This window comes from Lampris incognitus, chromosome 4 (genome assembly GCF_029633865.1).
Source record: "Lampris incognitus isolate fLamInc1 chromosome 4, fLamInc1.hap2, whole genome shotgun sequence".
Taxonomy (NCBI): domain Eukaryota; kingdom Metazoa; phylum Chordata; class Actinopteri; order Lampriformes; family Lampridae; genus Lampris; species Lampris incognitus.
The window spans coordinates 28,928,887-28,988,308 of record NC_079214.1 but is presented as its reverse complement, the minus strand read 5'-3'; the positions used below and the strand labels follow the sequence as shown (position 1 = coordinate 28,988,308).

General features: G+C 43.6%; 1 protein-coding gene across 1 annotated transcript; it reads left to right on the top strand.

Annotated features, from left to right (window-relative positions):
- The first annotated feature begins 21,203 nt into the window (after positions 1 to 21,203).
- On the top strand, positions 21,204 to 54,106 carry kcnk2a (potassium channel, subfamily K, member 2a). The gene is made up of 8 exons (XM_056278891.1): positions 21,204 to 21,314; positions 21,562 to 21,674; positions 22,047 to 22,137; positions 28,660 to 28,777; positions 40,961 to 41,121; positions 43,339 to 43,525; positions 50,817 to 50,956; positions 53,762 to 54,106. The coding sequence occupies exons 2-8, from the start codon at positions 21,577 to 21,579 to the stop codon at positions 54,104 to 54,106; spliced, it is 1,140 nt and encodes a 379-aa protein (XP_056134866.1). The 5' UTR covers positions 21,204 to 21,314; positions 21,562 to 21,576.
- Positions 54,107 to 59,422: the final 5,316 nt, after the last annotated feature.

Sequence of the window (59,422 nt, the reverse complement as noted above, 5' to 3'; positions counted from 1 at the left end):
TTTATGTTGTGTGTTTCCAGAGCTCTGGGACACTTTACTGAGTAAAAGAAAAGAACAGTTGAACAAAATTAGTTTTTTTTTCAGATTTGTTTTTTAAATCTCTTTTGCTATCTTTCCCCTCACCAGCCCCCCCCTTTACCATGCTATTCTCATTATTGCTTTCCTTCTCTCATTCCCCTCTCATTCAAGCCAAGTTATCTTACAAACACTCTCTCGCTCCGTTCGCGCTCTCTCCCTCTTGTATTTCTTCATCTACATCTTTTTTGTTTATCCATGTGTCAAGCTTTATGTCTGCTCCTGCCTCTTTTTTGGGGGGGGGTCCCCCTTTTTCTCCCAAGTTGGACCCAGCCAAACCCCACTCTTCGGAACCATCGCGGTTGTTGCCTCACCCCCTCTGCCGATCCAGGGAGGGCTGCAGATTACCACATGCTTTTTCCGATACATGTGGAGTCACCAGCTGCTTCTTTTCACCTGACAGTGAAGCGTTTTGCCAGTGGGACATAGCGCGAGGGAGGATCATGGTATTCCCCCCAGTTCCCCCTCCCCCCAAACAGGTGCTCCGACTGACCAGAGGAGGCGCTAGTGCAGCGACCAGGATGCATAGCCACAGCTGGCTTCCCATCCGCAGACACAGCCAATTGTGTCTGTAGGGACGCCCGACCAAGCCCAAGGTAACATGGGGATTCAAACTGGCGATCCCCGTGTTGGTAGGCAATGGAATAGACCGCTACACTACCTGGACGTTCCTCTCATTCCTCTTTTTGATTCAATCTATCATTTTTTTCCTCCCTTCCTTCAACCCCCCCCCTTGTCTTTCAAAAATTGTTTGTTTGTTTGTTTGTTTTTTAACTCTGTTATATTTTTGCCCATACCAGATAAATTAATCGTGCAAGGCTATTTCATCCATGCTGCTCTGTTTTTAAACTCATTTTTTTCCTCTGATGGGATCCATTTTGATCATTGTTTTGGTTTTCTCTGCCATCACCAAACTCTTCTCTTCTCTTGTCTTCTTCTCTTTTCTTCTCTTGTCTTCTCTCTTCTATTGTCTTCTCTTCTGCCTTCACATTTACTTTCCTCTCTTCTCCCTACTTCCCCCTCCTTTCTCTTCAACTTCTCCTGGCCTTCCTCATTTATTTTCCCTCTACTCTTCAGCTCCCTGTGGGACATGTGAAACAAAGAGAGAGAGAGAGAGAGAGAGAGAGAGAGAGAGAGAGAGAGAGAGAGAGAGAGAGAGAGAGAGAGAGAGAGAGAGAGAGAGAGAGAGAGAGAGAGAGAGAGAGAGAGAGAGAGAGAGAGAGAGAGAGAGAGAGAGAGAGAGAGAGAGAGAGAGAGAGAGAGAGAGAGAGGAGAGAGAGAGAGAGAGAGAGAGAGAGAGAGAGAGAGAGAGAGAGGAGAGAGAGAGAGAGAGAGAGAGAGAGAGAGAGAGAGAGAGAGGAAGAGTTTGTAGGCTTTTCCTTCAGGTATGAAACTCTTCAGAGGGAGCAAGGCATGTGTCAATGGTTCGCATCAAAAGGAACTAGAAATGCCATAATTTGTTTGGGTTCATCTGATGAGGCAAGAGAGAGGAGAAGAAAAAGGGGATAATGCCAGAGAGGAGGGCGATATGTGTAGAGGAAGGAGAGATGAAGAGAAAGAAATGTGGGAAGATGTGGGTCCCATTTCTGTAATAAACAAAGCTGCCAGAGTACAGAACAATAACACATAAGCGTGTGTGTGTGTGAAAAACCTGCTTTGGATGTCTCAATATTACAATCTATTCAGTGCTGCAAGACATAATTTAAATTTTTTATTAAGGCACTTTGTAAACAAATTGTGGGAGCCACAGAGTTCTCTCTCTCACTTTCTTTTTCGCCATGGATTTAATGTAACAAAAGCAATGTGTACATTGTGTTTTACGGTGGATTTTCTTGTGTAGAATTTGACAAAATCATCTACGGCTTACAGCTCATGTTATGTTTCATTGGTTCTTCCCATTCCCCATCATTCAGCAAGTCACGCAACCGCATGGCACTGTTTGTCTTCGGCATACCCAAGTGCATTCAGGTGCACACTCACGTATACTCATACACGTTCTCTCGCTCACTCATACCCATATTACGTGCACACACACACATTGACCAACTTGGCCAGGCATTGTCCCACTCTAGATCTCCAGATCTCATCTAGTCGCTTGTTCCTTTGCTGAATTATATAACAAGGATTATGTCCCAGTGTCCTGTGGCCCTAACAGTCAAAACTTGGGTCTATTTTTAACCTGAACCCTCAATACATCAGCTATAGACCCCTTCCACAATAACATTAGCTATTGTTTTTAATGCTACCCTATTCTCCCAACAGTGATATCCACTGCTTGGGCCCCACATGACAATGCCAACAGCCAATGTTGTTTTATGAAAGCATTAGGGGACCGTTAACCAAAGCCTGGTGAATATAAAATTTGTTTCACAGGGGTCTGGAACTATTTTAAGCTTCCCCAGTGATTGTTTTTACTTCCTGGAACTACATTTTATTGATAAGCCATGTAGACCTAGTAATATTAACCTGGTGAATGCCTTGCAGAACTTTTGTTGCCTTTCTGGTTTCAAAAGAAGTTTTTCTAAGAATGTGATTCTGCAACAAGCTCATGAGTGAAAAGGGCACTCTGTTAGGATCTCGGTTTGGGGTTGGACCTAAGTGCAGAAAACAGCAGATGAAAACCAGGCTTTAAAAATAATTCAGTCTTTACTCAATATGAGAAACAAAATCAGGAACAAACAAAAGATAATTTACAAAACAACTAAGAATATCTAAAGTTTTAAAAAGGTATAGACAAAGGGGGAGAAAGTCTTAACTACAAAAGGAAAAATACTTGCAAGACAAAAAAACCATGAACCTCGAAGGCTGGAGTAAGCGTAGGCAAAAGCAAAAGAGCTGCGAAAACTAAAGGGAGTGACTTAACTGAGGGATTTCAATAACGGAAAACAGGTGTACCAAATTAACTAATGATTGAAGGTATACCACGTGACAATAATACATAGCAGTTCGTGACTGGGTGTGAAGAATAGGTGATATCTAGCGGTATCCTTAGGTAGTGGATCCCACAGTCTTGACAGAGCCCCTCTGTGCACCACTTTCCAGGTGCGCTGACAGTGCTTGACATGAGACTGTGTGGAGGGCACCTTTGCCTCACCCTCCTGCTTAAGAAATAGGGGTGGTTGGTACCCATACTGGCACTGGAATGGGGACAGTTTGGTGGAGTAGAGAAGGATGTTATTGGGGTATTCGGCCCACTCCATGACATAGGATTGGGAGAGGCATAGCACCTCAGTATCCCCTCCAGATCCTGGTTGATGCGCTCTGTCTGCCCGTTGGACTGGGGATGGAAAACAGGGCAGACTGATGGAGGCGAAAGCCCTCCAGAACTGAGTCAAACTGAGGACCTTGGTCTGACATGATGTCCTGGGGCAGACCGCGGAGACGGAAGATGGAAGATGTGTTGGGCACTAATTTGGCCATCTCAGCCGAGATAAGTTTGGAAAGAGGAATGAAATGGGCAGCTTTGGAAAAGCGTTCCACAACCATCAGAATAGTGGTGAAACCATTTGATGGCAGGAGGCATGACACGCAGTCCATGGTGATGTGGGACCAGGAACATTTGGGAATGGGCAGAGGGTGAAGTAGTCCAGCCGATGATTGATGGGGTTTTGCTCCAGGTGCTGTCTCTGGAAGCAGCGACGAAGGACCGTGGGCCACCAGAATCTCCTCGTCAGAAAGTCCAGAGCTCTGGTGGCCTTGGGTGATTTGTGAGGTTTGAGGAATGGGCCCACTGGAGAAACTGCAGGCACAGGGTCTTTAGCACATAGATGCAATGGGGGGCGGGGGGTTCACCTCCGGGATTGGGCTCACAACGTAGAGCCGCTCTTACCGTCTCCTCAATGCGCAACGTCACTGAAGCCGCGATGAGAGAACTAGGAATGATGGGCTTGGGTGCTCGTTCCACATCGGTGGGGTCAAATTGCCAGGAGAGTGTGTCTGGCTTAAGATTCTTGGCTCCAGGACGGTAGGATATGGCGAAATCAAACCAGATGATGAAGAATGTCCATCTGGTCTGGCGGGAGTTGAGGTGCTTGGCTGTCCTGATGTAGGCCAGATTTTTGTGATCAGCTCCCTCCAGCCAGTGCCTCCACTCAAAGACCAACTTTACGGCCAGCAGTTCCCTTTCCCCCCACATCGCAATTCTGTTTGGCTGGGGATATGTGTTGGGAAAAGAATGCACATGAGTGTGACTTTTGGTCAGAGGAAGTGTGTTGGGACAGCACCACACTGATGGCACGGTCAGTCATCAAGGGTAGAGAGGGATCAGGACGAGTCAGGACCAGTGTGGAGGTGAAGAGGTGTTTTAATTTGTTGAAGATGTTCTCCACCTCGGTGGCCAGGAGGATGGAGTTGCCCCCTTTCAGGTGAGAGTGGTCAGGGGAGCAGCTCAAGCACTAAAGTTCCTAATAAAGCGCCTATAGGAATTGGCGAACCATAAAACTGTTCCACCTTTTTAGCCAAAGTGGGTCGAGGCCAGATCCGCATTGCCTGCACTTCTGCTGGATCCATCCTCAAATACCCCTTGGACACAGTAAACCCCAGGAAGGAGATGGTGTCCACATGGAATTGGCATTTTTTTTGCCTTCACAAATAAACAGTATTCAGGTGGACATTGGAGAACCTGGCAGATATGTTTGTGCTCGGGGAGAGTCTTGGAGAAAATTAATGTCATCCAGGTAAACAAAAACAAAATGTTCCAACATGACTCTCAGGATGTCGTTAAAGAAGGCCTGGAAAACAGCAGGCGTGTTAGTGAGCCTGAAGGGCATGACAAGAAACTAGTAGTTCCCAGGCATTTTTCCATTCGTCACACTGCCGGATACGAATGAGGTGATAAGCATTGCACACGTCCAATTTAGAAAGCACAGTGGCTCATTGTAGCGACTTGAAGGGTGTGTTAATAAGAGTTAGGGGGTAGTTATTATTCATCGTGATTTGATTCAACCCCCTATAGTCGATTCAGGATGTTGCTCTCCCATCCTTTTGCTAAAAAAAAAAAAAAAAACAACCTGGCTCCAGGGGGTGAAGTAGAGTGATGTGGCCAGCAACGAGGGCTTCCTCAATATAGGCGGTCATGGCGAGGGTTTCAGGCTGCAAGAGGGAAAAGAGTCTTCCTTACGGAGGGGTGGTCCCCGGGAGGAAGTCGACGTCACAATCATAGGGTCTGTGAGGTGGCAGTTTGCTGGTCTGCTGGTAAAAAAAAAAATCCTCCCCTCTATCCCAGTAAACTGGAGGAACCAGGTGGAAGTCAAGTTTGGCCTCTGTAGGGGCATTCTGGGACTGAGGGCTGGATGCTGTGATAAAGGACTGGACAGGTAGTGATAGAGTGAGTTCAGTGTGACCATCGCACATAGCGTCCCAGATAAGTATTTTGCCAGATGGCCAATTAATTAGGGGGTTATGGGTAACTAGCCAAGGATGACCGAGAACAAGGGAGGAGTTGGGGATTTAACCAAGTACAGTTGTATGATTCCTGTGTGATTCTGTCCTACCTGGAGCTGAATGAAGATTATGCACTGTGTAATATGGCCCGGCCCAAGAGGTCTACCATCCAAGGCAGTGACGGAGATAGGGGACTGTAACGTCAAAAGGGGAACCCCCCACTGAGGGGCCAGATTGACATGTACAAGATTGTTTGCTGCTCCGGAATCATTGAGGGTTGATACGTGGCGGAGGTGGTGTGACCACCGCATGGCTGTGAGGATGAATGTCCTGTGTCCCGCCAGGTAGGGAGGTACACCTTGGCTTGCTAGAGTCCTCCAGATCACCAGCGAGGCCGTGCATTTCCTCACACCTTCGGACAGACAAGAGATGATGACCAGGTTTCCCCACAGTAGAGGCAGTGTCCCTCACACTCCTTGCTCACCCTCTGCTTGAGCGGGATCTTCCCAGTTACACTGGCTCCTCCCTCAGGGGGGATAGCCTTTGGGCTCTACAGCCATCTTCAGGGCTACTTTGATGACACGAATGTCTGGATGGACTGGGCGGTGGCTCAAACCGTCTCCACTCCCGCACTCATTCCCGGATGTGGTTGCCCATGCTTATGGGCATGTCAATGAGGGCATCCACGTTGTCTGGCAGGTCTCTGGTGGCAATTTCATCCTTCATGGACTCTGACAGGCCCTGGCTGAAATGGATGCGCAGAGGAGTCTCCTCCCATCTGGTTGCACTCACCAGAATATGTAATCAGATGGCGTATTCTGCCACTGTGCAGTGACCCTGCCGGTGGGAAGATAGGTGCGCCCCTGCTTCATAGTCTGATCTGGTCCTCGGCGTGTCGAACACCTTGCAGAGCTCCCACACAAATGTTTCTGCGCTGTCACAGGCCGGCATCTGTCGGTTCCATTCCGAGGTGCCCCATGAGAGCGCCTGGCCTGTTAGGTGCGTGATTGAGGTGGGTGACTCTGGCCTCATCTGAGGGGAGAGAGAGGGGTTGGAGCCTGAAGATGAGGGAGGACTAGGATAGGAATTCTCCACACCCCTCAGGCCGACCATTGTAGCGCTCCAGAAGAAAGATGCGGAGCTCGTGCTGGGGTGGAGGACCAGGATCGGTCTCCATCGGAGTGTGGGTCCTTGGGCTGTCTGTTGTCAAGATAGCCAGCTGCTGGGAAGTGATTAACATCTCCCGCAGTGAATCCCTGATGGCCCGCAGGTCCTGGTCATGACTGGAGAGGGTTGACGGGATTTGCTTTCTTTTCGCCGATTCCATTATTGGCTCAGTTTTCTGTTAGGATCTCGATTTGGAGTTGGACCCAAGTGCAGAAAACAGCAGATGGAAAACAGGCTTTAAAACAATAATTCAGTCTTTACTTGACTTGAGAAACCATCAGGAACAAACAAAAGGCAGTATACAAAATAAGATTATCTAAACTTTGAAAAATGGATAAATAAAGCGGGAGAAGAACTTATAGACACTTCTCAAACTACAAAGGAAAAATACTTGCAAGGCAAGAAAACCATGAATGTCAAAGGGTGGTGTAAATGTAGTCATAAATGGCATCGTAATTGTGGTAAAAGCGTTGCAAAATCTGAACAAGGGAGTGACTTAACTGAGGGGTTTAAATAACAGGGAAAATAGGTGTGTCTAATTAACTCTAATGAATGAAGGTGTACCAGGTGTAGGAAAGCCCTTGTTAAGAAGAGGAGTTTAGTTTGGTAATTGTCTCTGCCCTTTAGATTTATTATTATTTATTATTCATTGGCAAGATATAATTATTGATGTTACAGCAATATGATTGTTTGTTACTATCACAGGCTCCAGCTAGTATTACTAATATTGTGCACTCACTTGAGTTTGCTGGTAAGGTTACTGGGCCTTTAAGAGATGCAGAGACTTTCCGATTCTGACCAGGGGATTTCCAACTGGTTCTAACCAGCCTGTCTCAGTCCATCTGTCTGCTAGTGAGCTACAGTTTGCCTCTTCCATTTCGAGGAAATTGCGTGTTAATGACAGATACAACCACACATTCTTCTTCGAATAGTGTCCTCAAACTGAAGCTCCGCCTCCATGAATCGGAGTCACACTGCCATAGTGTTCACCAGCTCTATTCAGTGCATCTGTAGAGGCCCTAGACCTCTGTTATACCAGGTGACAATAATACAAAGTGATTCGTGACTGGGCATGAAGAATGGGTGAAGGGTGACATCTAGTAGTATCCCCAGGTAGTGGATCCCACAGTCGTGACACCCTGCTGTCTAAGAGAATTATATAAACAGACGATCAAGGTACAAAGAGACATGACTACCCAAATCGTAAACAAATGAGAATATAGATGTTTAGAAGGTGAGATCTCCAAGCCAGAATTTTTGCAAGACATCTCCGGTACACACACATAAACACTCTAACACATCCACCCACACAAACATAAAAACAAATGCATTAGATGAGCAAGAGAGATTACTTTTCCTTATTTGTGTGAAATGGTTTTTGTCACTTTCCACAACCTTATTGCTTAGTGTTTCAGGTCATCAGAGTCATGGAGCTGGAGGAAGGGGTTGTTCTTATATAATGGCTCAGGACACATACACACACACACACGCACGGACGCACGCACACACATGCACAGTTTTAATACGTAATAAAAACATACATGTACATACACACAGAGGAACCAAGGTCATATATACCCATATACACATGCTTTCTACAGGCGCACAGTAAGTCATGCAAACGGAACAATTCTCACATCCTCACAGGCAAAGGTGCTCAAACACATAAATCCTCATTTATTCACTCAGACACACAACCACAGACACAGAGGGTAGTTCCGTTACATGGGTGACTAATTACATGCCTGTGTCTACCTTGATCTGTAGGGCCTCAGGACCCTGGGGTCACAGCATCTGAGGGGGCACCACTTTGTCAGTACCAATCAATCCATCAGATCAGCTATGTCTCACTTACTCACTCACTCACTCACCCACCTACATACACCTGTATACACACATCCATACGTGTGGACACATATGTGCACAAATGCACTATAACACTAGCCTGCAAAAATGTACACACACACACACACACCTACACATATATGGAATGATTGAGTAATAATAGTATACACAACAGTTGCAGGATTGGCGGAAAAGCCTCCTCAGAACCTATTAATCAAACCTGTCAGGTAGTAATGTCAGAAAAGGTCAGAAGGGTTTACGGTTGTTTTCCAGCTGAGATAGAAGTTAAACTTTCACCCTGTTCCTGTCACAAATTCTTCATCTTTATATCCCCCTCTTTTTTGTAGTTTCCCCTTCCTTTAACCTTTTTCTACTCCTTCCTTCCCCCTTGTTTTTATTTTTTCTCTCCTTTTTCTACATTTTTCAGCTACCTCATCAATTTTTCTCTTCCCCCCCATCTCTCCGTCTGTCTCTCTGTCTCTCTCTCTGTTTTTCTTTCTTTTCCGTCTCTATTTTGGGCATTGTGAGGCAAATATAAAAGTCTCCCAGCGTACGTGCACCACATGAATATTATTGTTCTAGTTTTCACTCCATTATTGACTTTTTAGTAATATTTTCATTTCAATTATTCGATGGTGAGTTCAATTAACTTTTAAAATTGACCATATGTGGTCTTTTAGACTGGCAACACACACACACACACACACACACACACACACATATGCAAACACACACACATACACGCACGCAAACACGCACACACACACATGCAAACACACACCATCATCATCGGCGGTCACTCAGGGTCGAATATGACTGTTCTTGTTCAAGGTCCTTGTGGGTCTTCGGGTGGGCATAGAGGCCGATCCTGGAGCCGCATATTTTGGGTCAATGTGGGCAAGGGTTGGAAGAAGTGGTTGAGGATGTGGTTTTGGCCTTTCTGGTAACTTGCTCATTTCTGAGTCTGCGCTTGATTTCAACAGCACAGTGGAGATTATGGTTGTAGCACCAAGCACCTCCACTGACAGCCAGTCTCCAGGCCTCCTTGTTTTTTGCTGCTTGTTCCCAGGTGTTAAGGTCGATGCCAAACCTTTTGATGTGGGCCTTGATGTTATCTTTATATTGCTTCTGTTGTCCTCCTGGGGCATGGCGTCCTGTCATGAGCTGAGAGTAAAAGACTAGTTTCGGGAGGTGAGAGTCAGACGTGGAGAACATGGCCAGTCCATCTCAGCTGATGTTGTGCGATGGTGGCAGTGATAGTAGGCATGTTGGCCTCCTCGAGGATGCTGAAGTTGGTGCGCTTATCCTCCTAGCTGATCTTAAGGATCTTCCTGTGGCATCGCTGTTGGTATGCCTCGAGTGCCTTCAGGTGCTTGCTATATCTAGTCCAGATTTCTGACCCATACAGTAGGGTAGGCAGCACTACCGCTTTTTACACCAGAATTTTTGTTCTGGCCTGAAGACTGCGGTTTTCAAAAAACCCTTTTTACTCAATCTTGAGAAGGCCCGGTTGGCACAAGAGATCATGGTGTATTTCAATGTCAATGTTTGCTTTGAAGGAGAGAAGGCTGCCAAGATATGGGAACTGTTCAACGTTTTCGAATCTGGTGTTGTCTACAGAGATGGATGGGGGCAGAACAGGTATATTTCTGTTTGGTGGGGGTTGGTAGAGGATATGGGTCTTTTTTATGTTAATAGCCAGGCCCAAGCTGCTTGTATGCCTTTGCAAAGGCGTCCAGTATGTTCTGTAGTTCGTCTTCCATGAGGGACACTAAGGGGGCATCATCAGCGTACTGCAGCTCTATGATGGATGTGGTGGTGGTTTTACCTTTAGCCTGAATCTGTTAATATTCAAAAGATTCCCATCAGTCCTGTACATGATTTTGACTCCCTGAGGCAGATTGGGACCTGTGAGGTGGAGGATGGTGGCAATGAAGACAGAGAACAGGGTTGGGTAATGACACAGCCTTGTTTAACTCCTGTGTGGACCTTGAAGGACTGTCTCGTCTCCATGTTTCGTCTCCATAACTGCTGAGTACTCTAGCTGACATATTGTCATGCAGTAGTCATGGTACTCTGATATATTTGTCAGGGCAGCCTATTTTTGACAGAACTAGCCAGAGGGCCTAGCGGTTAACATAATTAAAAGCTTTCATTAAGTCTATGAAGACCATGTACAAGGGTTGATTCTGTACCTGGGCTTTTTCTTGGGAGTTGGCAAGCAGTAAAAATAATGTCCATGGGGCCTCTGTTAGGACAAAATCTGCTCTGGGATTCTGGCAGAACTTCCTCTGATATTGGGAGGAGTCTGTTGGCCAAGACCCTAGCCGGGGCTTTCCCTGTGGTGGAAAGCAAGGAAATGCCATGGTAGTTTCCTTACTCAGCTATTACCCCTTTCTTAAAGATAGAGACAATGGGTGCATCCCTAAGTTGCACAGGGATTTCCTCTTTTTTTCCCATATTTTAAGTAGCAGGGCATGGATATTTCTGAGGAGTCCACCTGCCCTCAGTACTTCTGCCAGGATTCCATCAGAACCAGCAGCCATGTTGATTTTCATCTTCCTGATGGTATCCTGGACTTCTCTTAGGCTAGGTGGTCCAGCCATGTCCTCCTCTTTGGGTTGTTGAGGGAGTTGTTGGAGGGCATCTATCATCTCAGGGCTAGAGTCTTGGTTTTAAAGGTCCTGGTAGCGCTCTTTCGACCTTTCTTTGACTGACTCATTGTCTGTTAGCAGTGTGTGCCCATCTTTGGAGCAAAATGGGGTTAGACGGTGGTGGCTGGGACCGTATATTGCTCTAGTAGCATCGAAGGAGCCTCTGGTATCCCCAGCATCTGCAGGGTGCTGGATCTCAAGGGCCTTCTGAGTCCACCACTGGTTCTTCAATTCCTTGACCCCACTTTGGACGACTGACTTTGCTCTTGCATGGGCAGCTTTTTTATTTTGGCAGTTGATGTCATTCTACCAGATGGCAAAGGCTTGCTTCTTGATATTGATTAACTGTTGGATTTCCAGATCATTCTCATCAAACCAGTCTTGGTGGTTCTTCATCTTATGTCCAAGAGTGGTTTTACAGATGCCAGTGATTGCAGTCCTGAGCCATACCCCAGTGGCTTTCAGTATCATCTGGATACTGCTTGGGCATTGATGTACTAAGCATGACCTGGAACCGTTGATGAGAAGAAGTATTAGTAAGTCCTTTGAGGTTAAGCTTTGGGCGGCTCTGCTTTTTCTGTACCCTCCTTTTCTGGTGAAGTTGGATGGACAGAGTGGAGCAGATAAGGCAGTGGTCAGTCCAGCAGTCATCTACACTGATCATCACTCTGGTGTTTAGTACCTTGCATTGGTCTCTTTGACGGATGATAATGTAGTCAGTGAGGTGTCAAATATTAGAACGAGGTTGCCTCCAGGTTGTTTTAAATTTGTTCTTCTGGCAGAAGAGTGTGTTGGTGATGATTAGGCTGTGTTCTGAGCATTTTTTTTAACAGCAGGATGCCATTAGAGTTTGTGTTTCCAACTCCTTGCTTGCCAATTATGCCTCTCCACAAGATGCAATTTCGTCCCACCTACTCTGCTGTTGAAGTCTCCAGGCAGGATTAGTTTATCATCCTTGGGGATTTTGGTTAGGACATTGTCCAGGTTGGCATAAAAGGTCTCCTTTGCGTCATCTTGTGAGTCAAGTGTTGGAGCGTGTGCACTGATGACAGCGATGCTTTGGTTATTTACAAGCGCCAGTTGTATTGTCATCAGAAGTTCATTGATGCCCAGAGGAAGCTCAGCAAGGTGGCAAATGCAGCAGGTTTTGGTGGCAAAGCCCACACTGTGGATCTTTGGCTCATCAGTTGCTTTTTCTTTCCAGAAAAAAAGTGTAACCACCCTTCTCCTCTTTTAGCTGCCCTTGGTCGGCCAATCGGGTTTCAGAGAGTGTGGCAATATCAATCTGGAATCTTCTCAGCTCTCAGGTGATGATAGCAGTACACCATTCAGGTCAATTGCTGAATTGATTGTCCATGAGGGTTCGCATGTTCCAGGCTCCAAAATTTACTAGTTTCTGTTTCTGACCGCTTGGTGGGGATCCCTCCGGGTGCGGTGGTCCAGACAGGAGGTATAAGGGACACTATGTTTAGGGCACCTTTTCTAGCCCCTTCCCCACCTGGGGTAAGCAGAGTGGATCCTAAATAGGGCTGCTCAGTTGTGGGTGAAGCAGCTAAGGAGCCCCTCCGCCTCAGTCTCAGGGCTTAGCGACTGATCATACACTCAACGCCTCTGTGCCAGGTTATGGCTAGGGGCTGCCAGACTTCAATATCCTTCCCCCATCACCTCTTCCTGATTGCCACAGGTCCTTGACCCTAGCTGTTTATGGGTTAATCCTTGCAGGAAGACACCTACATGTGACAGCTTTTCACATGGATAGGCTGATGCACCTGCAGCCACCACATGGTCCTTGGCAGGGGGTGGCCAGAGTCCAATAGCATGGAGAACCAAGACGATTGGGGACCACCCGCTGTTGCAGCCTTCATCTGCTTTAACCAGCATTGTCACCTGAAGACATCTTCTGCCAGGTCCGCCGCTAAGGTCTTCGTTGGATCGTACTTCCTCTGGAACCTCACCCTTGACCCATCCGCCTTGGGTCACCCTACCAGGAGCCAAGCTCCGGACGCCATAGCTCTTGGGATCATTAGTACACGCAAGCTTCTCCACCACGACAAGGTGGTGATCCAGGAGAGGGCAAAAAAAAACAAACATACACACACACACACCAGTAACATGCAGTGAGGTCCATGGCTGGGTAGGCTGTAAGTACTTACCCACACGCCAGAGAGAGGCACAAGCAGACTCTGCCTCAGCAGCCTGCATTCACAAATGCTAGCTTTGGGAGCAAGCCATCCTGAATAGGGCATGCCTTTTATTGATAAAACAACAAGTTTTACATGATCTTGTTTTACATGATATTTTTGTAACTATCATGATATTTCATTTTGTTCTTATTTTTCTTATTAGCCTGGGTGAGGCACTGCCTACCCTGCCTCCTCTAACTGCACATCACTGACACACACACACACACACACACACACACACACACACACACACACACACACACACACACACACACACACACAAGCTTACAACTTTTCACACAACAACATTCAAACACACAGATATGTAGACAATTGGAAAGACTCACAGATTAACATATATCAGCATGAACAAATTCACACACATGCATGCACATTTATGTAAGCATACACATATGCACATGTTTAAGCGAAGACACAGCCACTCACCCATCCCCCCCACACACACACACACACTTGAATACACAGGCTCACACGAACTGATTTAGGCAGACCTGCTTGCAAAAACACATATGGATTGATCTGTGTGGAAACACACACTCACAAACAAACACCTCTGCAATCATACATAGCATGACTGGTAGTCCTAACAATAACACTGTCATTAGTAAGTCATTAGATAATTGGCTTTTCTCCTCAGCAGGCCACCCTGAATTGAGCAGACCCACAATAAATCAACCGACATATTCATTTGGTTTGGCAAGGTCAGGCTACCTTGAAGTACGAAAGGCTGCATGTATTTTCCATTTTGATACTGAGGTGGTGAGGTTCTATTTATGTAAAGTGGGAGTATATTCTCTGCCAGCATCATTGCATTTGGGTAAGTGCCAGCATCACTGTGTACCAAAATACACCAAACTGAAATGTGCACAAGACATAAAGGGGAAAAGTGGGCAAAAATATATCAAGTCATACAACTGGAACCACCATAAGGAAAATTGCGCATCTAGTACGTCAAGGTCAGTACTCTCCTCTGCGTATATGCTGAATGAGTTAAGAAGTTTTTCATCTTTGTTCTGGGTTGCAAAAGTTGTTTATTTTTTCCCCAAAGGCCATTATGTGATTTAAAGACCCTGTCCAACGGCCGATTTCCCTTTGTTTCACCTCCTTTCTTTTGCCAAAAACTTTTTTAAATTTTTTGGTCCATCGTTGGTGGCTCAGAAACAATGCGACTGGTGAGGACCGCCGGTTCACATTCTCAGCAAACTGCATACAAATAACACACAGGTAGGTTTTTGTGCAGTGGCTAAGCTTAGGGTAAAGATTAGGTGTTGGGGGGTTGTCATATAACAATTCATATATCTTGGTCTCATCACGTAGTTTCCAAGAGAATGTCTATGGAGACTCACCCCTTAGCCTCGGAGTCGAGACGAGCAAAAACATTCATGTCTGAAGTGCCTGGTGACGACACAGTTATGTCACGTACTGTTTGACTCAGAAACAGGAAAATTAGTATTTTCTATCAAAATAACCCATTTTGTACAAATTGTGAATTCTTAGTGCATGTATATTTGTGTTTTATCATGCTGTAAGTAGCTGTATTGTCGTGCAATGTTTATTACTAGGCTTTTGATTGTCAGGTCTTTAAGAGGACCTCTACATGACGTAGTTCATTCTTTACCATAATGAAACGGCCTGTTGTTGCAAGATCACACATTATAGTTGGAAGTCTACCAGGCAATTTTTAAACTTTAATTATATCATCAATCAGTATAGTGTACTATATCCTACATAAGAATGCAATGCGCTTTACATGGGAGCAAGCAAAAAGGGAGGAAAACAAACATTAATGATACCTGCTCACAGGATGAAAATGTGCTGGTGTGTGTGGCAGATGGACGCAAACTGTGATAAGGGGAAGTTTCAAGTGCATAGTTGAGTGCTAACGTGCTTATGGATAGTGTCGGGGTTAGATAAAGACCCAGGCTAGGATAAGGGAAGGGAATTAGGGCTGTGTTTGTGTTTGAACAGGAATATTCCAACAGCACAGTGACCAACAGGTGCATTACAGACAGATCTCATACAGTATGCTGTCACACATCTCACGCATGCAAACTTCAGTGGCCATAATTACAAACAGGTGAGTGTTCTCACACGCATCCAGGTATGCACAAACCCACAGAGAGAAGCACTCACAGACATTTGCACGCACACACCCTAACACAGGCACAAACCTATAAATACACATACAATAACACACTTACACACGGGTTTGCATGCACCGTCAAAACACTCTGGCATACTCGCTCTCTCACTCATACACGCATGCACACACGCGCGCACACAAACACACACACACACACACACAGATTGAGAATTTATGTTTAGGCCATCTAAATAGGCGTGTAATTAATGTTTAGACATCTGAGTCATGAGATGGAAATATTCATTGAAACTGTTATTAAATTCTCATCAGTGCTGGAGAGAGCAGAATGGGGGAAACAAACAGAAAGCAATTGGAAAAAGAGTGAGTGACAGAGAAGGTGAAAGTAAGTTAATAACATGGATGTGAAAAATTTGATTCTCTGAGACATGATAGATAGATAGATAGATAGATAGATAGATAGATAGATAGATAGATAGATAGATAGATAGATAGATAGATAGATAGATAGATAGATAGATAGATAGATCGATTATGGCTAATTAAAAGTAGCTGCTACATTCTGGACCATTGCTAATGATTATAAGTCAAAATAAATCATACTATTTGTAGATCAAGATGTTTGAGGTTAGTAGAATTTTATTGGCCCATTGAGATGTGACATGATTTATTGTCTTTCTGGTGAGTGTGTGTCATGAGTGTTTGCGTTTGTATTGTTTGTTATTGTGTATGTATCGAAGTGTGTGTGAGGTGTAAATGTGTGTTTGATTTGTGTGTGCATGTAGATGTGTTTAGATCTGCGTGTGCATGTGTCTGCCTGCATGTGTGCACAATTACATGTGTAGCGGCGGGTGTGTGTGTGTGTGTGTGTGTGTGTGTGTGTGTGTGTGTGTGTGTGTGTGTGTGTGTGTGTGTGTGTGTGTGTGTGTGTGTCCATTAGCTTGTGCACCCCTTCAAACAAAAGAGGAAGTCTGGTGACTGAAATGATGAAGATGTGTAAATTCAGGTCAATATCCCCAAGCAAATTGGATGTGATTGATTACCTGTGAATAGACCCTTTAATAAACCTGCCCTCTAATAAATGTTGTGTTCTGAGTAAAAGGACAGGTTTGTCTGGGTTTGCTTTCCAATGAAATGCTTAAATTTTCCATTGCTCAAGACCATGCTAAAATATATACACACACTGGGCCAAGTTTTGTTTGGTTCTCAATTTAGGTACTACAAAAGCAAAACAAAATAATTAAGTAAGTTCTGTGCTGGTTCCACTGAGAGATATAGATCAAATCAACCCATCCAAAAGACAAAAAAAAAAGAAGAAAAAGTTTCTTTGACTTTGCAAATGCCAAATGCAGGATAACCTTCAAGCTAAAGGTAGTTGTGTTTTGAGAAGGTCTTCCATTTCTTCTTCCCTATGCTTCTCTCTTGCTTTCTCTCCCCCCTCCACCATCCCCCCTCTTTACCCTCCCTACAACTCATTCTCTCCCTCTCCTCTTTCTTTCTCTGTCAGATGGTCTAGCTCCCCTAATGCACCCCTCCCCATTTCAGCCCTATTAGCTTCTTTCTCCTCCCTCCTTCTCCCATGCTGTCCCCGTGCCCCGCTACCCGCCGCCGTGAGCTCAAAAGCAAGCCTGTCAGCGCACGGAGGACTCACACGTACAGAGAGAGACACACACACGCACACACACAGACAGGGAGAGGGAGAGAAACACAGACAGAGAGAGGGAGACGCACACAGACAGACATAGAGTGACAGAGAGAGGGAGCCTGCAGCTCTCCGCAGCCCAGAGCGGGTCCCCCAAGAGGAGGAAAGATTCCCTTAAGCGCAGAAAGAGCGTCGGATGAGGAGAGGAGGAGAGCGGAGGGCATCGGCTAGACAAGAAGTAAGTAAGGCTGAATGAAGTTCACTTTGGAAAAATGGAAGGATGAACTGTCGAGGAACGAGGCAAGCGGAGGGGAGAGGACCATGAAGAAAATAGCGTGTTGTTAAGTTGTTGCATTTTTGTTTTTCCAAAGAGAAGATAGATAGATAGATAGATAGATAGATAGATAGATAGATAGATAGATAGAGTCCGTGCACTTCTCTCGTGTCTTCTTTATCCCTATTAGCCTAAGTTTGTATGGTCTTAAGTGCCCACTGCACACTTGCCAAACGTACTGATTTCTTTGCCAGATAGAACATTTTTCTTAGCTGTTTTTTCTGTTTTGGAGCAGGCTTTGTCGGAGATATTTCCCCAAGAAAACAAAAGCATCGTGATTTAACTACCTGACATACGGATGTGGTTGGGATGTAGACATTCAAGTTCTCCGTGCCGTGCAGCTGCTAGTCTTTTAAAAAAGATAGTCATATGAAATAAATCTTAGATATGTGACATTGTGTAGATTCTAGGACAAGATGGGTAGGTGGGGTGGGAGACAGTGATTGAGAGAGAGAGAGAGCGAGAGAGAGAGAGTTTCCTTTATCAGTGGGATTGGCATTATAGGTGTCCTGTAACTGTCAACCTACTGAATCAATCAATGTCAGTTTGCCATTTAAAGTCCAAACTCATACTAAGATTTTGGTCTAAAAAAACCCTATGTAAACTGTAGATCTACTATGAGCGTCGTATTCCAATGATTCTGGTGGTGGCCTCTCAGATAATCGGACCTCCTGATTGATTAAGATGAGTTTGTTGGTGTTACCAGACTTTCCATTGTGTGTGATGGTGCACAAAGACATACACGGGGGTGCAGAACAGATTCCCGTCGAGCAGCAGGCACCCAGACAGAGGATCCAGCTGAGATCTAGCTGAGAGAGAAGAGATCAGTAGAGGGTAGTAGACGAGAGGAGACATTGACTTTTGTGGTCTTCCTTGTTTTAACATCTAAAGTTTAAAAAAAAACAGGAGAAGATAACTAGGGATGAGTTGAAGGGAAGAGAAGAGCTGATAAAGTAGAGAGAAAGGCTTAACATGAATGCTTGATGTAAAGAGTATGAATACTTCAGTCCCTCGTCGATGAATCCGAACCTCCCATGACCCCACCTTATCCTCCCTTAACTCCTTCATCCATCCCACTTTCCAGTCATCTCACTCGAGCAGTTCTAAACTAAGGAAAAAAATACCAAGGCACTTTCTACCAAGTGAGCCAAAGATAAAATGGTAATTAGAGTGATTGGTAGTTCACAGCATACAAGGATATAAACTCTTCGAAGGTCTGTGTCACTTTATGATGAAGGCCTGATTTTGGCCGAAAAGCATCAGAAGTTTTAAAAGTTGTGCGTGAACATGTATAAAGGCATTTTATCCTTATTTGGTAGAGTGCCTTGGTCATTTTCCTCAGTTTAGAGTCATATTTATATTCCCTACCAAAGGGAACCTTCCAATCTCTCTCTCTCTCTCTCTCTCTCTCTCTCTCTCTCTCTCTCTCTCTCTCTCTCTCTCTCTCTCTCTCTCTCTCTCTCTCTCTCTCTCTCTCTCTCTCTTTCACACACACAAACTTTCTCTCGCTCTAGTCCTTAATTGACTTTCTTTTGATGCCCTTTTCTTTTGCCCCCATGAATGTTATTCAGTTCAAAATGCTTTAGTTGCTTTAGAGCTCGAGAACAATTTCTCTGTATCTCTGTACACGTCTCTCTGTTTGTTTCCTTCTCAACTCTTTTTATCTCTCTGTCCCCTTATCCCAATCTGGTTTTCTTTCATACACTGTCTTATGCTAATATATGCACTACCTTTCCATCAGTTTCTCATTTCTCTATCCCCCTGTCTCTCTCTTACGTCACTGATGAGCCAAAACATTATGACCACCTGCCTAATATGCCGTTGGTCCGGCGTGCACCACCAATACAGTGCCAACCTGCCAAGACATGGACTCTACAAGACCCCTGAAGGAGTCCTGTGGTATCTGGCACAAAAACATTAGCAGCAGATCCTTCAAGTCCTGTAAGTTGCAAGGTGGCACCATCATGGATCGGACTTTTTTGGTCCAGCACATCCCAAAGATGCTCAATCAAATTGAGATTTGGAGAATTTGGAGGCCAGGGCAACACCTTGAACACTTCATCATGTTCCTCAAACCATTTCCCAACAATGTGTGCAGTGTGGCAGGGTGCATTATGCTGCTGAAAGACACCACTGCCATCAGGGAATACTATTGCCATGAATGGGTGTCTGGTGTGCAACAATGTTTAAGGTAGGTGGCATGAGTCAAATTGATGTCCACATGCTTGGCGGACCAGGGTTTCCCAGCAGAAGATTGCCCAGAGCATCACACTCCCTCCACCACCAGCTTGTTGTCTCCCCACAGTGCATCCTGGTGCCATCACTTCTCCAGGTAAATGGCGCACATATACACGGCCATCCACATGATCTAAAAGAAAACGGGACTCATCAAACCAGGCCACCTTCTTCCATTGTTCCCAGGTCCAGTTCCGACATTCACGTGTCCATTGTAGGGGCTTTTGGCGATGAACAGGGGTCATCATGGGCACTCTGACCGGTCTGTAGCTACGCAGCCCCATATGCAGCAAGGTGCAATGTGTTGCGACACATTCCTCCGATATCCATCATTAAAATATTCTGTGACTTGTGCCACAGTAGGCCTTCTATCAGTTCGGACCAGACGGGATAGCCTTTGTTGCCCTTGCACATCGATGAGCCTTGGGCGCCCAACACCCTGTCGCCAGTTTGTGGTTTGTCCTTCCTTGGACCACTGTCGGTAGGTACTTATTACTGCTGACCATGACAACCCCACAAGCCTTGTCATTTCAGAGACGCTGTGAGCCAGTCGTCTGGCCATAACAACGTGGCCCTTATCAAAGTAATTCAGGTCTTTACTCCTGCCCATTTCTCCTGCATCCAACACGTTGACTACGAGAACTGATTGTTTGCTTACCATCTAATCTACCCAGACCTTGACATGTGCTCTTGTTTGGAGATGACCAACATTATTCGGTTCAGCTGTGAGGGGTCATAATGATTTGACTCATCAGTGTAAGTTCCCTTTCTCTCATATGCACAAATGCACACATTTTCTTCTTATTTTCATTTCCTCTCACCCTGTCCTTGACCAGCACTTAGACACACATCCTTACTTAGTTTCCCTCATTAGCACTCACCCTCTCTGAGGCATAAAAACATTCACTCTCCTCTCTTTCATTTTCTGTTTTCCTCCATTTCTTTCTCTCTTTTGTGAGTCTATTGCTTTTTATTTCTCGTTATCTGTTAGAGAAGCATGCATACTTGCTCACACCGGACGCGGTACAGAAACTGGGTGAAAGAGGTGGGGGGCTAAACACTAGTTTGTGATTCATGCTTTTCCCAGAGTTGGGCTTAAAAGGCCACGTGCAGGTTGATGATTTATTGATAAGCACTTCTAAAATTAACAGCTAAATGTGTTTGGCTTCCACAAACAGGGTGAACACACAAAGTGTTTCATCAGGCAGTGAAATACAGTTCACTTTCACACAGAAATACACACTTATTGGCGACCCACTGTCATACAGGATAATCAGAATATTCTGCGATGTTGGAATTGATTTTTAAGCATTACCGGTCAATTTATTGGATAGTATATCCCAGCAAGAAAGAATGGAGATAGAGAAATGGGACACAAAATAAAGCTTATGAGGAGGATCCAAACCCTCAGTTTCATGAGTACATGGTACGCGCCTTGGCTCAAGGCATCAAAATGCCCACATATGTTCCATGTCTAAATACCTTATCCAATTTCCATTTTCAGCTCTTTTTATTTCAGTAGTTAACTAAAGCTGCCAGTCATTTTCTTTCATTATCTCTCTTGACAGTGGCAGCTCCAGACTTATTGGACCCCAAATCCGCCACTCACAACACCAAGCCCCGCCTCTCCTTCTCCACAAAGCCAATAACACTGAGTGCACGGGAGGAGAACGAGGTGAGACAAGGAAAAAGAAGCCTAGAAATTTAATTCATCTAATGATGTTTTAAGGAAATGCTTTTGTTGTTCTGAATCTCTGTCCATTTTTCCTCAATCTTGCTCTTGTCCTATTGTGGAAAAAAGTTTCTCAGTGAATCCCTAAACTACACTAAAAACTTATTGTTATTATCACCCTTTACCTTAACCAATATAAGGCTAAATACGGACACCTGTATTGGGTGACTGATCAGCTGAAGTATTGTAGGTGGTTGCCACGGTGATGAAGTGGAAGACAGTGTTGGCCATCTTCCTTTTGGTGGTTTTGTATCTGGTAATGGGGGCAGCAGTCTTCAGATCCCTAGAACAGCCCCATGAGAGGTTAGTATTTGTTTATCTGCTTTTTTTTCTTCACATTTCTTTATCCAAATACTCCTCTTTCTGTCCATCCCTCTGTCTAGCCAGCCATCCATCTATCCATTCACAGTATGTGCAACTGCTCCCGTTGCCAGCCCGATGCTCTGAAATTGTGTAAGGGCATAGACATTTGCCATTACTCTGCCTACGCCTACATTTCTGACTGATTGATTGACCTCACACCTATTTTCTTTCCTATTCAAACCACTTGGCCCCTGTCCATTATAGAATGGAGATTATTTGATTTGTGAACACAACTCTCTCTCTCTTCTCATTCTCTGTCTCTGTCTCTCCGTCTCATTCTCTCTCTCTCTCTCTCTGTCCCTCTCTCTGTAGTGCCCAGCGTTTGGCTATTCTGTCTCAGAAACTGGAGTTTCTTTCTAAACACTCCTGTGTTAACCACAGCCAGCTGGAGGAGCTTGTCAAGGTAAGATCGATTTTATTTATTTATTTATTTATTGGTTTGGATTTCCTGTTCTGCACCAAAAATGGGTCACAATCCTACTTCTAGATGATTTCCAGGGCTCTCGTTGGGTTTTCATAGGATATAGGAGAACCCCTATCATTATGCCAAAGGGAGATTAGTGACATATAAGCTCAGTTAGCTTTACTCTCCTCTGTTTTTGTGATACAGTTTCTCAAAGGTCCCAACTTTACTGAATGTTGCTTTGAATTCCAGATTTAAACTTCAAGAATCGTTGTTACTCTGTTCCTTAGAAAACCCAGCTAATGCATTGGTAATGTGTGGAAGAATGGTCTGAAGCTTCAGAGGGAGTGGCAGCTTAATAACACTATATTGGAAAGTTCATGACAAATGTTTAATTATAAAATCACTCACAAGAGTTCAATAATAAAAATCAATCAACAACCGCTATGATTGTGTGAATGATTGTTATAATGCATTTTTTATAATCTTATTTTTGACTCACACATACACAGTACTGTGGATTTGACTACACACATACACACAAATGCACACGTGCGCGCACACATGCAGACACATCAGTGGGAAGTTAAAGTTAAGTCATCACACATAGCCAAGAACAGCACAGTGAGTGTGTATGTGAGTGTGTATGTGGTCTTTGTTTGTGTTTAGTTCATTTTATCTCTCTAAAGCAGACATTTCCTTCAGTATCTTAAGATAAGATAAGATACCGGTGTACAAGATTCAGGTGTCACCACCCCGGCAAAGATGGTGACACATTTGTTGTCCTCTCTTTCTGTCTCTCCTCTCTGCTGTACCTTTTCATTCTTGTCTTTGTTCAGCTGTTCTGTTCATCAGCTTCAGATAGGGCATGTTTGTGCATAAGCCCACAGCAGAAAGCCCGTATAGAGCCACTGTACAGTGGTTTCAGTACCGCGGAGAGCTCCTGTCACACTCACAGGAAAGTCTAAGGGAAAGTCTACATTTCACTTTTTAATACCCAAGTAAACTTGATTCATTCAGAAGCAAAAACTGTATCCTAATCTTATGAAAGAGAGAATCTCCAGATATAATGATAATTTATTACACAGCTTTGTTGAATACTTGATTCTGATTGGTCAATCACGGCATTCAACAGTCTGTTATTTAGAAAGAACAGACTGTTGCTATGAATAACAAACTGTTGCTATGGGCGCAGTTCTAACGGAATAACGAATCTAATGGACTGTTTTTATTTTTCTTGAAATAATTTTTAACACAAGAACGACTGGGATTTCACTTCTCCCTAAAATGACCATCGGCGGTCAAAATGACCGCTGGTTTTTAAACTCTATATTCTGTCAAGATAAATACTCAATTGAGATATTAATGCATTACATATGTTAGTACATCTGTTAGGAAACGACTGACACCAAAATTAACATTTTAACAACTTTAATACTATTTTAAACAATTTAAACTTCAGAGAGATTTGGTTGAACTTGAATAGCAAAATTGAAAAAATGAAAATATTACCTGAAAAACCAAACGGAAAACACATATTGCTAATCTAACAAGCATAACAAGGCCTATAAAACGTGAAATGTAAAAAAAAAAAAACAAACAAACAAAAAGCAAAAAGCAAAAAAAAAAAAAAAAAACTGAAAATAACCATTGAAACAGTCCTAAACAATGACCGGAACTTATAAACTACTAGAACGACCATGGTTTTTAAACTCTATATATTCTGTCAAGGTAAACACCCAATTGAGATATTAATGCATTACATGTGTTAGTATGTCTGTTAAGAAACAACTGACACCAAAATTAACATTTTAACAACTTTAATACTATTTTTCATCCGTCCATCCATTTTCCAAGCCGCTTATCCTGGCCATCACAGGGCCGACACACACACACACATTCACACCTAGGGACAATTTAGTAAGTCCGATTCACCTGGCCGACATGTCTTTGGACTGTGGGAGGAAACCGGAGCACCTGGAGGAAACCCTTACCGAGATGGGGAGAACGTGCAAACTCCACATAGAGGATGACCTGGGATGACCCCCAAGGTTGGACTACCCCGGGGTTCGAACCATCGCCGGTGTCCAACACTTGTAAATACTACAACGCCTTGGAGGTAGTCATGGTGTGTCTGAAATGGCGGCTGTACCCAGACATGTTGGAAATAATAGGACCTGAAAATAAAACGGAAAACACATATTGCTAATCTAACAAACGTAACAAATGTGAAATATAAAAAAGAGCTGAATGTTGCAAAGGAAATGACAAGAACAACATATGTGACATGACGTGCAAATTACGCACCATCACTTTGACCGCTCATGGTCATTCTAGTAGTTTTTAAAGTTCTGGTCTTTGTTTGGGACTGTTTAAATGGTTATTTTAAGTTCTTTTTTTACATTTCACGTTTTATACGCCTTGTTACGTTTGTTAGATTAGCAATATGTGTGTAACCGAGAATATTTCCGCCTGCTGCGGGATTCGAACCAGGTTGTACTGCACCACGAAGCGACATCGCTTTTTTTCTCTTATTCTGTAGAAAAAAACAATCAAAATACAACACACATATACCAAACCAATAGGGAAATAAAACATTTCACAAACCCATCGAATGCTACAGAATCAGAGGGCAAGAATCAAAACTTACAACACAGGTAGCCAAAACAGAAAGTAGTGAGGTAACCTGTAGGCCTCGGCATGGCTTCCAGCCTACAGACCCTCCACCAAATTAAAGAAATCAAACAAAAAATACACATATACCACACAGTATACTGTTTAACCAAAATCCAACATTACCCTCCGTCCTTCCCCAATCACAACGGAAGTGCTCCCATCTACAAATCCACCAACAAACTCTTCTTCACTAGCATAACCATACAACATATCAACATCTCTTTCCATTATACTCTTAAAAATATTCCACACCTCAGCTTTCCTCTTTTAATAATGGGCAAAATTCCTCCTTACCTTGACAGCAAACCTTGCATGACTTAAAACATAATTTAACAAATTAACATTACATCCGTTTACTTTGCCAGCCACCCCAAACAACCACAATTCTCTCCATTCCACTCTGTCAACAAACCCACCTCTCCAACATCTATTTATTCACTCCTTCATTTTCAACATGTGTCCATCCAGCTCACAACATTCAACAAACTCATGTATAAATGTTTCCACTCCCACACCACACACATCACATTCTTTCTTCACATTCACATCAGACTTACTAATTATTACATTATTGAACACCCTATTGTGGCTTGATAAAAAAATCAAAATTATCACATTCAGCACTGTTCCACTTCACTCTCAGATTTCTCCATATCCTCCCTACATCCATCTCATTCATAACCCTCTCCCACACTTTCTCCGCAGCCAGTCTTCTCACTTCTTCCCCTCTTAAACATCTATACATCACGTTCGTTTTCACACTCATCGGACTCACTCTCCTCTCTCCTTCTCCCACATACATTTCTGTCTCTCCTTCCTCATCCAACACAGCCATCATACTGACCCATTCTCTCGGCATCTGCCCTCCCCTTGATCTTTCCAAATGTCCTCTCCGCCGTTCCCAACCACATTTCATCACCCTTTCCCCTCACTTCATCTACCAGTACATGTGCCTTCATAAACCCTGGTACATACTCATACACTAAATCCCTTATCTTTCTAAACCCCACTCTCCAAATCACCCTGTTGTAGATTGTGTTCCCCTCAAATGTGATTTTTGGATTTAAAAACATTGGTTGTTCCCACACCTGCTTCACATTCTTACATTCATACTGCACACATTTCACAAACTCTCCCCACACTTCCAACACCTCCTTGTAAAACTCAGACACTCCACTCAACATACCTTGCTTCATTTGCATATATACTCCACTCTCCCCACACCCTCAACATTTATACATTGCCTCCCTTAAAAAACACCTATATGATCTCTCTTGTTTCTTAAGTATCTAACAATAATTTTCACCCTAAGTGCTTTCTTTTTCACCCCTAAATTGATTAACTTCAACCCACCATCTTCATAGTCATTTTCCATCACCTCCTTTGCTATCCTAACTCCCTTCCCATCCTACAGAAAATCACTCACCATTCTTTCCACCTCCTTCAGTACTCTCAGTAACATCCAACACATTCATTACATACACAATCGTACTCATAACTAATCCATTCACAACCACCACCTTCCCTTTCAGCTTCAACCCTCTAAGTTTCCAAAACTCCAATGTCTAATCTTATTCAATATCTCTTCATACTGTATATCTCTCCCCTCCTTATCCTCAATCCCTAAATTCACACCTAACACCCTGAAATAATCCTTCTTCTCCTAAATCTTCTCTACTTGCCCCATACACAGAACTTCTGATTTATCTGTTTACTTTAGCCCCGGATGCCCTACCATACAGCTCTAAACTGTCTAATACCTCAACTACACTTTCCTTGTCCTTTACTGTAACTTTCGTGTCATCTGCGTACTGATAAACTAAACTCACCTGCCCTCCTGGTAACTCTGTCATTTCCCTTCAGTATTGCCGCTATCGGTTCTGCCGACAAGGAGTACAGCAGAGCTGATAGGGGACACCCTTGCCTGACTGACCTCTCTATCTTAAATGTGTCTGTGACTATCCCATTGATTTTAATACAACTAACTGTCCTATCGTACATTCTTCTGATCCATCCTACCAGCCTATGCCCAAAACCATATTTCTCTAAGACCTTGTATAAATATGCATAATCAACCCGATCAAATGCTTTATTCAAAACTAAACTAGTAACTATCCCTCCTTTGTCTCCCTTCATAAAGTCAATAGTGTCTCTGATGCTACTCATTGTGTCTGCTATGTCCCTACCTGGTACCGCTCGACCAAAGGGGATGACCCCCTGGTGATCGGCCAGTAGTCTTTTTGTAGGTTACAGTGGTCACCCTCCCCTGGAAGCATGTCCTCGCGCTTCGTTAAACCCGCGCTCTGAAGAGACTTATGAGGATCTGCACGCTTCTGGATCCCACCGCTGCCACCAATGTAACCGAGCATATTTCCGCCCGCTGCGGGATTCGAACCAGTGTTGTACTGCGCTACGAGGCGACATTGCTAACCGCTCGACCAAAGGGGTTGACCCCCTGGCGATCAGCCAGTGAGTCTTTTTGTAGGTTACATGTGTTTTCCGTTTTGTTTTTCAGGTAGTATTTTCACTTTTTCAATTTTGCTATTCAAGTTTGACCAAGTCTTTCTGAAGTTTAAATTGTTTAAAAATAGTACTGTAGTTGTTAAAATTTTAATTTTGGTGTCAGTCATTTCCTAAAAGATATACTAACATATGCAATGCATTAATATCTCAATAATTGTATATAGTATCTTGAACTCTGAATATAGAGTTTAAAAACCAGCGGTCATTTTGATCGCCCATGGTCGTTTTAGGTAGATCATATCATAACTCTTTTTTGCGCGATTGATCTAAAACTCATTTTAATGCAAATATATACAATTTTAGGGGCATTCATGGAGCTGCAGGTCTGTATCTTTTTTTCCCACATAGTTATTAAACTTTGAAAATCCAAAACGGTCATAATGACCGTCTTCGTCGTCCTAGTGTTAATCAATATTTTGTGTCAAATTATTGATTTCTTTAATAAGTAATTGTGTAATAAGTGGGATAATGTACAGTCAGCCGGTCATTATTGTGAAATAAACCCCGACATAGTGATGCAGGAATGGTTAAAGAAAAGACTGGACATTTTAGGGTAGTAAGTCACCACTCACATTTTACTTGAATTGCCAAAAAACACAAAATTGGCTATATTTTCAGTGGACTTTCTTCTTAAATGTTTAAAAGTTTCATTTAACAGGGTAGTTCAGTTGGGACAACTCATTATTAATCACATCTATTACTATAAAAACTGCAGGAAATGGATACACAGTTCCTGCTCAACTTTATTTCCCAATGGAGGGAGGAGCAATTGATCTGTGGTCTCTGGGCTCGGGAGCCACCACTGCTAGATACAGATATGACGCACAATATTCATGCGTGATATTTAAAGGCAAAGATTCTTTGATCTGAGAGTGACCTAAAGCCAAATATGACAGACCTATACTGTCACTGAATATAGGAAAACATATCGTCTGGTTGGATAGCTATGTTTTTGACATAAAACACTAAGCAATGTCAGAAGATAGCTGCCAATGAGAGTTAGGTTTGTAAATTTGAATTCAAGTACTGATACGCCTACGAGCGACAGATTGTAATAGATGTGAACGCGGGGTCACAGGTCGACTGCCATAGAGACAGGAAGAAGGAGTGTCTTAGCTGTGTTTCTGTTTTTTCACTTTCTCGTGGTCAGAAAATCACCTAATTCCGGTTTAAGAAGGCGTGATTGTGATTGGTGTTGTACCAGGTTTAATACAAAGAGGAGACCAACATAATCAACAATCAGCAAGAGTTTCCTGATTGAACTTTCTGCACCCGTTGTAATAACTAGTCAGTGTGTCGCTCTTTGTTCCTCTCTCTCCCCAGCAAGTGGTGTCTGCAATTCGTTCAGGGGTGAACCCAGCAGGGACACTGACCAACCATAGCAGCCTCTGGGACCTAAGCTCGGCCTTCTTCTTTGCTGGGACTGTCATCACCACAATTGGTAAGACAATCACAATTTATCTCAACTGTTTTATCTTCATTTTTTTTTGAGTTAGTGTGTGTGTATGTGTGTGTGTGTGCGTGCATGCATGCGTGCGTGCGTGCGGCACAGGGCGTGTGTGATGCGTCAGTGCAGTAGTACTGGGGTAGTAGTGCTTGTAGTTAGTGCATGCTGCATGCTGCTTCTGCTTGCTACGCTCTGCTCTCAGCTACTGCCGCCGGCTAGCCCTCTTTGCGGGGGTGAAAAGAGGAGCCGAGTGCGTAAGTCTCCCCTGCCGGTACATAGCCTCTCTACCGCCAAGACTCCTGCAGTGCCTCCTCGTGGCCACACATGGTAACTGGGTACCTTGCGGTCCCTGGCTAAACTGTAGGGGATCTCGGAGCTACAGTGGTCCCCAGGGGTCTAATGCGCAGGCCCATGTGAAGTGGATACGCCCTGGCATTGACCAACCACTGTCCCACTGCCTTGTGGGTAAGTGTAGGACGACAAAGGCTAGGGGAGCACACCCTGAGAGATAAGCAACGTGCATGGCGGCGCACGATAGGCGGTCCTCTGACAGACTGGAGCTCCGGCAGCCTCCTGCAGCTGTGGAAGAGTGCTGGTCGTCTTGGGCCCCCCTTGCCACCAGATCCCACCCTCTCACAGTGAAGAAGTGCTGCTGGGACATGCGCACCCCCAGCGGCACTGTAAATAATCTGTTTGCGCAGGTATCCACCTCTGCCTCGTTGAGACCAGCAACCGGAATATGGATCAAAGTCTGGCGGCGATGGGGTGTCTGGTGACGGGAGCAGGTATGAATGCACTGGAAACTCCTAATCAGACCCCTGCACGCCAGCGGCACAGGGCTAGTCATGGTCGCCAGCAGCTGGGCTTGAGTGGCAGCTGCTCTCGGCAGACCCCTGTGTGTCTGAGCAGCCCTATTTAGGAGCCACACTGCTCACCCTAACTGGGGAGAGGCCTAGAAAAGGTGGCCTAAACATTGCCCACTCAAAACATCCTGGATAGGCTACCGCACCTATCGGGACATTCCACTCTGCGGTCGAAATAAAAAAAAGAAAATAATTCCCTTTAAACTGGCAACATGGAACATAAGAACTCTGCTGGACGTTAATGCCGAAAGACCTCAGCGAAGGACTGCACTAATTGCAGCGGAACTCAATCGCTACAATATTGACATTGCTGCACTCAGCGAAACCAGGTTCCTGGATGAAGGCTCCCTGAAGGAGGACACCTACACCTTCTTCTGGAAGGGATACCCTGCAGGAGGACAACATCAGCATGGTGTGGGATTTGCAATAAAAAACAGCCTCCTACCAAGACTCACTGAAACACCGATTGGCATAAGTGAAAGGCTCATGTCGCTCAGGATCCCTCTGGCCAAGAAACGTTATGCCACCCTCCTAGGTGCCTATGCACCAACACTGCCATCAGAGGATGACATAAAGGACCGCTTCTACCAGTCACTAGATGAGGCTCTCCGTCATATACCCAAGGAGGACAAGATCTTTTTGCTGGGCGATTTCAATGCCAGAGTGGGGAAAGACAACAAGGTGTGGAGTGGTGTCATTGGTGGGCATGGCATTGGGAAAGTCAATGCAAATGGACTGTGCCTCCTAAGCCTCTGTGCTGAGCATGGCTTGACCATCACAAACACCCTCTTCCAATTAAAAAATAAGCACAAAACATCCTGGATGCACCCACGCGCCAAACATTGGCACCTATTGGACTACATCATTGTGAGACGTGCTGATACAAAAGACGTCTTACTCACTCGTGCAATGAGAGGTGCTGAGTGCTGGACAGATCACCGGCTCATCATGACCAGGCTCCAGGTGGAGGTACGCCCTGCTGTTCGTCTCCAAAGGTCAGGAAAGAAGAGGCTTGACTGTACCCGGCTAGAAAAGGCTGAGGTCCAGAACAATCTCCGCCTCTCTCTGGCTGAAAACCTGGAAGACATTGAGCTTCTCTTGAGCACAGATGATTCCATTGACAGGAAATGGTCTTCCGTGAGCTCCAGACTCTACAAGGCACCATCCCAATCCATCGGTTACAAGAGCAGAAAACACCAGGACTGGCACACAGGCACAATAACTTCCATACTCAAAGGCATGCATAAAGCACACAGTGCTGTCCTCAACAATCCCACATCAGCTACACTCCGGCAACAATGGCAAGCATCCAGGAGAGAGGTGCAGTCAAAATTGCGTGCCCTGCAGAATGAGTGGTGGATATTGAAGGCAAATGAAATACAATCCCATGCCGATAGAAATGATATGCACAACTTTTATGATGCAGTGAAAACCATCTACGGCCCAAGAAACTGCTCTGTCTCCCCCCTGAAGTCTGATGATGGTACCACCCTCATAAAGGACCAGAAACTCACCACAAAAAGATGGGCAGAACATTTTGAGACTCTTTTGAACCAGCCCTCCCCAACGGATCCCTCAATCTTGGATGAACTACCTGTCCACCCCACCATCCAAGACCTTGACCTTCCACCAACCTTTGAAGAGGTTCATTGTGCAGGTAGGTTGCTGAAAAATAACAAGACTCCTGGCCCTGACAGTATCCCTGCAGAGATTTTTAAACAGGGAGGCTACCTCTGCACCCGTGCACTTTTCCTGTTCATCTCACACGTATGGAAGAACGAAACTGTCCCTCAGCAGTGGAGGGATGCTAACATCATCTCCATATATAAAGGCAAAGGAGACAAGTCCCTCTGTGGCAACAGCTGTGGCATTTCACTACTGGCTGTTGCTGGAGAAGTCCTGGCCAAACTCATGTTACACAGGCTGGTAAAACACATCTCAGAGGAGCTGTTGCCTGAGTCACAGTGTGGGTTTAGGAGGAATAGGAGTACTGTGGACATGGTGTTCACAGCACGGCAACTCCAAGAGAAGTGTAGGGAGCAACATCAGAACCTCTTCATAGCCTTCATCGACCTGTCAAAGGCTTTCGATACAGTCAACAGGGACATCCTATGGAACATCCTCCTGAAGTTTGGCTGTCCACGAAAGTTTGTCAACATCCTTCAAAGATTTCATGTGGGGATGATGGCACGTGTGACCATTGGAGGCCAGGAATCCGAGCCCTTCAGGGTGTGCACCGGGGTACGTCAGGGGTGCATCCTTGCTCCAGTTCTCTTCAACATATTCCTCCTGTGTGTGACATTGCTGCTCCACAAGGAAATCCGGAAGGACAGTGGGGTTACTGTGGACTTCAGACTAGATGGAAACCTATTTAACATCCATAGGCTCCAAGCGGTCACAAAAATTACATCTGAGCACATCATCGAGTTACAGTACGCAGATGACTGTGCAGTTGTGACCCACACATCCGAGGCACTACAAGCTACCCTTGCAGCTGCTGCAAGGGCGTATGGTAGGCTGGGGCTTTCTATAAATGTGGCAAGGACTGAAGTAGTATGCCAGTGGGCATCTACTCCTCCATCTCATTCACCAACCTTCAACATCTCCGACAAACCACTTGCAACAGCGGAATCCTTCAAATACTTGGGCAGCTTCCTCTCTGATGACTGCAGCATCGACAGGGAGATGCAAAACCGGATTAAACAAGCGTCATCCTCTTTTGGCAGACTTAGAAGAAGGGTCTTTCAAAACAAAGACCTCAACCTCCACACCAAAATATCTGTCTACTTGGCAGTTGTCATCACGACTCTCCTCTACAGCTGTGAGGCGTGGACCCTGTACAGCCACCACCTCAGGATGCTTGAGGCCTTCCACATCAGATGCCTACAATGCATCCTGAGGATAACCTGGCGTGACCGAGTGCCCCATACTGAAATACTCCGCAAGACCAACTGCATCAGCATGGAGGCTACCGTCACCCAGCACCAACTTTGATGGCTCGGTCACGTCATCAGGATGCCAAAGGAGCGCTTGTTGCGTAAAGTGCTGTATGGCCAGCTACATCTTGGCTGCCGCTTGGCAGGGGGCCATAAAAAACGGTACAAAGACCAGCTGAAGACCATCATAACAAAATGCGGCCTGAACCCGAGCCAGCTGGAAGACACTGCCGCCCAACGCTCCATCTGGCGGCAGCTCTGTCAACAAGGGATGCAAAACCTCGAGAAGGACCGCGGTGATCGACGGACCAGAAGACGTCTGAAGAGACATGAAGCCAGTACCACACCTACACCCCCAGTCAGTGATTTCACCTGTTCTGTCTGCGGCAGACATTGTGGATCGTGGATTGGGCTTTACAGCCATAAGAAGACTCACAAGTGACAGAGGCAGGATTGTCTTCATCGGACACGACGGACAACCTAAAGCAAAAGTGTGTGTGTGTGTGTGTGTGTGTGTGTGTGTGTGTGTGTGTGTGTGTGTGTGTGTGTGTGTGTGTGTGTGTGTGTGTGTGTGTGTCCATTAGGATAGAAAAACCTGAAATGACCTACCTTGTGGGGACATTTTATGGGTCTCCACGAGGGAAAGGGACTATTTTAGGGTTAGGACTTGGTTTAAAGGTTACGATTAGAATTAGGATTAGGTTATGGTTAGGGTATGAATTAAGGTTAGGCATGTAGTTATGATGGTTAAGGTTAGGGTGAAGGGCTAGGGAATGAATGTAGTCAGTGAGGGGTCCCCACAAGTATAGGGCGACATGGTATGTGTGTGTGTGTGTGTGTGTGTGTGTGTGTGCGCGCGCGCGCGCGCGCGCGTGCGTGTGGTTGTTTATTCACGTGTGTGCTAAAATGGTTTACAAACAGAAAGAACTACCAAAATGGTGTTTTCTGACCATGAAGTGGTGCGCGTCTGCATGTTTTCATTTGTGATTCATGTTCAATAACGCAGATGTTTTTAAAACAACAACTCTTTAAACAATCATGAGTATGGCCCAAATAGAACTGGGGAAAGAATTATTCTAGTGGTTTACCTGGAGTTAGGGAGTTGGTTTAGGGTAAAAATTAGAGGTAGGTAAGGGTGAGTATTGGTAGCTAGCAAGCAAGAAAGAATAGAGCAATTTTTGGTGAAAAAAATAGCAAATTTGATGGTCAAAGGTGCTCAAAGTATTGACCCAGTGTTTGTATCTTTTATCAAAGGGGATATTTTAGAATAACAATACTCAGTTTGTTGACTGTTTTGGGGACTGTTAGGCTGTGTGTCCACTAGGTGCATTTCTTTGAGCTCCAGCATCCTTTTTTCAATTGTTTCATTTGGCTTTGCTTATTTTCTGTGGCTGCTGTGGGAGCGTTTTGTTCAAAGTGGCTGAACTTTTCAGAAAGGAACTGGGAAATGTCACTTTCTGTGACATCATACCGTAGATTCAAAATTCATGAGCGATGTTTTTCTCTCTCTCCGAGCAAGTCCACCAACGTTTTCAGAAAAACTGACCCAACTGCCCAGTTGCCTATTGTTACACCGTCAAATGTGCAGGAATGAATATAAAGAAATGTCCTCACAAACTTTAAAAACAAGGCTATGTGTGTGTATGCATGCGTTTCTGCATAGGCAATGAAGTTGTTACTGTCAGTTATGTGATATGATTTACTGTTGTAAGAAGTGGTGTTGATTCTCTACCTGCATCTTGGATATAACAAAACTAATCGGCTGTTCTCCTGGAAATACATGTGTGTGTGTGTTTGTGTGTTTGTGTGCGTGCACATATTTAAGGTAGTTAGATAAAGAGACACCAAGAAAGAATCATAAAGGGAAAGAAAGAAAGCCTTACCCTAAGAAGGAAAGAGAGGTAAAAAAGGAACAAAGAAAATGGAGGTAAGGGTGCATGAGAGGGATAAAGTAGAGGGAATGGGGAGACTAGGGTAGAGAGACAGAGAAAGAGAAAGAGAACTTGTGCATGATAGAGGTAGAGAGAGAAAAGGAAAGCTGGATAGACAAAGGTTGACAAAGTCCAGTCACACTAAACAGTAATCTATATTTCAGACGTAATCTAGTAATCTATATTTTATTCCTCAGCTTTCTACTCTACTTTCCCCTCTCATCTCACCTTTCTCTCCCTTCCCTCACCATTCATCAGCTTTCGCTCTTCGCCTCTAATTAATTTTGTTCCTCTTTGTTGTCTTTCTCCCATTTCCCCTCACCTCTCCTCACTTCCCATCTCCTTTCTGCTCCTTTGATCTTGTCCTACACTCAACCGCTCTCACCCTCTCTCTTTCTCTCTCTCACCCTCTCTCTTTCTCTCCCTCTCTCTTTCTCTCTCTCTCCCTCTCTTTCTCTCCCTCTCTTTCTCTCACTGTCTCCCCACTCTTTCTGTTTTAATCTCATCACTGATCATTTACTGTTTCTCCCTGTCTGTATGGTTCTCTCTCTCGCTGTCTCTTTCCGTTTCTCTTTTTCGTCGCAGATCCCTTTCCTTTCCTGTCACCTGCTCTCATTTTTAACCCCTGTTTAAATCCCACAAGTTAACCGGGAACACCTTATGAATAGCAATAATCTTGGTGGGTGAGTTGGAGAAGAGACAGTTACATGGACTTTCCCACACTCACACCAAGAGGCGACCCAGGTGTTACCCAAGTCTCTAGCTACACTGGATAAGTCAGTGCCTTGCTTATGAACAGTGTACTATTTAGTGTGTGAGAAAAAAGTACAATGGCTCTTCACACATACTGTGTCATCATAGAAAGAGTGAATGGATGATTGAAAACTTTATTGCCCCGGGGGGAATTTGCTTTGCATAAAGAGCATAAAAAGAATATTAAAAAAAACCATCAACAACCATCCGTGACAGCATATAATACAACATAAAGCATAAGTATTTTAAAAACATCATAAAAAGCATCATAAAACGCATCATTGCAGAAATCGATACAGGACATCTAGTACAAGTGCCGAATCAGACCATGTGATCAGAGCTTGTTAAGTAGCTGAATGCTGTGTGGGACAAAAGATATGATGCCTCTTTTAGTCCGCATCCTGGGCATGCTGTATGTTCGCCCTGAAAGTAAAAGTGCATAGGTCAGATCAGACCATAGATGGTGCAGTGGATCTGCTATGATCTTGTGAGCCAAATTCATGGTATACTGGTCTGTCATGTATGTAATACTACACATTTGTTCCCCAGTTATCTTGCCACCCAGTTTAACAATCCTGCCCAGTTTGTTCGTTTTTTGTACAGACCTCCCCCACCCCACCCCAACACTGAATACAAAAAGTCAATATGCTCTGAATGAAGGTCTAAAATAGTGTCAGCATAATAATTGACTACTGCAACTCCTTACTGGCAGGTCTCCCTGCATGCACTTTCAAACCTCTGCAAATGATCCAGAATGCGGCAGCGTGTCTGGTCTTCAACCAACCCAAAACAGTACATGTCACACCACTGTTCATATCCCTCCACTGGCTCCCAGTTGCTGCCCGTATCAAATTCAAAACCTTGATGTTCACTTACAAAACAGCAACCAAAACGGCTCCAGCCTACCTGAACTCCCTCATTCAGGTCTACACTCAGTCCTGCTCACTACACTCTGCCAATGAAAGGTGCCTGGCACTTCCGCCACAATGGGGCCCCAAGTCACTAGCCAGACTCTTCTCTTCTGTAGTTCCCAGGTGGTGGAACAAGTTACCAAACTCCATTTGATCGATCTTTAAGAAGTTAAAGACCCAGCTCTTTCATGAACACCTCCACACCTGATGGTATTAATAAAAATACAGGAAAAAAACAAACAAAACGCTTCTATGCACCCTACATTGCCTTTGTGCACTGCCTGTTGACACCTATGTCCTATCGGACTTGAACCCCAGTTTTTTGGCACTTACTTGCGATGTTGTCTCCTGGCTAGATCCTTGCTTGTGTTGTATTAACTCTCAGATGTGTGTTGCTTTGGGTAAAAGTGTCTGCTAAATGAAATTGTAACATTGTAACATTTTAATTCTGTCCACATTAAAACTTCTAAGTTTCCTTAAAAAGTAGAGATGTTGTTGAGCCTTTGCTAACCTAGCATTGGTGTTAGCATTCCATGTCAGTTTGCTTTATAATAATAGTGCCCAGATACTTGTACTCTTGTACACGTTCAATGGTTACGTTGTTCATAATTACAGGGGACAGAGTGGAGTTTCTTTTGAAGTCAGTGATCATTTGTTAAGTTTTTTTTGTGTTTAAAATCAATGAGATATTTGAACACCAGTTGTAGGAGTGGTTAATCTCAGCTCTATAACTGGTCTCATCATTAGTTAATAGGCCTATCATCATCTGCAAATTGTATCATTGTACAATTATGTTGATGACTAACACAGTCATTGGTATATAACGGGAACAGCAAAGGTGAGAGGACAAAACCTTGTGGTACCCCACTCTGAGTGCTGATGACAGATGACTGTCCTCCATGGATGTGGACATACTGTTGCCTCTCTGTATGTCCATCTTATGAGGGTATGATTTACACCCATGCTACTCAGCTTCACTGTCAAGAGATCTGACCATACAGTATGCAAGGCAAGAGCGAAATCAGCAAAACGTACGCACACATAAGCTGATGGGGTTTCCAGATGTTTGTAAATTTGGTTCAAAAGTGTTACTGTTGCTTCCTCCACACCCCTATTTGCTCTATATGCAAAATGTAAAGCCTCCATCTTATCATTGGTTTCAGACTTTGAGATAGAACAATTTGCTCAAAACATGTCATAGCTACTGACGTTAAAGCTACTGATCTAAAATCATTTAATTCAGAAGGATTTGTCTTTTAAGGTAGTGGAATTATTTTAGACATTTTCCACGTCAGAATTATTAGTAAGTCCAGTGATGCTTGACGAAGTTTAGTGAATACAGGGCTCAACTGCTCACAACACTTCTGTAGTGTATTCCTATCCATTCTATCGGGACTGATGGATTTCCTAGTATTTATCTGGGAGAGGGTGCGCCGCACCTCCTCCAGTGTTAAACATGTTGGTGTGTCACCCCCTCTCCAGTCCCCCTTGGCCTTGAATTGGGATGGTCTATCAGTCTCATAACGAGCAGAAAAGCAATTGAAGTCATTGGCAAACTCTTGTTTGTGAAGGATTGGTCCTCTGTGAGTTCAGGCCAACCACTGACTTAATTGCACGCCACACCTCCCTTGCATAGTTGTTCTGGAGTAGCTGCTCCACTTTAGCTTTATAGTCCCTCATTGCTTGGTTTATTTGCATCTGTATTTATCTCTGAATTAGCTTTCCTGTGCATCTGTCTTCATTTTAAATGCCCATTCTTTTTCAATTAGAAGTTTTTGTACATCAGCAGTAACCCAGGGTTTAGTATTTGCAGTTGTTTTTGTTTGTTTGGTGGGGATCACATTATCTACACAGAAGATAATATAGGATGTGACCACTTCTTTATATTCATCTATATCTGGGCATTCAAACAGCTCCCAGTTTGTACATTCAAAGCAACCTTGTAAAGTCAATACACTGTCCTCATCCCAAACTTTCACTGATCTTGATTTGGGTTTTTCAGTTTTTTGCACGTCGTCTTTTTTCTTGGATTTTTCCCTCTTTTTCTCCCCAATTGTATTTGGCCAATTACCCCACTCTTCTGAGCCATCCTGGTTGCTGCTCCACCCCTTCTGCCAAACTGGGGAGGGCTGCAGTCTACCACATGTCTCCTCTTGAGACATGTGAAGTCACCAGCCACTTCTTTTCACCTGACAGTGAGGAGTTTCACCAGGGGGACATAGTGTGTGGGGGGATCCTGCTATTCTCCCCAGTTCCCCCCTCCCCCTGAACAGTTACCCCGACCGACCAGAGGAGGCGCTAGTGCAGCAACCAGGGCACATACCCACATCTGGCTTCCCACCCGCAAACACGGCCAATTGTGTCTGTAGGGACGCCCAACCAAGCCGGAGGTAACACAGGGATTCGAACCTGTGATCCCCATGTTGGTAGACAATGGAATAGACCGTTATGCTACCTGGACACCCTGGTTTTTTCAATTTTCAATATTTGTCTGTAGGATGGTAATAACAACATTGTCATGCTCGGATGCAGCTATTGGTGATTTTCTGTAGCCCTTGTAGCCAGTCTTAATATGGCCATAGCATAGATCAATAGTTTTTGATGCTCTAGTATAACATTAGACATATTGCTGATAGTGTGGCAGCGCTGATGCTAATAGCAATCATTGAGCTAACCCAATGGGGAGATAGTCTCTGCCATTGTTGGCTGTTGCTGTAACGTGCAATGCAATGTATTGTGGGATATTCATACTAGCGTAATGTCCTGTGTTTGCATAATATAATATTTCTCTGGATGTAGTATGACATCCGGATGTTTTTTCCACACTATTTTTGTATATTATGCATATAGACACACTAAAATGCTAGCATACTATTTGTGCGTACTGAATCTTATGCTAGCATGTGATTTCCAACACAGCCATGGTGATTGGTGATCCTGCTGCCTCTCTCTCGCTGTCTCTCTCTCACTGTCTTTCTCTCGCTCCCCTCCCCCCCCCCCCCGCTCGGTCTGTCTGTCTGTCTGTCGCCCTTCATCTCTCTCATACCTCTTCTGGTCATTTTATGGAGGTGTTAAATCTTGTTTATATTTTATTACCTGAAAACATATTGATATTTACTTTGGATAGCAGAACTGACTGGCCTCATGATGAATTCAGCGAAAAATGAGACACATCACGTGGCTGCTGTGAGAGAAAAAATCTATGCTGCCTCTTTCTAAATTGCACATTACAATCAACCTCCCCAAATTGGATCATCAAGCAAATGATATTCCACACTACATAGCCAACTCACGTTGGGTCGAACGTGGTAGGCCAGGTGAATAGAAAGGTGACATGCTGGTGTTGGCCAACTAAACTCTGTGGCTTGTGAGAAGCTGGGGCATGGTGTTCACTTTTAGGCACCCATGTCAACATCACTGCCCTCTTCATCTACACCACTTTTTTTTAACTTTTTTTTTACACCACATTTTGTATCCTTTTTCAAATGCAAGTGGGGCAAACACAGGCAAAAAACGGGTGCTTACAAATATTTTTCATACCAAGTCAGCAGTATGAGAGGGGGCTGATCTCTAATGGCATGCAACAATGTCTCTTTTGGGGGCATCCGGGTGGTCTATTTTGTTGCCTACCAACACAGGGCTAGCCGGTTCGAATCCCCGTGTTACCTCCAGCTTGGTCGGGCGTCCCTGCAAGACACAATTGGTGGTGTCTGTTGGTGGGAAGCCAGATATGAGTATGTGTACTGGTCGCTGCACTCGCACCTCCTCTGGTCGGTTGGGGCACTTGTTCAGGGGGGAGGAGGAACTGGGGGGAATAGCGTGGTCCTCCCACACGCTACGTCCCCCTGGCGAAACTCCTCACTGTCAGGTGAAAAGAAGCGGCTGGCGACTCCACATGTATCAGAGGAGACACATGGTAGTCTGCAGCCCTCCCTGGATTGGCAGAGGGGGTGGAGCAGTGACCGGGACAGCTCGTAAGAGTTGGGGTAATTGGCTGGATACAATTGGGGAGAAAAATAAATCCCAAAAAAGAAACAAAAGTGTGTCTTTCGGTGTAAGTGTGTCATGTTAGTCAAGGTATATATGTCCTTTTGAGCTCGTGTGTGTGTGTGTGTGTGTGTGTGTGTGTGTGTGTGTGTGTGTCTGTCTCTGTGTCTGTGTGTGTGTGTGTCTGTCTCTGTGTCTGTGTGTATGTGTGTGACAACCTTTGTCAGTGTGTAAGTTAGTGTACAGAAAAAATGGAGAATGAATAGGTCAAACCAAAGCTGTGTCTGAAATCACTCCCTATGGTGAATTATACTATTCACCTTCCTCCATGTTGTTTGATTGTTTGAATTGTAACTGCAAACTTTATTCACTATTTAGCGCCCTCAAAAATTCCCACAAGGTAACTGAAAATAATGCCTGATGGGACGTGAAGAAGTTACAAACGATGATTAACTGGTGTGCGAAATTGGTTACTGATCATAGAGTAACTCTGTTGAGATCCATGTGTAGGAAATAGTGAACGAGTGAATGAGAGAATGATTTGGACCTAGCTCAAGAACACCCTTTGTGTTGTCATGGAATTTAGTGTGGGATGTTTAGGAAGGAGGAGAGAAGTTAGGAGAGAGAGAGGAAGTAGAGTGGGAGGAAAAGGAGAATAAAAAGGGAAGGAAGGAATGACGGAAGGTCTCGGGGCTTTAAAATGGCTGACAGCTCGCATAAAGGGAAGTTTACCGTATGACCTGTTCATTGCTCCTTCCTTCTGTTTACCTGCTTCTCTTCCTCTTTTACCCTCCAGGTTTTGGGAACATCTCTCCCCACACGGAAGGCGGGAGAATCTTCTGTATCGTGTATGCTCTGTTAGGGATACCTCTCTTTGGCTTCTTGTTGGCTGGTGTGGGGGATCAGCTAGGCACCATATTTGGGAAGGGTATCGCCAGAGTGGAGAAGATGTTTGTGGTAAGCGCGGAAACACACACACACACACACACACACACACACACACACACACACACACACACACACACACACACACACACACACACACACACACACACACAAAACCATCCGGGGAGGGCTGCAGACTACCACATGCTTCCTCCGATACATGTGGAGTCGCCAGCCACTTCTTTTCACCTGACAATGAGGAGTTTCACCAGCGGGATGTAGCATGTGGGAGGAGCACACTATTTCCCCCAGTCCCCCTCCCTCTCAAACAGGCATCCAGACCGACCAGAGGAGGCGCTAGTGCAGCAACCAGGACACATACCCACATCCGGCTTCCCACCCTTAGACATGGCCAATATTGTCTCTAGGGACACCTGACCAAGCCGGAGGTAACACAGGCATTCGAACTGGCGATCCCCATGTTAGTAGGCAATGGAATAGACCACTACACTGCCTGGATGCCCCAGTAACTTGATTTTTTTTACCCTTTGTGTAGTGGATCTGTTCCTTGCATGGCTGTCTAAACAGGCAGGAACCTGACTCCCTGTGGGTTTTGCTGGTTTATACAAGGCTCAAATCTGTGCCACAAATAGTTAAAAGATTTTTTCCCCCCTGTGTATGCTGCCTAGTAGTGTGTACTCCAACAGATTTTGTGTTTGAGTGTGAGGGATGCCTGCAGGTTTTTTACGCATAACCAAACCTTTGACCCCCATTTACATTCGGGTGAATAATTTTCCAGTTGGATGAGATGCTGAATAGAATACTTTACATTTGGGGTTGATTTGAGCTTGAACTGCATATTACTGCCAGCTGCATTAATTTGAGGTGCAACTAGAGAAACTCTAAAAGTTGAAATCCAGTGTGAAACTATCTATCTTCAGTCATCTGACCCCAGGACAGAACCAAGTAAGTTAAGCTTCTCACTTTGTTTCCCTGGCTCATTGAAATACACATTGCTACCCTTATTATGTTAAGACTGAACAGTAAAAGAACCGTGGCCCACATCTGGATATTTAGTTTAAGGTGCAGCCTGTCGTTAAACTATTGATTTGAATGGAAATGTGTTGTGGGCTGTACCGCTGGTGGCTGTCCATGTGATGATAGTTCAAATATGTTGTCATAGGTGTAGGTACGAGGATGACCAAAACATCTACTGAGTTTGCATCCTGAGCTGAAGAACAGTTTAAGGGCCTTAAGAGAGTGAATAGCCTTTTTAGTTTAGACTTAGACTTAGACTGCTTTTATTTGTCATTGCCTTATATGCATGTCTCATACATACAAGGGAATGAAATTACGTTTCACAAGGACCTCGGTGCAACATAAAAACAAATAACACACAATAAATATTAAAAACAAAAAGTGCGTTAAAAACAAGACTGAATGCAGAATTCAGATTGTGGAATTTAGAATGCTTCACCTCTTCTACAATTTTAAGGGGACTCCAGGGAAACTCTCAACTATGAATATTATTATTAATGCTTAGGGGAAAGGGGAAAGGTTCACTGTGTGTGTGTGTGTGTGTGTGTGTGTGTGTGTGTGTGTGTGTAAATCTCTTTTATTGCTGTGTACCAAAGGAAATGTGATTGGATATGTCCTCATCCGTGTGTGTGTGCCTGTGCGCACACGCGTGTTTGTGTGTAAGTGGGTAAATGGCTGTGGGGGTCATCCTAAATGAACATTGCAAACCTCTATTCTTTATTAATTACCACTGCATACTATAATGCTGTGAATGTATGTGAGCTCATGTAAACTTGAATGTGTTTGTGTGTGCAAACATGTGCATGTGCCTGCGGTTGCTCTGTAAATTTCAGTAGTGTTAAAGTATTTTCTGCAGAATATGACTTTCTTTTTCTACTGAAAAAGAACAGTAATTCCATTACCGTTGTGTTACATCAGTATTCATAGCATCTGCATTCTTAAATACCCATATTTGAACTGGATACCCTCTAACATTGCAAGTGAGATAAACAGATAAAACCAAAGCCTGCTTGGTGCCATCACAGCTAAAAGAGATAATCAAAGTTTATGTGGTTGTTATCAGCTTAATTTTAAATTTCAAATACAGATAATTATGGGAAAAGCTCAGGCAGCTCCCCCTACGAAGCTGCCATGTCATCTATGATGAGAAAGAACCTAGTGTGCAGGCATTGATCATAGTCAGAGAAATGTGGGTTACTTGATTAGAATTTACCAGCATCGCCTTGCTTTGTGTTCCTCTCTCCTTCAAAGCATTGGGACATCACTCAGACAAAGATTCGGGTCATATCCACGCTGCTCTTTGTATTGTTTGGCTGCCTGCTGTTTGTGGCACTCCCAGCAGTCATCTTTAAACACATTGAGGGCTGGTCTGCATTGGAGTCGCTCTACTTTGTTGTCATCACCCTGACCACCATAGGATTTGGAGACTTTGTAGCAGGTAAAAACAAAACTAATAGTTTTCCACTACATACGATACATTCACTAAAACAGATTTAAACAGGCACACTGGGATGCGTCACTCATATAGGCATATGGATACACACAAATGCATGAACCTTTTGAAAAGACTGTCGTTCTTTTTCAGTTTCTCTCAAAAAACATGTACATACACACAAACGCACACACACACATACACACATACATACACACACACACACACACACACACACACACATTAATCATCGTCAGAGTACTTCTCTGAACTAATAGCAAGACATAACCACAATTGTAAAGTTCTCTTTAGGTTCTTTAATTCTTTATTAATGGTCCCTCCTCTTCTCTTTTTGAACCTGATGTTGAGCCGTCGGAAAAATTTCTCACTCATTTTGTATCAGGTCCCAAATCCAGCATTCGTTCCATTCTCCATGTTAATTCTGCCTCTTTTACCCAGTCTCAACCAATTACAATTTCAATTAGAGAGTACAGTCTCCAATATGAACGACTCCTCCTGCATCTTAGACATCATTCCCACTAAGCTGCTCAAGGAGGTACTTCAACTATCAGCCCTGTTATTCTGCAAATTCTTGATAATTCTCTGGCCTCTGGTTATTTTCCAGACAGTTTTAAGCATGCCATTGTTCACCCATTGCTGAAGAAACCTAACTTAGATCCCCTGTCACTAAGTTACTACAGACCAATCTCCAAATTATCTTTTCTATCCAAGGTTCTGGGAAGAGTTATTTTTTTCTCAATAGATTTCTTTTATGAACACTAATGGTGTATTTAATAGTTTCCAATCTGGTTTTAGAGCACTTCATAGTACCGAGATAGCTCAAGTTACAGTCACTAATGACCTACTATTAACTGCAGACAGAGATGGCTGCTCGATTTTAGTTCTTTTAGACTTAAGTGCTGCCTTTGACACAATCGATCACAACATCCTCTTACATCGCTTAGAGACTTGGGTTGGCATCAAGGGCTCGGCTCTTGGCTTATTACGCTGTTACCTCACCAACAGAACTCTTTCTGTTGTTCTGGGTAACTCTACTTCCTCAATGGCTCAGTTGAGTTGTGGTGTCCCTCAAGGCTCAGTTCTTGGCCCCCTTCTCTTTTCTATATACATGCTGCCCCTTGGCCAGGTCATTCAAAATCACGATGTGCTTTACCATTTCTATGCTGACGACACTCAGTTATGCATGTCACTAAAACCCACAGATCCTAGCGCCCTAGCAAATCTCACAACTTACCTCTCTGATATTGAATCCTGGATGTCAGGCACGGCGTTATGGGTGGGCCTGACGGTCCTAGGCCCGCCCACTTTTCACCAGGCCCACCCTACAATTTTCCTACCCAAAAAAATATATTATATATATTATTTTTTACAAATTTTCATTTAGTCATAAATGATTCGAAATCAGCCAATAATCACATGATTTTGTGCTAAAAATTGTTTTTATAAACATAATTTTATATGTTGATGTTCATGCGCAAGCAAGTTCATGAGACACGTGATGTGATGTTCGATGCCGGAGGGATAGGCTAGGCTAGTTCCAACTGCCATACCAAGCATTGCTTTTTTTCACGAAAACATATAAGCGGTCGGCTATGCTACCGTATGTGGGTGTAGGCTATGGCGCAACCAACTTTGTTTAAGTTCTTTAAACGTGCACGAACGGTGTCAGACTCGGAGTCGTCACTGCAGCCAGGAGATGACCAAGAGTTGGTATCCACAACTCCACGCTCTTCCTCTCTGCCACTTCAGGATGCTAGCACCAGCAGCACGGATTATGCTAGCAGCAGCAGTATGGATCACGCTAGTACAAGCAGCATGGATGCTAGCGCATTCTCCTCCACCTCGTCGCGAGTGGGGGATTGTTGCAAATGGTATGTGTTGCAAACATGTCACCTTTATCCATTTTAATCCAAAATATGTTGTTTGTTTTATTCGTGTATTGGATCTTTGTCAACTTTTTCACTCATGGATTGCACCCCTGCAGGTAACGTTGCAGCAGTGGATTTGTTGGCTGCAGATGAGCCAGCGACACAGCCAATACTGAAACAGTACCCAGTCACAACGATACGGGACAAGAAGAGGAGTTTCGCCGCACATTGGTATACCAAGTACCATTTCCTGGAATACAGCATTCAGAAGGATGCAGTCTTTTGTAAGATGTACCGACACTTTGGAGAGAGGGGGAAAGAAGAGAAGTTCAGTCACACTGCCGCCGGATACAGGGACTGGAAGCATCTAAAACACGCTTGTTTTAAGCACCAAAACAGCAAGACACACACATTTGCGCTCGAGAAATTCAACAACTACAAACGATCACTGACTGAGCGTGGCTCTGTCATCCACCAACTCGTCAACATAGATGGGAGACAGGGTGAAATCATAGAGAGGAATCGGGAGCATATAAAGGTCATCATTGACATTCTGTTCACTTGTGCCAAACCAGAAATACCACTGCGTGGTAACTGGGAGAATGAGACCAAAAATGCAGGCAATTTTCTCAAACTTCATAAACTTATCTGCAGGCATGACAAAGCAACCCAAGAGCGACTCGATGCGATCCCTGGCAATGCAAAGATGCTCAGTCACGAAATTCAGAATGACTTGCTAGATGCTGCATGCACTCTCCTGTTGCGACAGATAAAACATGAACTGCATGAGGGATCTTCATCTTACTACGCAATTCTTGCAGACGAGTGTAAGGATGTTTCCAAGAAGGAGATAGTGGCCGTTTGCTTAAGGTATGTTTACAAGGGGAATGTGAGAGAATGCGCTGTTGGCCTTGTAGACACAGACAACATGACAGCTGATGCGATAGCAAAGAAAATAATGGAAGCTGTCGCACCTTTTGAGCTGGACCCCCACATGTGCATCGGTTTTGGATTTGATGGTGCCTCCGTAATGTCTGGGCATAAGGGGGGGTGTTCAAGCTATCCTAAAGGGCACCTTCAAAAATGCCGTGTACGTACACTGTCACTGTCACCGACTTAATCTTGTCCTGTCAGCTGTGGCACGGACGTCGACGGATGCCACAACTTTTTTCGATTCTCTGAACACTTTGCATACCTTCATGTCTGGCACCGAACGTCACGCTCGCTTCCTTAACGTGCAGAGAGAGATGCGGCCCGATCAGAGGCCACTGGAGTTGGAGCGTGGATGTGACACAAGATGGGATTCAAGATCGGTTGCGGTGAGTAAAGTGTTCACTCTGTATGATGTTATCGTAGAAGTACTGGCGCAATATGCAGAGGATAGAGGACAAAGTCAGGTTGAAGCACAGTCGCTACTGTAGCAGATGAGAAAAAAAAAGTTCATATTCCTCCTTGTACTTTTTAAGGAGTTGTTTAGCAAATCAGACTTTGTGTCAAAAAGTCTCCAGTCCATCAGCACATCAGTGACGAACACTGTTGATTTGATAGAAAACTTTAAACAAGTACTGACAGACATTCGCTCCGGTGACAGTGCGCTCTCAAAGATGTTGGCAACAACGAATGAGATGATGGCAGATAATGACATTGAGAACTGGGATGTACTCAGTCTGCCCCCCCCCCCCGCTCAAGAAAGCTTCCTGGTCGTTTTGAAGGGAGTGTTGTCACAAGCTCATTGGGGAAATCGACGAGGGTGAGGAGTGACAGTGACCTGCGAACCATTTCCAACGCACTAATCGACTGTCAGCTTAATTAACTTGTAAGCGCCATTTATAAGTTATAGTTTTTTGACTTGTTGGTTTACATTAAGGGGAATATTCTTCAATTTCATTTGAGGGTATATTGTTATGTCTATGTTTGACCACTGTGAGGCGTATTTATTGTCCCACTATGGCACCCGTATTGTATTCATGTCAAACAGGAAGTTTTGGTTGTAAGCCGTTCAGTTGTGAATAAAAGCGCGGCAGAGCAACACGGTTGTTCTACCGTAGGTTGGTATCTCGCCGACTCAACGTGTAAAACCAGTCTCATGCTGTCTTTTATTATGTGGTTATAGAATACAGTACAAGTCTAAGAAAGAAGAATTGCAAAATCTAAAGATAGCCACTACAGAACTGAACACTCGGTTCCACAGTGTCACGTATGGTCTTATGGCATCTGCAGCAATTTTGCTGTCCCCAGATAAAAATGACCGCATCTTGACCGATATAGCAAACTCTCTCAATGATGCAGGGAAGCGTTTCCACACATCCATAACAGAGCCAGAGCTCGCAGTGTTTGTGCAACTCGCGGGGAGGAAGAAAACAAGAGAACAGCTTAAAAGTCTTGTTGAAGTAATGGACATTTGCAATGAGGACGTTTTCCCGAATATCCATGCTTTCTTGAAAGCTCTAATAACTCTACCGATGACATCATGTTCAGTTGAACGCGTCTTTTCCAGTGTCAACCGTATTAAAACACCCAATAGGAGCACCATGCTTACTTCTCGCCTTAAGTCGCTCTGTCTGTTGTCATTTGAGAGAGAACTTACAGTAACTCTCGACTTCGACGAAATCATTAACATTTTCAAGAGCAAACCCCGCCTCCTACTCCTGTAAATAGCCTATATCCATATAATCTCCATAGAGAGAATGAAAGGGGGGGAGGAATAAGTAGGCTGGGCATAACGTTTTCCTAACTGGTCTGTTCCTGTCCCGATTTGCAAAGGAATATTTTGTTTTTCTTCTCGTAGGCTAACGTTTGTGTTTTTTAAGCCTGTTGTTAGATAAAATGAATGACCAAGATAGATGTTGGGACAAGAATATTGTTTTATATTGTGCAGTTGTTATAAAGTCAGCCTATTATAGGCCAATGACTTGAAATGCCTTTGCAATGCAGCCGACTTTGTTGCTAGATGGTCTGGGGCTGAGCCATGTAAAAAGAAAGGCCGATGTTCATTACTACAGGATGCCTACTCTGTGACGACAATAAATTGTTTAATGCATCTTCTCTATGTGCCTTTATGAAATTGGAAAAAAAAACCCGGTGTTAATGAAATCATCTAGCATAGCCCATTGTCTTGTGATCATAGAGATTTGTAGACTGTGATGGATAATGATTGATAATGAACTCTAGCAGCATGTCTTTACATGACAGATGACGTTATGAGCGAGTTCTGAATACTGGCTCGCTGCTCTGCTCGCGTTGCTCAGGCGTCCCAATTCAATTCATTTAAACCTCCTTCCCAAAGGGGACTTTGCATGCCCTATGCAACGCTGTAATACCAAACTGCACCACTCTAGGTAGCACGTAGGGTGGGCATTGGGACAGGGCCTTTGATTGGGCTGTGGTTACTTGATCACAGACCTGTTGCGCCCTCTATTGGTCGGTCAGTGATAGAATTATAGTTCAAAATGGTCACTCACTGGCTTTCAACGTTGGCAAGTGATGGTACCGCTGCTGTTTAAGCAATATATATTTTGCACTGAGTAATTTTTAACATTTTGGCTGATTTTGTCAATGTTGCATGAATTATGAGGGTTTTTTGTGATTACATTTGTTAAGCTATCTAGCTCGATTTTGGTCTCAAAATGCACCAAATTGATGCATTTAAATTATCAATATTGAAAATTTTTCTTCCGGGGGAGCATGCCCCCGGACCCCCCTAGGGAATTCCAGGCCCATCCATAATTGGCCTGGCCCACCCAAAACTGAAACCCTGGAGCCATGCCTGCTGGATGTATGAAGATTTTCTCAAATTGAATGATGATAAGTTTGAGGTCATTCTGTTTGGTCCCGAAAATTCCATCAGCCCTGTTGTTACTAATCTTGGTGGTCTGTCAGTTAGTCTTAAGCAGGCTGCTAGGAATCTCGGGGTAATATTACATGCTAACCTCAGTTTGATAATCAAATCAAACATGTTGTTCAGTCATGCTTTCTCCAGCTCAAGCTACTCTCCAAAATTAGGTTATTTTTTTTCAGTTGCAGGGCTTTAAAAAGTTGTACATGCTTTTCTCTATTCTCGGCTTGACTATTGTAATGCACTTTGTTCTGGTATCAGCAAGGGCTCCCTCCACCATCTGCAGTTGGTTCAAAAATGCCACTGCTCAGCTCATTACTGAGACAAAGAGGCATGACCATATCACTCCTGTGCTTACCTCCCCGCACAAGCTCCCTGCTATATTTTGAATTGATTTTAACATTTTATTAAATGGTCTTGCTCCTCCATACATTTCTGATTTATTGACCTGGTTTACGCCCTCTCGACCATTAAGGCCCAGACACACCAAACCGACTAGCGGCGATGAAGGCCGACTGACTTGCATCGCCTCACATCGCCTGCCATCTTGGCCAAAAATTAGCACTTGAACACACCGCAAGACTACAGCTGACGGCCAACTAGCATGTACGTTCTGCACTGATTCGCTAAGCTGAACAGCTAATCAGAGTGATCTGTCTCACCAACGGGCTCTGCCGATTCAACATGCTGAATCAGCCAAAAAGCTGTCGACAGGGGTCAGACTAATGCCAACGGTGCAGTGACACAGCGCAAAAACTAGGGTCACAGACACTCACTGACAGTCCGACATTGGCCGACCCATCGGCCTGGTGTGTCAGGGCGCTTAAGATCTGCAGATGGAACCCTGCTGGTTATTCCTAGGTTTCGATTTGTCACGATCAGGCTTTTGCTGTTAGAGCCCCGCACTATGGAACTCTCTTCCTGTCAAACTAAGACAAACCAAGTCTCTGTCTTCTTTAAAATCTTGTCTTAAAACTTTTCTTTTTATGAAAGCTTTTACAAATGTTTGATATTTGTTTTTATTTATTTATACTGTTCTTATTTTTACTCTTACTTATTTGGTCTTACTCTTATTGTTGCCTTGTCTGGTTTTATTTCTTTGTAAAGCACTTTGTAATATTGTTTTAGAAAAAGGCTATATAAATAAAGTTATTATTAACCAACTTGGCCTGGCATTGTAAATCCCCAGACTGGATTTAATTTTCCATGATTTGATGGCAAAGCAACTTAGAAATTGACAAGTTACAAAACACATTAAGATTTTTTTGTACATTTTTATAATCCAATTATGCCCCAATTTTTTCATGCCAGCTAAGTGTTAAAGATTATAAACAGAAAACACTGATAAAGGGCTTTTATCTGTATGCTCTACATTTTTGGCATAGTGGAAATTTTTAGTTACAGTGTCGAGCCTTACCTCTGTTTTACCTCCATATTTTTCTAGATCTTGTGTGTCTTTCTCACCAAGTGGTTAAGAGAAAGGGTATTTTAATGACAAGAGCCCATTGGCATGGTTTTTGTCTGACTTGTTCCCTTGTTAGCTCTGTGTCTCTGTCTCTTTCTTTCTTTCCAGGTGGATCAGAGATAGAGTACTTAGACTACTATAAGCCAGTTGTGTGGTTCTGGATTCTGGTGGGATTGGCTTACTTTGCTGCCATTCTTAGCATGATAGGAGACTGGTTAAGAGTCATCTCCAAGAGGACCAAAGAGGAGGTATAAGACTTTTGTTTGTCAATCTGTATGTATGTATGTATGTATGTATGTATGTATGTATGTATGTATGTATGTATGTATGTATGTATGTATGTGTGTGTGTGTGTGTGTGTGTGTGTGTGTGTGTGTATGTATGTATGTATGTATGTATGTATGTATGTATTTCTGTCTATCTATCTATCTATCTATCTATCTATCTATCTATCTATCTATCTATCTATCTATCTCATGTTTCTATTTCCTTTTCAATAGTGCACTAACAATAGGATATAACAACACCATGTCCCCACTTCAACTTTTGCCCTCTGGTTAACTGCATTTCAATGATAAGAATATTTTCTAATCCAATTAGCTTTATTCCATAGAAATAAATCAATATAGTCTCAGGCTATTTCTGTGATCTTTCCCAGAGAGGAAGAGAGAAATTTATAGAGAAACATGTGGTGAGAGAGGGGGCGGGGGAACAAGGACAATGCAGACAGGAGAGAGAAAGAGATAGCCAGTCGGTCAATGTGTGATAATGTCCTTATCTGCAGATTCATCTAGAATTAAGTCTGCATTGAATATGATGGCGGTTATGTAACTGTATGCAGTGCTTCCCAGTGTAGAGTCTCGGGACCTCCAGGGGGTTCCTTTCAGGGAGCCATGCTGGAACTTTGCAATATATGGGACAATGTAATATTTTTATTCTATTCAACTTCACGATCATCCTAATTTTCTACCAGTATATTAAGTGTGTATGGAAGAACATTTTGAAAAATTGGTCTCTGCCTTCTCTAAAAATCGGTCTCTGCACTGTCCTATCCTAACTATAGACAGCTAAGCAGTTCAACTGAGTCAGATCTGAAACAAACATCTTTGGACCTGTTCAATTTTAGCTGAATAGAATGAGCAAGTGTTACGCACAAATCCTAAGCCTCTAAATGTGAATTATCTATGTGCCCATGTATGTGTGTGCTCATTAATATTGCTCCCCATGGGTCCTCATGCTGAAGTCCTGCTTTTATATGTACACTGACAGTATAGCCTTGTTTGGTCCAATGGGTGTGTGTGTGTGTGTGTGGGTGTGTACATTTTTTGTTTCTATGTGTTTGTACATGTGTACTTTTAAAATGTCATACGTTAACAAATGGCAGTGATATGCTGTGATTAAATGAGACACAGGGACAGTCCTTGAAGGACTAATTGTTTTGTTTCTGTTTATAAATTATGTATTGTTTTGTTATGTTTATCTTTTTTCATCCTGTGTAGAAAGACCTGTTAAGTCTGTTGGTTGAAGGGGCAGATTTTTGAAGGAAACCAGACCTAACTTTAGCACAGAGTTTTATTCTAAAACTTCTAATCTTATCATTTGGGGGCCAAACTAAAAGAACATTGGCGCTATGCAGAAATAGCACCGAATGAAACTATTGGGCTTTTCATACCACATAGGCTTACCAGTACTTACATATGCTGTTTCAGCCAAAAATAATGTCTACTTGTCGAAGATGTTAAGGCTTCTCAAAGTACCATATCTTACCAAAGTACAAATTCTTCATTGTGACTTAGGGTAAAGGTGCCACTTTACCTGACCCCATCCAGCTATTCACAATACTATGTTTTCTGAAGTTACTCAACCAGTAATGTATTTAACGCTTTGTGTTTGTGATATATTTTTGATTTATCAGTATTTGCTCCACCATGTAATTATTCCCACGTGTCGCATCCCCAATAAAAATGAGACTTAGTTGTGCAGAATGGGAGTCATGTGCACAAGGATGCACAGCTTTAGTGACAAGCTGCAGTGACAGTTACAGTTAGTGTTGTGGTTAGGCTTGTGTCTAGTGTTAAAGTTCAGCGTTGGAATTAGGCTCAGAGTTAAGATTAGGGGTTGAAGTTAGTGTGGCAGGTCTGTAACACAGTCGGGGTTCTCTGGCACAGAGACATGGACAACGATGGTAGTTGAGAACTCAATAACACACTTATTAAAATAAAAGATTTAAAACACCAGGATTAGCAAGAGATAAAACAAAGAGGTGTGTGTGTGTGTGTGTGTGTGTGTGTGTGTGTGTGTGTGTGTGTGTGTGTGTGTGTGTGTGTGTGTGTGTGTGTGTGTTACCATGGCTGATTAATGCTTTGAGCAGGCTTACATAGTTGAAGATAGTGTTTTAATGGAATTGACATCCTTGTTTAGGACCAAAATACATGCAGTACTTGCATCCCTTTCTCAGCACACTCCCTCCCTTTCGTCTTTCTCCTCTATGAACGTCTCTTTCATTATTTGTTATTGATCCAAGGCTTTTCTTCCCTGTTTCTGTGCTTCTTCATCTACCTTGTCTTCCTCTCTCTCTCTCTCTCTCTCTCTCTCTCTCTCTCTCTCTCTCTCTCTCTCTCTCTCTCTCTCTCTCTCCCTCTCTCTCTCTCTCTCTCTCTCTCTCTCTTTTTCTCTCTAGGGCTAAAAGAGTGATTCTTTGGCTTTTCTGGTCACATTTAGGTGAATTTGTATGTTTCTGGTAGTGCTTTATTAAACAGCATTTCTAAACCCTGTTTAACATTATTACACTATTTTGCTTTTTTGTTTTGTTTTTGTTTTGTTTTGTTTAATGTGTTTGTTTTGCATTGTTTTTGTGTGATTGGTTTGTGCGCTGAGCCCTCTCCCTCAACATAAAACCATTTTACCTTTTAGAATTTTGGCAATGTTTCTCATCCAAAAAGACATGGATTAAGGGAGGATTCGTGTCTATGCCCATTATACTTTGATATATCACATTATCTTTAGCAGGGATCAGATCTGTGACCTCTAACATTGCACCTTTCCTTTTGCAGGTCGGTGAGATCCGTGCCCATGCTGCGGAGTGGACGGCCAACGTCTCAGCGGAGATCAAAGAGACACGCCGTCGCGTTAGCGTCGAGATCTATGACAAGTTCCAGCGCGCTGCATCGATCAAGCGCAAGCTGTCCTCTGAGCTGGGTTTGAGCCCCGCCCCTGAGCTCACCCTCCCCAAGAGGGGTGTGTCGGTCAACTTCAACGATGAACGGGAGAAAGAGAAGAAAGAGAAGGACGCAGGGTCGCAAGGTTTGACAACGCCCCTGACCAAAAATGACGGTTTGTTTATGAATGGTTTAGACCCGGAGAGGGGAGATATTGCCATTATAGAACACCTTAAGTAGGGATAAAGAGAGCCAAACGTCTTCGAGGCTCTTTCTAAGGTCTTTCCATTTATATCGAGGGAAAATGCATCAACATCAGAGCACTGAAATGAATCTTTTTGTGGCACCAGTACCACAAGTCTGGACCAGCTGAACTGTGTTTACTCTGACATTAGGCCCAGAAATGAACGGAAGAGAAATGAACTGAACTCAATGCGTGGATACACCATCGTGATGACTGTGTTGTAGCGTACTGGTCCTGTGTTTGTCAGCTTAGTGAGTTGTTTACTCAGCCAAATGTCACTCGAACCTCCAGAATGGGAAGATCTTGGAACGTGTGAAGTTGCCTACAAATGCTGATTTCCGATCAGCATTGATTTCTAGCACAGTGCCTGTCTCTATGTGTCGTATTACAAATTCACCATTCAGAAGCTCAAACTTGCTGAAACTTGCATAATCATTTTGAAACCCTACTACATGATGTACACTGAGATAACATCTGGAGGTTGCACAGTGCTATAAAGGAATACAGTCTTGTTGTCAGTGTTTGAACTCTCAGCCAGTAGGATTAGGTTGTTGGGAAATGTATACTTGCCAACACCTGTTAAACAAGCGTACCTTTATTGTGAAACAAACACAATGGTACAATCGGACCATTTTGGGATAAAACAATGAGTCAAATATAGTGGTTTTAATGTTGGAATCGTTTTCAATTTCACAATAAGTGTAGTTGAAATTGTTTTTTTTGGTTCGGTTCACTGTGTAATACAAGAACCTTGGTAAAACTATGAGTTTCATGAAACAAACACTTTCCCTTAGAAGTTGTTCCCAACTCAGAGTAAGGGTAACTTCAGCCTCAAAATGAACTTTCACCTCCTGAACCTTGAAATGCCCCCCTGAACCTCACCAGTGCAAGGTGGATGGATGACATCATCATTTTAGGCTGAGAAATTACGTCAGGCCATGAAGGGAATAGAGCTACCGTTACTCCAAAAAGAGACGGGGTCTCGTTTCTACATACAGAGGGGATATAATGCCATTTCAGTCATAAGGACAATGGACTGTGATTATGTTTGGTCGCCAAAGAGTGATGACGATCAAATGAGCACAAAAGTTGTGCTAACCGGACTAAAAAGATGGTGGAATGTACAGTGAAGATCATCAGGTTACACAGATGGTGGGATGTCACGTTTAACAGGTAACAAAAACTGTGGTGTGTGACAAAAGCAGTAAGAAGTTGTGCTGAATGACTAAGATGTTGGACTGTAACGTTGATCAAACTACAGCTAAACCCCCCAAACTACTTGAGCAGAGATTCTCCATGCACCTTACTAACTTGTGTGTCTTTCAGATTGAAGAATTGATTCTACAGTAGAACCTTGTTTAAGAGAACTTTCCGTTAAAATACGATCGTCTTCTCGAGAAAGCAACAGTGGAAAAGTAGTGAACTCCCATGACAACTTATTCAAAACATGCAATGTACGCGCTAGCATGGAAATTGAAATGCTCTCTTTTGCAGCTTATACCTTTTACTTGCATGTGTCTGGAAGGAGATTCCAATAATTGCATGAAATCAGTTGACTTAAATGAATATATTTTTGATTGATTTGGTGTTGATTATTATCATAATTATCTGTTTTGTGGACTGGTCAGCATAGATGAATGAGGTTCTATTGTATAAGTTTCAATGCCAGGTTAGGAGGGTTGCTGTCAAATTACACTCACTGGCCACTTTATTAGGTACACCTTGCTAGTACCGGGTTGGACCCCCTTTTGCCTTCAGAACTTCCTTAATCCTTCGTGGCATAGATTCAACAAGGTACTGGAAACATTCCTCAGAGAGTTTGGTCCATATTGACATGATAGCATCACGCAGTTGCTGCAGATTTGTCGGCTGCACATCCATGATGCGAATCTCCCAGTCCACCACATCCCAAAGGTGCTCTATTGGATTGAGATCTGGTGACTGTGGAGGCCATTTGAGTACAGTGAACTCATTGTCATGTTCAAGAAACCAGTCTGAGATGATTCGAGCTTTATGACATGGTGCGTTATCCTGCTGGAAGTAGCCATCAGAAGATGGGAACACTGTGGTCATAAAGGGATGGACATGGTCAGCAACAATACTCAGGTAGGCTGTGGCATTGACACGATGCTCAATTGGTACTAAGGGGCCCAAAGTGCGCCAAGAAAATATCCCCCACACCATTACACCATCACCACCAGCCTGAACCGTTGATACAAGGCAGGATGGATCCATGCTTTCATGTTGTTGATGCCAAATTCTGACCCTACCATCCGAATGTCGCAGCAGAAATCGAGACTCATCAGACCAGGCAACGTTTTTCAAATCTTCTATTGTCCAATTTTGGTGAGCCTGTGCGAATTGTAGCCTCAGTTTCCTGTTCTTAGCTGACAGGAGTGGCACCCGATGTGGTCTTCTGCTGCTGTAGCCCATCTGCCTCAAGGTTCGACGTGTTGTGCATTCAGAGATGCTCTTCTGCATACCTCGGTTGTAATGTGTGGTTATTTGAGTTACTGTTGCCTTTCTATCAGCTCGAACCAGTCTGGCCATTCTCCTCTGACCTCTGGCATCAACAAGGCATTTTCGCCCACAGAACTGCCGCTCACTGGATATTTTCTCTTTTTCGGACCATTCTCTGTAAACCCTAGAGATGGTTGTGCATGAAAATCCCAGTAGATCAGCAGTTTCTGAAATACTCAGACCAGCCCGTCTGGCACCAACAACCATGCCACGTTCAAAGTCACTTAAATCACCTTTCTTCCCCGTTCTGATGCTCGGTTTGAACTGCAGCAGATTGTCTTGACCATGTCTACATGCCTAAATGCATTGAGTTGCTGCCATGTGATCGGCTGATTAGAAATTTGCGTTAATGAGCAGTTGGACAGGTGTGCCTAATAAAGTGGCCGGTGAGTGTATAATCCATTGCAGGTTACCAATGGCCAAAAATTGCAATGAGTGACACTGGAATACTCATATTTACAAATATCATCTTATTACTTATGCTAACTCTCATTTGCTTTGTAATTACTTTGCTCATAAATCTATAGAATATGTAGTCAAACGGAAAATTTTATCTTAATGTAAGACTGTAGTGTGAATAGTGGTTTTAGCATCACATTCAGCAAGTTTCAGTCACTGTTAGGCTCAGGAATGTTTCTGAGTAACATAAAAAGTAATCCTATTTTTTCTTTTTTCTTTTAATTCACTCTCGGGCGTCCGGGTAGCGTAGCTGTCTATTCCGTTGGCTACCAACATGGGGATCGCCGGTTCGAATCCCTGTGTTGCCTCTGGCTTGGTCGGGTGTCCCTACAGACACAAGTGGCTGTGTCTGCGGGTGGGAAGCCAGATGTGGGTATGTGTCCTGGTCGCTGCACTAGCGCCTCCTCTGGTCGGTCAGGGCGCCTGTTCAGGGGGGAGGGCAAACGGGGGGAATAGCGTGATCCTCCCACGCACTACGTCTCCCTGGCAAAACTCCTCACTGTCAGGTGAAAAGAAGTGGCTGGCGACTCCACGTGTATTGGAGGAGGCACGTGGTAGTCTGCAGCCCACCTCGGATCAGCAGAGAGGGTGGAGCAGTGACCAGGATGGCTCAAAAGAGTTGGGGTAATTGGCCAAGTACAACTGGGGAGAAAAAGGGGGAGAAAATCTCAACAACAAAAAAAGCACTCAAAATCAGAGTTTCAGTTCTCTTTGAAAGCAACTATAACAGATTGCTTCTTCTGACACTCGCAATTAGGTTATAATAATCCAAATTTATTATTTATTCATACCTAAACCCTGCTTATTTTTGATGTCGTGTCTCGCTTTGCCCTTGAGCAACAACAGTCTTAAGACTCCTAATCAAAGTGATGGATTATAATAGTTTGGCCTTTGTGGTTTCCAGTGGAAGCCATGTAGTTCTAGTCACCTGATTTTATTTCATGTTTAAAAATTACCGCCATCAAAGACCCACACCCTTAAGATGCTTACCATTTAGGATGCTGACTGTTGTTACAAAGCAACATGACATCTATTGATTATCTGGGCCAAACTTTACTTACTCCATCAGGATCCCGAAAAGACCGTTACTGTGCCTTAAGCCTTTTTCTTTGCCATTAAAGGCCTAGCAGACGTACAAGGGGGTGGACAACTGATTTGATTCAAAACTTTTATATTTCATTCAAAACTTTCTGACTATATGACAAAGTTTACTTCCACCTTTTGAGTGTTGCAAACATTTTACAAGTGTAATTTGGTGGATTACAATTTAGGGAAACCAGCTGTTAGATAGTTTAATGTGTACATGCTGGTGAGACATCCATTCCAACAAATAAAATAAATCCACTTGTCCAGCTTCATTGTATATTTCTGGCCTTAACACACATGTATGTATGTTCAGCTATTGAGCCATATTATGAATTACCTTTATGGCTTATTATCGTCGAAGACTGTTTGATTGTCAAATGGCTCGACTGTTAGCATTTTTAGCAAGGAGATATTTTTAGTAAGATGTTCATGAAGGATTTTTATTATTATGTTTAGCAGCGAGAAACAAGTTTACACCCAACACGTTGTTACCTGCAAATTATGTAGTGATTTGACAACAGTTAAACATTCAAACTGTGCACAAAAAAGAGAGTTTTTGCAAAATGTAATCAGAAGAAAAGACCCACCCACACCCCTTGGCCAGTCAGTGCATGAAGAACTTGTGGAATAATGCACTTCTTTGCCAAAATGTTTATCGTGATGAGGGTCATTTCTCTCTGCAGGATGATTGCATAATTCGTATCGCTATTTCAGGAAACTAGATGTTTGGGTTTACTCGCTGCTGACAACACCTACTACAGCTTAGTTTTATTTCAAAACGAGTTGCTACACTCTGAGTTGTGCCAAATTTCTATACGATAATGATTGTTAGAAACTGTCAAAAACATTGCTAAGAAGCGTGTAAGAGCCACTGTTATTGTTTTATCATATAGTATCTTCATCGTAGAGAAATACTGTATCTCCGGTTCCAGCTTCGTCATTTTAGGGAACATGGACAAATTTTTACCAAATTTAGGACTGAAAGAAAGAAACAAACAACAACAAAGAGGGCTAGTCACCGCTGAAAAAAACAAGTATATATCCATTTATGTTCATCATGTTTCATGTTTTGATTTTTCTTTTCGAGGCATTGTGATATGCCTGTGTAGCAGGATTATGTTTAGGAGAAATGGAGGAGGATGTTGGGGCAGGTGGGATTCATAGTGCTGAATGCGTTATCAGGGAAATACAGATGGGTATATTGACAGGCCATGACACTTTGAATGTTAACACACAGCTCATTGTGT

Excerpts from the sequence above, each read along its gene's own strand:
- kcnk2a (XM_056278891.1), top strand. The coding sequence starts at position 21,577 with ATGAAGTGGAAGACAGTGTTGGCCATCTTCCTTTTGGTGGTTTTGTAT. Across the intron at positions 43,526-50,816 it reads ATTTGGAGACTTTGTAGCAG|GTGGATCAGAGATAGAGTAC; the intron begins GTAAAAACAAAA and ends CTTTCTTTCCAG. Across the intron at positions 50,957-53,761 it reads CCAAGAGGACCAAAGAGGAG|GTCGGTGAGATCCGTGCCCA; the intron begins GTATAAGACTTT and ends TTCCTTTTGCAG.